Raw genomic sequence first — 72,089 nt, 5'->3', positions numbered from 1 at the left:
AAATTTGCGTGGTAAAGCCATGCGTTGTATTTGAAATCGTGGTAATATCATATATTCAAACGAGTCAAAGCCTTAACGTCGTGATCTCCACGTTCCTTGCAACTGCGTTGACTTCCAAACACAGCAACCTTGTTAGTTGCTGGCTGTGAAGGGTGGTTGGGTTACTGGCCAGTCAACAAACCACAAAGGGCTCCTTAAACTAATGTTCCTCACAGGTCTTGCCAAAGGCCCAACCCAACATCTCCTCAGTTCAACCCACAACGTCCTCTGTAGCAAAAAAGATGTAACAACCTGTAAACAAACAGGATACAACATGATGGGCACCAAAGAAACGGTGGGTGTTTCATATATTTAGAGAAAGTGTTCTGATGGGGTGATGGCACAGTGATGCGCTCTACTAGGATGGTGGACAGTGATCAGGGGCAGGGATGACCAGTAGTTACTGGGGAAGTCAGGGTGAGTTGAATCCATCATCGTACTTTTGCTCACCATGCCACCCCAGTTCAGACACAGCTATATGCAAATCAGTCTTGACCCTGTGCCTGGGAACAGTCCAGCCCGAACTGCCATGCCATGTCTTCCCTGGACCGGAAACAAGCATCCTGGAAACTGTTTCAGGGAAGTCCTCCTTAATTAACTTGTCTTATATTTGCTTTGACATGGTATACCATTTGAAAGGAGTATTCATTGACCTCTTAACCTTCCAGCTCCCCACCCTTGGAGACCCTCCCCAATTTAATACCTATGGTTGACATACAACTTCCGTTTGCATCTCTCATTCTTGGCCATTACAGACTACTTCCCGCCAACCGGGAGACCCAGATTCTCAGGTATTTCCTCATACCTCCACTTCCTTCATAAACAGTTTTCTCTGTTAATGTACAGTTTTCCCTACCCCTGCATCAGTAGACCTGTGCGGGGGGGGATCCCTGGCACTCCACTTCCCTGCTATGTCACACCTAGCCACTAGGAGTTCTCTGCCCCCTAGGCTCTTTGAGCTTGCTGCGTCCCCCACACTGTCCATAATGCACAAAATTGCTAATTTATGGTTCTGTGTCCCCGGGGGTCCCACCACTCTTTCAAGATGAATTTCCTGCCAGTAAAATGTGGGTAACTGGTCGGTCCAGGTATGTGCAACGAGGTGGCCCGTGAGCTCTTGCACCATGGGCAACTGAGGGTAGAGCATCACCCTCAGTGATGCGCAACCAACTTACCATAGAAAATAGACCATGTGAGGATATTAAATTTAATTCACCTAAGGCGAGAGGAGATGACCACAGTACGTTGGGACATCTTTGCCGCCACCGCCTCAGGTTTCCCAATGACATGACCCAATTTTTTCCCATTTGTGTTAAGGCTCAGGCATATAGCAGAGCCTTATAGACCCTGGATATGCCCTACTTATCCAGCAGTTCTATATTTATCATGTCTCCTAACGAACTGAGGGGCATAAATACAACCTCTCGTGCCACCAGAGAGTCACTTTTTTTGATGCACCAGTGGTGCTCTATGCAAGCCCATGTTACCAAGGCCGCTCTAAGCCACTTTGTGGCTTAACACAGCTGTCTAGTAAATGTGGTGGTCATGGATTCCAGTAATGATTAAATGAGGGTCCAAAGAATTCAAAGGGTTAAGAAGCCCTGCCATGTCAATATTGTGGCAAGCATTTTGGCCAGGAGCTTTGCTTCAATGTATTCCAAAATCTCCTCCCTACAACAAGGGCACCTGTTTGCCTTTTGATGTTCACCCATCTGCCTTCTCGCAGTAAACAAAACATCCTGGTCCTGGACTTACATTCGGGTATTAACTGTCGACGTGGAGTTTTCCCCAGTTACATGAAATGTCACCACATTCTCCTGCTAGTTGACTGCGGATGTCTGTTGGGACTCGGTGCCATGTTGGGGGTATATTTACAAGCCCCTTGCTTCACCGTTGCGTCACTTTTTTTGATGCTTCGGTGGCGCACAGTACAGGATCATATCTACTAGGCCACACAAAGCCACCCTCCGTTTTTTATGGCCTTGTAGATAAGGTGTAAGGCCACACTGTGCATGTCACTATGTTGCCTTACATTCTGGCAGGGAGGTGTGCCATGGGTGTTGCTTTAGGTGTTACCACACAACAATCAAAACTAGAAGAGAGAAAGAGGGTCTAAGGGAACATTTAAAGACCTGGCATGGATATATTCCCCAATCAAGTACTACATCCAAAACAAAATATCCACGGGTCTAATCATATGAAAAAGTTTTAAAAACTGTGCATTTGAACAACACTGGGCCTCTAGAAACTGCAACACTAAGCCTCTTTACAAACACAAAATATCTTTTAAACAGGACGGATTCCCTTCACTCAACAATGGTGACATCATCTGGGTCTCCTCCTAATGACACACTATTGTCACTAAGGGGTGCGACCCTTTCAGAAGGAAAGGAGAGCTCACGGATGTTTCTGCTATTGCTGGATATTTTGTTTTGGATGTTATGTTATGTTATGTTATGTTAAAATTTGGTAGAGCGCAAAACAGCCGCCCCAGCAAAGGGGCGTCCCGGCGCTAAAGAACCACAGAATCTTCACAAAAACAGAAAAACCAGGAGTCAGAAACCTAAAGGGGAGGAAATAGATGGGTTTTGACAGCTCTCCGGAAAGCAGACAGATTTTCCATTGAGCGGATGTTCACCGGCAGATTGTTCCAAAGTTTGGCCCCTAGTACTCTAAAGGAGCGCCATCCTGTGCGAGCTAACTTTGTGAGGGGAACTGTCAGTAAATGTTGGCCAAGAGAGCGCAGATTGCGCTGTGGCACATAAGGTATAAGGAGAGGGCGGAGAAGTTTTGGGCGTCCAGTTTTGAGAATTTTAAAGATCATAACGAGAGCTTTAAACTGGATACGGGACTCAATCGGCAGCCAATGCAGCTTTCGTGTAGTGGCTCTAGCCGAGCACATACGGGGAAGTCCGACCAAGGTTCTTGCCGCGGTGTTCTGTACGCGCTGCAGACGCGCAATCTCAACTTTGTTGGCGCCCAGGAGTAAGACGTTAGCGTAGTCTAGGCGGGACAGAATTGTGGCTTGTATAATCGTTTGACGAACCTTGGAATCAAAGAAGCCGAGTATGGGATTAAGGCTCCTCATCAGACCCACACAGGTGGCCGCTACTCTTTTTGTGTGGGTCTGGAAGTTGAGTGATGAGTCCATCCAAACGCCTAGGTTTTTGACCAGGGATTTGGGGGGAGGAATGGTGCCTAGAGACAGAGGCCACCAGTGTTGATTCCAGTAATTGGTATTCTTTCCAAGAAGCAGTACCTCCGTCTTGCCTGCGTTGAGCTGCAGGCAATTATCCGTCATCCATTGGGCTACGGCAGCCAGCTTTGACCTTCCTGCAAAGAACAGCTAGGTCTTCATGAGAGATTTCAGGTATAAGCTCCATCCTGGTGTATTTATTAATGGGAGAAGGGGAGCTGAGAGCTATAGCAGAGTGGCGTGCAAAGGATTTGTAGATGTTTTGTACTTTGTTCACAAAGAAAGAGGCAAGATCCTCACATTGCTGTGCTGACATAGCATTGGAGGAAGGAGATCTGTTTTTCTGCAGCTCATCTACTAGTTTAAACACAACTTTGGAGGGGTTGGTACTAGAATTAATTTCTTCCGCATAGAAAGTGGCCCTAGTGGAACAGATGGCTTTGTGATAAAGCTTTTGTTTGAGTCGATAGGCAGATTTGTCTTTGATACTGTATTCTCGTCTCCATGTTCTTTCGGCTGTCTTGCAGTCCTTACGCATGGCTTTCAAGGTGTTGTTATACCCTGAACCTTGCTGCAGAGATATAGGGACCCTCAGTAAGAGTGATTGCTAGCTGCGTGTCATCAGCGTATGACACCAGCGAGAGGTCCCATTCTCTAGCTACAGCCGCAAGCGGCTGTACGTATAGGTTAAAAAGGGATGGGCTGAGTGAGGTACTCCCTGTCCGATGGAGTGGGACTGGGAGAGGAATGGAGGGGCTGACACCCGAAAAGACCTGTCCTCCAAAAAGGAGCGGAACCAGTCCAATGCACGGTCCGAGATACCTGCCATGTTCAGACGATACAGTAGAATGTTATGTGATACCGTGTCAAAGGCCGCGCTGAGATCTAATAGGATCAGCGCAGCACTTTGGCCGGCATCAAGTTTCGTCCGAAGATGTTCTGACGTGGCTAGGAGGGCAGACTCAGTGCTATGGCCTGGCCTAAACCCGTTTTGGGATGGATCTAAGATGTTATTTAGATCCATGTGCTTGGACAGGATGATGTTAACGTGAGCCTCTGCGAGTTTGGAAATCCATGGAAGCAACGAAATGGGTCTATAGTTCTCCGGTTTTGAGGGATCGAGGGTCGGTTTTTTAATGATGGGAGAGACCTATGCTTGCTTCCAAACAGTCGGGACAGTGGCCGAGGAGAAGGACACATTTAATATGGATGCTTGAGAGGGTAAAAAGAAATCCAGGGATTCTAAGAAATGGGCCGGTCTCCTGGGGTCTGCTGGGGAACCAGATTTGACCTTCCTGCAAAGAACAGCTAGGTCTTCATGAGAGATTTCAGGTATAAGCTCCATCCTGGTGTATTTATTAATGGGAGAAGGGGAGCTGAGAGCTATAGCAGAGTGGCGTGCAAAGGATTTGTAGATGTTTTGTACTTTGTTCACAAAGAAAGAGGCAAGATCCTCACATTGCTGTGCTGACATAGCATTGGAGGAAGGAGATCTGTTTTTCTGCAGCTCATCTACTAGTTTAAACACAACTTTGGAGGGGTTGGTACTAGAATTAATTTCTTCCGCATAGAAAGTGGCCCTAGTGGAACAGATGGCTTTGTGATAAAGCTTTTGTTTGAGTCGATAGGCAGATTTGTCTTTGATACTGTATTCTCGTCTCCATGTTCTTTCGGCTGTCTTGCAGTCCTTACGCATGGCTTTCAAGGTGTTGTTATACCAAGGGTTAGAGGGAGAGCTGCGTGATGTTACCACGCAACATCCATGGATTTTGGTACTGCCCCAGATTTACAACATAGCGTGAAACTGCGGCAGCGCCAAAAACGTATGCTTCCAGAGAGCAGGCGTAATGAGGAGAAATGCATACATTTCTCCTAGTTTTTTCCTCTTGCCACGTGTGCAGCACACATAAAACAAGGAAAACGCCTCTTGTGATTGTTTTTATGCAGGAAGGTGAACATACCTGGACCGACCAGTTAACCACACTTTATTTTACAGGAAGGTGTGGCCTGCAGCATAAAAGCAATCATACCAACAACACAGACACCCTTGCACCATGGTGCAGAGGTGCCTGCGTGGGTGCATGGCTGCAATTTCTGTGCCGGCGCTAACTGAAAGGACAGTAATGCACCGTATCTTGTAAATACAGCACATTTCTGTCCTTTCGAATTTGCGTAGGAACAAGCTACCCTACTCCAATTCATTGTAAATATGCCCCAGGGTTTTTAAGAGTCATCTGAAAAATATCAAATGTTAATGAAATTATTACCACTTTCACAATGAAAAAAGTAAATAAGTCTAATTAGAACATTGGAATGTGGAGCACTCCATTGAATACAATGGAGTGCTCCGAGCTTCTACGGGCCGGTAAAGGCCCGCAAGGAAACATTCTAATGTTGTTTTCACAAAGGCCTCTGGGGCTTTGAGAAGCCTTTGTTTTATTTATTAGAACATTTTGCCCTCTAGTGGCAGAATGTTCTAATAGCCTTATAGCTCTTCATAGCTGGGCTATACCAGCTATACCGGCTATTAAAGTCCCGCTCCCTTGTTAAAGGCCCGAGCCGACGCTGGAGCGGGCTTTCCGGGCCTTTAATAGCCGGTATAGCCCGCTATGGCAGGCTATAAGGCTATACTATTGACTTCAAGCTTGTCATTGTTCAATGAATAGAGAGAGAGAGTGTGTGTGTGTGGGTGTGTGTGTGTGTGTGTGTGTGTAAGTAACCTATATACTGCTTCAACCTATTGTGTTTGTAAATTTAAGGTGTTGGGGCAGATTTACAAGCCCCTTGCGTCACTTTTCCCATGTTAAAAGTGACGCAAAAGTGGCGCAAGGGGCTTGTAAATCTGCCCCTTGGTTTTTTGGCTCTGGCTTGGAATGGATTCAGTATTTTTCTTGAACCACGCCGGCATGTCTGAATACAGAACATGTATATGATGAGACTTAAACCAACTTCGAGCAACATAAAGGGCCAGAGAATCAGCCCAATATCTCCGCCAATCTGCGCAGTATACTTCTGGATGAAGGAATGTCCCTGAATGGAGCTGAAGGAAAAGTCTTATAATGAGGGCTCATGAATCCACCTCACTGCCATGCCAGGGGCCCATCACTCTAGGAGCTGCACTGTTCACTGCATGAAAAAGTCAGAAATCTGGAGGCCATGTTTGACTCCCAGATCTCCCCATTCTTGCCATATGTCAACACAGTAGCCAAGGGCATCGGCCTGCAGCTCTCCCTCCTTCAGAGGATCATCCATCCCTGCAAACCGATCAGGACGTAGGGTTAATGAGAGCCCTTGCTAAAGGCCAATCAGAATAGTGTTCGATTATTTACACCAGGTACCCAGGTAAACGGATCAACAGCCTCCCAATATTGATATTATATTATATCAACATTTGAATGAGGAGCACTCCATTGAAGACAATGGAGTGCTCCGGGCTTCCACCAGCCGGTAAAGGCCCACAAAGCAACATTCCAATGTTTTCACAAAGGCCTCTCGAGCCCAAGGGGATTTAAACCCCCTCGGTCTCCGAGAGGCCTTTGTTTTATTTGTTAGAACATTCTGCCCTCTAGTGGCGAAATGTTCTAATAGCCTTTTAGCCCTTCATAGCTGGGCTATACAGGCTTTAAAGCTGGAGTGGGCCTTTAATAGCTGGAATAGCCCGCTACGGCAGGCTATAAGGCTATATTATATTATAATAATATTATGTTATGTTATGTTATATTATGTTATATTATGATATATTATATCATGTTATGTTGTGTTGTTATATTATATTATGATATATTATATCATATTATATTATTTTATGTTATGTTTTGTTACATTATATTATATATTTAGTGTGCCAGAACTGATGCAGCAGCAGTGGCTCGCTATAACGAGGGTTTGAACCCTACTTTAGCAGCCCCCATAAAAAAAGAAAATCAGCTGACTGTTTCAGCAAAGAGTGTAACATGAAGCATGGTCTGCATATTTGCACTATTTGCTTAGGCATACTGCAGCTAGCAACCAGCATGTGTCTGCTGTTGCTGGGCATTTCAGGACATAGTTTATATCAGCATAGTAAACAGCCAATACATTTGAAAGCTAAATGAGAGAAGGGGGAGGGGGAAATTCCCAACTTACAAAAACATCTCAATTAGTTTTTATTGAAACAGCCCAGCGCGACATCACCAGTTTGACTTGAGCCATGTCTTGTTGAGAAGCGAAAAGAAAGATGTTTTGAAAGCATATGAAGGTACTACTGGCTTTCAGTACCTAGTAGTAGGGGCATAAATACACGCGGGGTCTCAGTGTTGGCTTAGGGAGGTGCGACTGGCTCCGTCGCACTGGGCGCCAAAGTCAAGGGGCGCCCCCTGCATGACATGCTGAACCAAGAAAAGAGAATTCGACAGAGCTCGTTGAGTTTGTGCAGGGGATGATTACAACATGATAACTCTGCTGGTTAATGCACCTGAAGAGATCTGCCATGTATCTAGTCACTGTTATGAATCATGATGTAGTAGCATAGAGGGTTAATGTTCCTGCTGCAAATCACAACATGTGACATGCAGATTACAGATTAGTACTTTATGTAGATAGCTCAGTAAGTTATTACTTTTGCTACTTGTAGTTCATAAGTACGAATCCTTCTAACATAGCGCATTGACCCGTGAACTGACTTCAAAGTGCTGCATGTCAAATTGAAAGACAATAGTTGAAAACGTTATTGTTTTTCCCCCTATATCTTTCATTATTGTAAGGTAGCTAAAAAAAGGTACTTTTGGGTAGCAATACAATTTTATTAGTAAAACACGCCAATTATTGTCTTAGATTAGTTCTCCGCTATGTACTCTCTGCCAGGGGGGTAACCAGAATCTTGAGCATCTCTTATTTATATGCCCAAACGCCAAAGTTGTAAATGCACGGTTAACATGTCTCGATCCCATCTATCGGACATGTAGGATTGTCGATGCTAAAGATCTGCTATTTATATGCAAAAGGCCGCCAAATGAATTTGTTTGCTATAAAATTTATAAATTTTTAAAAGTTTCATTGAAAATGTATTGAATTGTATAACATATTGTGTGTAACTTTTAAACAAATTTGTGGTCCTCAATTGAGTACCAAAACAAATTAAAAAAAATTTGGCTTTGACTTTTTTGTCTTAGATTAAGGGGCACATTTACCAACAATTTGTGCCTGGTTTGCCTCACAAAAGTGATGCAAACCTGGTGTGAAGTGTTGTTTTGGTGCTTAATTTCCACAAATCCTTAATTTCGTTGCACAATAGCCCTTAAGTAACACAAAATAGCACTATGTGATACTTAACGTTAAGGAGGCATACCATGTTTGGTGCAGAAACTAATTGGCATAAAAAAATTGAACCTCCTCGGGGAAGGAGTAAAGTTGGAGAATTTTTTTTTCTTGAAACCCTTTCCAACTTTGCACCGTACAGCACACATACAAAGTGGTAAGGTGTCACATTTTGTCAAAGCTTAGAATGTTGTGATGGAAGATATAAAACCTAAGCTTGACATCACATAAACACCCTTGCGATATGGTGGGAGTGGGTGTGCACTGGCGCAAGGCAGCCTAAGGCAGGGCCGTCTTTACAGCAGGGTGACCGGTGCAGCCGCACCTGATGCTGACTTTGGGGGACGCTGTGTTTATAAATAACGTTGTTTTCAGAAACACCTGCTGCAGGGTTGCTGGTGCAACCAGAACTTTTCAGGCAGCAATAAAAATGTCAAGATAACTCTGTTGATTCATATTCCTGCTAAAGAGAGATCCCAGTATTGTAGAGCAGAGGATTAACATGCCCGCTGCAAAGAATGCTTACCATGCAGATAAGAGAATTGCATTTTATGTGGATAGCTCAGTGGATTCTTATTACTTAAGCCAACCCCAACCAGTGCCTTAAAACAACTGAAATGGATGTAAGAGAAAAGCTATGGAGAGATGAGGGGCACTGTTGGAGGGTGTTAGCGAGGGAATCCAGAGGAGATTATGGCGAGGGGGTGAAAAAGAAGATTGTCTCTCCCCACGTCACCCATGCTAAAGCCGGCCGCAGCCTAAGGTACGCCAGCACTAGAGGGGAGAGCAATGGCACCATGGGGCATATTATCAAGAACGGCGATAAAATTATCGCCGCTTTAGCGGCAGGAAACTGCCGCTAAAGCGGCGATAATGGGCTTGATAATATGCCCTGTGAATTCCCATAGCAGCCCAGGTTAACACCAGAACCTGGGCTGCTATGGGAATTCACAAGAGCATATTATCAAGCCCATTATCGCCGCTTTAGCAGCAGTTTCCTGCCGCTAAAGCGGCGATAATTTTATCGCCGTTCTTGATAATATGCCCCCATCTCTTTTAATATATGGCACTGTTGTGCTCTCTCCTTTTCATGCAAGGCAGCACACCAACGTGGTTACTGCTCATCGTAAAAACTTTTTTAATCTGCCCCTTTGTTTCTCCAAACAAAGCAATGTTAACATATACTGGACAACATGCGACTCCTACACCTTGTAGTCCTCATTATCTTAAGTCACATTTCTTATAAATTGATTTACATACTTTTTTGACTCATTGTCTCTGTATAATATGTTTGTCATGTAAAGCACTCTAAGGGTAAGATTTACGAACATTTTTGTACTGTGTTTGCGTCCCAAAAGTGATGCAAACCAGAGCAAAATGTTTTGTTTCTGTTATTTACTTTCCAGCACAAACCTTGTTCTGTACTGCAAAGATGCCTAAAAGTAACCCAAAGCAGAGTGAAGGGGGCATTCCATGGGTGGTACTTGGGCATTCCCATGCAACCACACATGGTTTTTGATGTAAAACCCTTTCTACCAGCAATAGTAGACAGAGTTTTGCATCAGAAATTAACACCACTTGAAAGCTGGCATTAAAAGGAGAAATGTGTCCTTTCTTTTCCAACTTTGCATGTATGCTGCACTGTGCAGCACACATACAAAGTAGAAAAAGTTTTAAAATGTGTCTAGACATAGGGCCCGATTCACAGAACTAACTTAAGACAAAATCCTAAACTTACTACTTTTGGTATTCACAGAAGGCATTTAGTAGTACTAAAGTTAGGATTTTGTCTTAAGACAAATTTAAGACAGACTTAAGGCAGACATGAGACAGACTTAAAAAAAAATTAAAAATAAGACAGACTTAAGACAGACTTAAGTTAGGATTTTGTCTTAAGTCTGTCTTAAGTTTGTCTTAAGTCAAACTTAAGACAATATCCTAACTTTACTACTACTAAATACTATGGGGCCGATTCACAGAACTAACTGAAGACAAAATCCTAAACTTACTACTTTTGGTATTCACAGAAGGCACTGAAATGGATGCATTTATGCCTTCTGTGAATACCAAAAGTAGTAAGTTTAGGATTTTGTCTTCAGTTAGTTCTGTGAATCGGCCCCATAGTATTTTGTCCTGAAAGGTGCCCTTGCAGGAGAGACCCAATACTAGACTTCCGCACACACCATTTCGCTAAGGCGCAAAGCTGTGTGCATGGCACTCAGCAGCAAAATTCTGCGCCGGAGCTGGGGAAAGCGAAGGAGAATGCCATATATCTGTAGGTATGGGGCTCTCCTGCTCTTTCCATGTCATGCAACACAGCCCCGCATTTTTGGCTACTGCGCTGCGTTGGGTGGCACTTTGGTAAATCTGGCCCTGACAGTCTACCTTAGGGTGAGTAGAGAAACTAAGGAGAGATGAGGGGGCACCACTGGAGACTAGTAGCGAGGGATTCCGCGAAGAAAGAAATCGTAGAGGGGGAGCCTGTTTGGTCAGGCGCCATCCACGCTAAAATCAGCCCTGTGAGGTTGTGGTATTACCCTTATTGTGATTCACGAAGCAGACACATGCAGCCTTTCATTGTGGGCGCATGCGACCTCCTTGTGTACAAACGTTTATGTTTGACTTTGTTCCACGCTCCATGACGGTTCACTATTTACGGATAACCAAGAAACGTTTCTTTCGTGCTAGGATCTGCCGCAGTTGGATGCCATGGTCGTGAGTGTGATTCTCTGTCTGAATAAAACACCATTTCGACCCATATCCGCCCACAGCTCATTATTTAATAGAGGTCTAATCACAGGGAGCAGGGCCAGAGAAGGCATGATGGAGAAAGCTCTTCAGACTTCATTCACAGGTCTGCAAAACCTCATTGTTTACTTTCTGCTCTGTCCTTTAAGTATTGTAACTGCCTTCAAGGACGGTTCCTCCATTAAGGCAGAAGAGCATCATCACAATAATTCTGCGGGCTACAGGTTAAGAATCATTGCTGAGGAATAGGCTTCTCCAAAGTCGGTCCCGGAGGGCCGGATCCATGCCAGATTTTTTTTTTAAAAAGGGAAATACTAAAAATCTGCAATGGATCTGGCACTCCAGGACCGACTTGGGGTACAGTGCTGTAGAACATACAGCTGACATGAGTTTCCAACTCCATGAGACATAAAATTCTATTTTCACTCCATTTTTGCTATTTCACTTTTATGGCATCTTTGTTCTTTAGCTGCACTATGGTAATTTAACTACTGACTGTATATATGTTTATATGCTATACTGAAGTGTAAAACAGTAATGACCGTTTTTTCCTTTAATGTTTCGTTTTGTTGAAACGCTTCTATAAAGCGCTCTGATACCCTACATTGGGTCATGTTCGCGCTATGGAAAACACGAAATAAATAAATAAATAATGAATGAATTAAAATGCCCCCAGATGAAAAATAAAATGGTAATCAACATTAGTACCACTTTATTTTCGTTGACTCTGCAATCCCTCATCTCGAGTTGAGTCTCGGGACGGTGTCAGATTATACAATGTGGTCTAGTGGTTGGGGTGGAGTTAAGAGGGAGGAACAGGAACGGGAGGAACAGGAACGGGAGGAGCCAGTGACAGGAACCAGGGCAGTTAGAGTAGGGACAGGGGACCGACAAGACATGCTAAATAAAGCTCTAATTAATGGTCATCCTAAGTGTCTGTATTCATTGTAGCAGGATGCTACAGCTGGCGACGAGGGTGGGATAGGCATGTCCTGTGCCCACAGAACCCTGTTGAAAACACCCTGTCCAGTGCAGTGTCCCAAGAAGCAAGACGCTGCTGTGTGGAGCCGTGCTGCCGCCTAAGGAAGAGAGGCCAGCAGCGAGCGACCCGCTCCCCAAAGCCAGGGGATTGCGGGGGCCCGAAAGAACCAAAGAAACGAGCGCCCGAGCGTCGGAAGAAAGGAAACGCTCAATCGCGCCAAAATGCGACTCACGCTCGATGCGTGTCAATAAGCGTGCCCTCAGCGGAACAGAAGTCGGGTGTCCACCCCGACTCTGCTCAACCCAGTGAAGAGTGCCCAGAGAGAAGGAAAGTGCCCCAGAGGACCTGCGGCCAAGCGCCAACAAGGGCGACGAAAGCGGAGCCTGGAACAGAGCTCGAACGGCTCTGACGCCGGAAACCTCACCCCTGATGCGTGAGTGTTAGCACGCAGACGCCGAGTGAAGAGCCTGGTGAGGCGCTGCGGGAGCCCACCCCGATCCTACCTGCTGGTCCGGCGTGCTGTTGACCTGGTGATCAGGGAAGGTGTCATCGCTGGAGAAACCGGCTGTCGGTAAGTGCCGGTTGTGGCAGAGAGAGCCGGATGAATGGAGAAACCGAAATCTCGTGGGAAACGGGATTCCCATGGCGGCGGCCATATTGGAGTCAGGCGACTCCTCCAATCCCCTGTCAGGGATCGGAGTCGGCCATATTGAAGTCAGGCAAACCGAGTTAGAGGAACAAGCCTGGATAAATGTCAGTCAGCAAAAGGAACAGAACAAACAGCAATCAATCTGAGGAAACAAGCATTGACAAATGTAAGAAAACAAACATTATTAAATAGGAAAGGAGCAAAGAAAACAAACACTGGTAAAGACAAGAAAAGAAATTATACAACAAGCACTGACAAACACCGGGGAACAACCAAAAGAACAAGCATTGGCAAATGGAATGACTACATTGAATGAACATTGGCAAGTGACGGACTATGTCGATGAACGCACATTGACAGATACAAGTAAGCAAGCATTGGCAAAAGCAATGACAAAGACAAACAAGCACAAGTAACTGCAAGAGCTGCATTAGGACACGCAAAGGTGAATGTGAGACCAATAACAGCGACAGACTATGTCAATGAACGCGCATTGACAGATACAAGTAAGCAAGCATTGGCAAAAGCAATAACAAAGACAAACAAGCACAAGTAAATGCAAGAGTTGCATTAGGACACGCAAAGGTGAATGCGAGACCAATAATAAAAATGAGCATCAATTAACGCAAGATACAAATAAAGACAACTGTAAACACAACAAGCACTGGCAAGTGCAAGAGACACCCTGAGAGCAAGCCCAAGCAAGTACATGCTTCAAGTATAAACAGACATGAGCAAAAGCAAGCCTTGCTGCAAACAAGCATAAGCTGGCACAAACATCGAATGGTACTAAAACAAGCAAATGCAAACCCAGAACGCCACGAGCACGAGCCAATACAGACCTGGACATACCAAGCACGGATAAATACAAGTCCCGAAGTCAGCGAGCACAGGCGAGTGCACATCCTAAATGCACCAAGCAACTACAGACCTGGAACGTAACGAACAAAAGCAAGCACCGAAGCAACCTTCCCGCGTCACGCAAAGACAAATAACCAACAGCAAAGGGAACCTCAAATCACCTGCAGGTAGCAGGCCACCCCAATAAGAGTGGGAAGGTGCTGAGCCAAGTGTCATGTGCGGACCAGCTGAGTGGTGGCCATTTCCGAAATCAGGAAATCCAAGCCTAACTCAGTGAAGCCTCCGGAAACAGTCGTGCTAAAGGCGGACAGAATACAGTAGTCACCCAGGAGTGGCGAACCTGCCCGAAATCAAAGGAGACGGCTAGACACGGGATCCTGGCCAAAGAAAGTCAGCAGACAAGACGGTAAACAAAGCGAACAATTCTACGACTATAGCAGACAAAACACACCTCCCTCATGGCGGCGGTAAAAGCAACCCACCGGCCCAGTCCTTGCATTGAAGTACCACCCCCAGTGTCACAGACTGACGGTCAGAACTTGGGTCCCGAATGGAACCGGTGGCTGGATTCCCTGGACGATTTTCTTCATGCAATCGATGAACAAAGGGATGGAAAATGTCTGACACTACACTCCTCCAGCTAGTCGGTCATGAGGGCCGTCGCCTAATCAGATCATTTCCCAAAAGGGACACAGAGAGCTGTGGAAGACTCCAAGTGAAGCTACGTGCCCATTTCCATGCACTGGTGGAAGTGGATCTTGCTCGCATCGCTTTCAATACAGCGCGGCAGGAACCAGGAGAACCACTGCCGAGATTCATTACCCGGTTACTAAGTCTGGTACCCTGCTGCCACTTCGACACATTTACTAATGAAGAAGCAGTTCGGCTCCGAATAATCGAAGGCTGTTCAAGCGCAGACACGAAGCGCAAGATTCTTCAGGAGCAATGGTCGCTAAAGAGAATCATCAGAGGGGCCGATGCTGGAGTGCGAATAAAAGCAAAAGACTTCTCGAAAGACGTGCACTCAAATGCAAGACACATGGATGTTTGGAAAGAGGCACCCCTCATGCCTAAGGGAGAGGCCCAGGAAACAAACAAAGCTGAAAAGAGGGAGGGTGAATCAGAGTCAAGAAACCAGAGACAGAGCGTCATGGAACACTCCAAGTCACCATCACAAAAGACCAGGATGAATCAGGATCGCGAAAGCGGTACGGATGCAACCTCAAGGAGTCAGTCAACAGATGATGACACTGATACAACCTCACCAAGTTATTCAACCTCAAGGAGTCAGTCAACCGATGATGAGAACGATTATGAAACAGATGAAGTGTCAAGCGGGACAAATCACACCCATGGACAAGATGGCAGATTGCTCAACAAGAAGGCAAGAAAGATGAACTACGGAAGAAGGGACCTATCCCGTCAATGCCGGAAACCAGCACGCGGACAACCCCGGCCATCCTCCCGCTATGCACCAAAGTCTACAGATGAGTCCGAGGAAGCATCAAGCAGTGAGACAAATCACCCCAATGGCACGGACGTTAACACAAACAACAAGCAAGAAGAAGAAACCAACCACATGAGGAGTGGCAAGCCACTCAGTCACCGGAAGGGGAGAGGCATATGCACTACAGACAGTTGTGTCAACGAGAAAGCGGAGAAGGGACAATTGATGTCCCGGGGAAAGGGTGAAGACCAAATGCTCCGAGACCAAACTAATGAAGTAAACGATCCCCCCACAGCAACAACACAGAAGACACAAAAAGAAACATACCCACGGAAATGCTCCGTAAACAGCTCCGACTCCAGGAGCATGTCATCCCAGAATACCAACTCGATAAACCTATCAGCCACGATGCCCTCAAAAGAACGTTCTCAGAGGAAATCGGCAACCGACTCCTCCGAGTCGGAAGACATGTCTGTCCGATCATGTGGGTCAACAAAATCATGGTCCCGACCACAGCCATGGCATCAATCACCCGGACGCACAACAGAACCAAAGGACAACACGTCACGTCAGTCATCGCCACATCAAGACATGAATAATATACCGTCACCCCTGATGGGGTCAGAGAGGTTGACTAAAAGAACTGATGGAAGGAGAACAGAGAGATGGGACAATATCTATTTAGTGGCAAAGGACTATCCCGTCACCCTGCGGGGAGGACCGAACGTGGTGACAGAAACGAACTGCCACCGAATGAGAGACAAACAGACACATGACCAGGTGGTCAAGGGTCTCGCCAGCCTCAACCACGAGCGGGAAGGGAAGAAACGAACAGTGGCAGCAAATGAGGCCAAGAATCAAGACAGGACGCCCACCTCAGATAGTACATTGACGTCTGGCGTGCCCGACGGTGCACAGATGAACAGTGTTGCTCCCAACCGGACGAGACAAAGAGAAATAACCTTACAGGAGGGAGTTTGGAAGAAGACCGGAACATTGTCCACTCCCAAAGAAGATCAACCGTCAACAGAACAAGAGTCACCAAGGCAAGCAGACTGCCACTGCCGAGTTGAGCCAGTAGCAGTCACACAACATGAAAGAACCATGACAACTGCGGAACTGGGTAATAAGCCGCCCATACATAATGGGTCACACTCTCAAAAGTGCAATCCCGTAGTCAAGGATGTTTTGGCTAAGACGCCGGAAAGATTGATCAACGTCAAGTCCACCACGGATTCGACGCTACTGATGCTTGAAGAACAAGCTGTCCGCCAACCCGTGTGGTGGATTGAAGAATTGCGAACACTGTGGAAATTAAGTTCATTTTATTAAGAAAGGGGGAGATGTCAGATTATACAATGTGGTCTAGTGGTTGGGGTGGGGTTAAGAGGGAGGAACAGGAACGGGAGGAACAGGAACGGGAGGAGCCAGTGACAGGAACCAGGGCAGTTAGAGTAGGGACAGGGGACCGACAAGACATGCTAAATAAAGCTCTAATTAATGGTCATCCTAAGTGTCTGTATTCATTGTAGCAGGATGCTACAGACGGGCACAGGGCTGCTGCTGACTGGCAGCAGCAGAGAGGAGAGAAGGCCTGGGCACTTTGAAGTGCACGTCTCTTTGGCAGCGGTCTTGTGACGGCCAGCCAGACATGCCCACCTCAAACCTTTCAACCCAGCTTGGTTGAGACCAAGCAAAGGCCTCCAGTGCCCTGAAAGAGCCTGCTCCATCCAATCCTGGTGCTGCTCTCATGCTTGCTAACAGCATGAGAGCAGCCATTGACCATTGCCTTGATAATATCCTGCTACATGCAGTTGTTGCACTTGGTCACTTCATCTACTATGTTACTCTGTAGTGGAGTCCCCCAGATATGTTATGAATGTAGTAGTTTGTCTGGGTTTGTGTGAGTATGGTTTGAATGGTGGTGTGCGAAGCTGGTTTGTATTTCTCTACCTGGGTTTATATTGTCTGTTATAATTATTGTCTTTATTCTATATGATTATTGATGAATTTATATAATTTATGTTGATGTAATAACAAAAAAAGCAAAAATGATTTGATGATGAAAACATTTTTGATAAAAGAAATGAAGTATTTGTTTATTCATGCACAAGTTATTTTGATTACCCACACTTTACATTTGGATTAACGTGTGTGTATAGTAATTTTAGGTCTGGAGGGAGATTATTTTTGGGTTCTGTTACTATTTCCCCTCTTCTCCCTGACCGTAATTGACTTTCAGAGGCGGTCCCCTATATATTGCACAGCATGAGAGCAGCGCCAGGATTGGTTAGGTAAGTTGGCTGGCCCCAAGGAGAGAAGAACACAGGGACAGAGCGAGGATATGTATTATGCCCCAAATCGGTGACATGCATTACATTACCGGTTCAAAGTTACCCTTTTTTAAATTTTAAAATGATAACGTAATGCATGTCGGACTGTATTTAGTTTATATATTTCCTCACCCTTTTGCCCATCACCAATCCCCCCCTCCATAGCTGGCAGCCACCACTGACTGACTCCCTAAAACATGAAGATCCAAATGATTCCTGTAAATGCAAACTTTGTAGTATATGCTAGGTATACTCAAACGTCGTTGCCTTTTGAATTCCAGCAAAATAATATAGGCCAAATCTTTGCTTTCTACAGAGAAAGTATTTGAATATTTCAATAAAGCCCTTTCCAGATCACGCTTTTTTTAAACGTGCATGTAACATGTGCTGTAAAATGTACCATTTGACCTCATTTGACTCAGGCCTTTCTCTGGGGAGCAACCTTGCAAATCCTTGGGGAAGTAGCCCCACCATTTTCTGAATTCAAGACACCATCCTTAAAGAGGTTATCCCAGCCAAGAGAAAAATAAACACTTTTATCCACACCTGCATCTCTTACAGTGAGTAGCAAGGGGCGTTCCAGAATATTACTCTAGTTGTAAGTCAGAATCTCCTAAAGAGAAGTATTATCCGACACAAATATTGGGGCATGTTTACAAGCTTTTTACTTCTTTTGACGATCCGGTGGCGCTGTGTTCTGGCCCATATTGACAAGGCCATGAAAAGCCACTTTGAGTGGCTTTACACGGCCTTGTAACTATATCCCTCTTCAAAACAGTACTCTGCCTCAAAGTGGCATGTCATGAGTGTTGCTGTAGATGTTCCTATGAAATACATATGGCTTTTTATCACTGCTCCATATTTACAAGGATTTGTAAATCTGAGGCTGCACCAAAATCTAATGCATTTCCAAAGAAGGCATTAAATTGGGGCAATGAGAAGAAATACTTTTATTTCTCTACTTTTTTTGCTCTTTCTTCGTGTGCTGCATTAGCAAAACACCATTAAAGATTGTTTTTGTGCAGCAAGGTGTCCGTTCCTGCACAACAACAATCATCCCATAGTGCAAGGGTGCCTGCGCTGGCACTCGGCTGCCGTTTTAGCGCCAGTGCTGGGGAGAGCACAGGAGTGCGCCGTATTCTTGTAAATGTGGCACATCCATACGTTTTTTAAATGACACAGCTCGGCACTGCAAAATAATTTGCAGCACTGCGCTGGGCCCTTTCTTCGTAAATATGCCCCATTGTGTGCCAAATATCAGTTACAAAAATATTGTACCATTGGGCGAAGGTTTTCTCTTATTAACTCCTGTGGGGCAATATTTTTGTAGATGATGCTCAGGAAATATTTTTTATGTTTCAGGCATTATTCTGACAATGGTATTTTGGTACCACACCTAGGTTTGATGATGCTTACTTTAGTTTTAAGGGCTATTGTGACTTCATTCATACAATGGCCCCTTTAATAGCTCTCCACTAGCTCTCCTGCATGGGAGCAGCTTCAATTGGTGCAGGTGGTGCAGTGGTACTGGGGCGCAGATGTCTGAGGGACCCATTGAACCCTGACTATTGCTGTAGTTCAAACAGTGATCCTTGCACTTGGGCTAATGACACACTGGCTATGCCACTGCTTACCAGAGAAACAAGAATTAAGTTCAAAATCCTTTAGACTATGCACCAGGCAAGTTGGGGCAAAGACCCATGATTCCTGCAGAAACTAGTGACCCACCATGGGCCAACAGAAACTTAAATTCTAAAGCAAAGCTTATCTCACAACAAGTAGAAGCAAAACCTGGAGGTAGACCTTAGGGAGTCGAAGGACCCAAGCTGAATTTCATGTAACACAAGCCACAGGGTGGAACCAATCTACCTCCATTCCAGGAAAAGCAAGAATACTGAGCTAAATCTCACATCACAAGGGGAGTGATTAAAGACGCTTTTTGGGAAGAGCTTGAAGACTTGGTATTATTGAAACAAGCCTATTGCTGTTGAGATACACTTGGTTAGTGATCGCTACTCCACTTCATACGCCAAGGACTCAACTCTCACCAATTGGACTTGTACTGTCTCTTTCCTGTATTTCATCCTGTATATTTCATATGGCGCTCTGAAATAATTGTAAGGTGTTGGAAATGGCTCTTTTTGCAGGATTATCGACAAACTTTTTGCTTGTTCCTCTTATTTTTTCCTGAACTGTTTGTGTTGGTTTTAGCACTCTGGGCACTTTACTACTACTGAACAGTGCTAAAGTGCATATGCTTTCCGTGTAAATTGTGTTATGGATTGGTGTTTCCATGATTGGCCTGTTTGGTTTATGTGTCAGTCCCTAGTAAAGTGCACTGCGTGTGCCAGGGCCCGTAAATTAAATGCTGTTGGTGTGCTGCAGCACTGGATTGTGCCACCCACACAAACAGCCTGTAAAAAGTAACTCCGGCCTGCCATAGCAGAGCCTGTGTGCAGTCTGGTACTGCCATTTTGACTTGGCAAGTGCACCCACTTGCCAGGCCCTAACCTTCCCTTTTCTTACATATCAGTCACCCCTCAGGTAGGCTCAAGGTACCCCTGTGGGCAGGGTGCAGTATATATGAAAGGTAGGACATGCCCTGGTGTGTGGCATGTCCTGATAGCTAATTACTGCCAATTTTTTTTCTCACTTTTGCAAGGCTACCTGTTCCCCATAGGACAGAATGGGGAGTTTGTTTATAACATCTAATAAATATAACCGACCCTGGTAACTAGGTAGGAAAATTAAGTTTAGTATGCCTGAACTTGCATCTTTTAGTGAAGGTGTTTTTAGCATTCTATGTTTGCAAATACCACTTTTACAAAGTAGGTATTTTCTTGCCTAACCATCTAGTGTGCCTCTGCTGGGTTTGTGGATTGACTGTCTGGGTTTTGGATGACAGAGGCTGGGGAGCAGGAGTGGCTCCAGATAGTCTAGGTGGGTCAGGAAAGGCTGAATAGACCCGGGCTGCATTTAGAGTAGGGGGAGGAGATTTCCTTGCACCTGAATGGACCTGTTCGGCCTCTAACAATGTCTCCACCTCCTGCCAGGAATCCAACCTAGAGAAGGAAGAACTGGTTCTGGCTGGGCATAGACACTCTCTGCCTAAGAGATCAAAGGATTTTGGGATATACATATTGGGGCCCAGATCCCTGAACTTTAGGACTATTTTGGATCAAGAAGACTGCCAAGAAAAAGAGCTGGAGAAGCTGTGAGGAAGAAATACCACTTTGCTGTGTTGGCCTGCAGTGGCTGCTTCTGTCTTGGGCAGTGAAATGACTGGACTGAACTTTCTGGGATCTACTTTTGTGAGTTTCTCCAAGGGCTTGAGGTAGAGCTTGCCCCCTGTTCAAGAAGTCTCAGGAACAACAAAGACTTCAAGCTCTTCTGCCCTCAGCACTGGGAACTGTGGGCATATCAGCAAGGCGGCGCTATGACATTATCGCCGCTTTTGCGTACATTTTCGGGCAAAAAGCAGCGATAATTTCTTCACCTTATCAGCAAAGACACGCTATTGCTTGTTTTGCTGATTTAGCGCCCCTCACAACAATGTCCAGCTTTGCATCTCTAATGAGATGCAAAGTGGGCATTCCGTGCCTAAATAACTGGAGAAATGTCGCTAACCAACATTTCTCCAATGATCAACCTGCACGCAAACAAGCAGAACGATAAGAAAAGTAGCGCTAACCACAGTTATCGCTACTTTCCTTACACCTGCTTGCAACCTGATGTAGCCTTGTAATCCAATGGGAGGTGGATTACATGGCTAAGACCATCCTGCCCTATCAGCAAGGTATCGCTGGTCGCAGTGTGTTTATCTCTGGATTTCCAGCCATAACCACACTGTTTTCCAGCTAACGCATGGATTCCTACCGCTTGGGAGATAAGCGTTGCTGATAGCACGCTATCACCGTGATAGAATCTAGCGTTAGCCTGCGATAATTATCCTTGCGCTAAAACAGCTAAGCGATAATTATCGCAGGCCCTTGCTGATATGCCCCTGTGTGTTTTGTGCTGCAACAGAAGAAAAAGCAACTCGACTCCGTGTCCTGAAGGCACCGCAGAGGGCACAGCCCCAATGCCACACCTCGACCCTGGTCTCACCGACAATGCCTGCTGATGCCACCACCGAGCCACTGCTTGCACTGCGACCGTGGGCACCACACTCTGTACAGCCTCGCTTCACAACGATGCCTTGGTATCCCCGACAACGACACTCCACGCCACTGCTTGCACCTTGGTTCGAGGGCACAGCTCGTTAAGTTACACGATGCACCATCCTCATTCCGCACTGCAGCCTTGGCCTACCGACACCAGCGCTATTTACTCCAGTTCGTCAGCCGACGACAGCACTTCAGCAACAACAACCCTGCTGCTTGCACCGCGACCTGCCAGCACTCCGACGAGCACCACATTCACTTTGCACTGCAACGCTGGTCTCACTGAAGCCGCCGTCTGATGCCGTCACTGAGTGGCTGCTCGCACCGTGACCTGAGGGCACTGCACGCCGCACTGCTGCACTTTGCACCACAGCCCACAATGCCTGCCGACGCCAGTGCTCCAGACTTCAACAGAGAGGAGTTCGATCTGCAAAGTGTGTGACTTCGAGTGCCCGATGATTACTGCACCGACCTCCGGGACCGGCGCCTGCGAACGGCGTGATTTCAGATGCTCAACGAGAGGTCCCAGGCGCCCTGCATTTTTAAAAGATACTGTTTGCGGGTCTTCCCAACACCGTAGCTGGCCCGCGACGTCCGGTCAGCCAGAACTGGTTGGATTTGTTTGCTCACAAGGCCGTGATAGCCCCGGACGGAGCTATCGACATCAAGGAATTGTTTTTCAAGCATATTTTGATAACTAAAGATTTTTTTGAGTACTATATTGTGGATTTTTATCATTTTTGGTCTTAAGCATCTAAAAATATTGGATATTTTTCTAAACTGGTGTGGTGTTCTTTTGTAGTGCTTACACTGTATTACTGTTGGTTATGTGCAAATGTTTTACACATTGCCTCTAAGATAAGCCGGACTGCTTGTGCCAAGCTACCAAGGTGGTGAGCAGGGGTTATTTTAGGAGTGTAACTATCTTATCCTGACTAGAGTGGTGGTTTCTACCTGGCTTTGGCACACTCCCTAGCCTACCAAAAATCCCATTTCTAACAGAAGGAGACACACAAATCTCTGTAAAACAAAAGTCTCTAAATAGATAAATACTCATAAAAAGTGCCAGGTAAGGATTGAGAAAGCTTTGCAACATCTACGTCCAGAACTTCGTCAGGATTTCTTTTTTTTTAATTGTACATTTCATGTTCTTCAGACTGCAAAATTTAGAAAGAAAGGAGTATTAAAGAAAGATTTGTGGCCTAACAGAACTGTTTTTGGCTTACAAATGTTCCACCCAAAACCATGTAAGGTAAATTTTGTTTAGCTGTGGGAGAGTCATTAAAGGTTCTAGCCATATGCCTGACTGACGCAACTCGATACGCTCTTGGTGCCTCAAGCCCAAAACGAGTAGAGCCTTTGTGTGACTGCTGCCTGTCTTCCATTCTATTACCTCATGCTTCGAGTCCCTTCATATGCCCATCTTGCGGCAGCCGAGCTGCTGCGCACTGGGGTAGGCAGACGGGGGAAAGGGGTTTGAGGTGTGGCACCCCTTCCCGCCAAAATAACTCTACGCTCGGCTTGGTAGTTGGGTCTGGGTCCCTTAGTGTCCGTCTGAGTGAAGTTTAACCTCATTAACATGCGTGGTACATTTAAATGAACTAATAATATATAATCATTACAATCACTAAGAGTTCGCATATAAGTGTATTAGGTTGATCAATAGACTGAGGTAACCATATTCATTACATATTCACATTTAATAATTATGTTTTGCTTTCCACTGGTTTATAGTTCTGTAATGTGCATCAATTTTGATTCCTGAATTAATGTTGCTTGATATTAAGCCTTAGCTGAAAATGTTGCTTTAACTCTGCCAGTATGATGTTTTCTCTCCTCTGCATGTGTGGTACTGTGCTTCTCATTAGCCAGAGAAAGGCTTAGTGTTATGGATTGGACTGCTGATAGTGATGTCTGGGAGAGAAAAGTTAGCATTGATTGTGGAGCAAGGATGGCGAAAGAAAACCTTCTATTCACGATGTATCAGGAGGATACAACACTCAAGGACAACAGATGCAGTTATGGGATTGGCTTCCAGTGGTGGGAACGAGATGTGGATACTCTGGAAACTGTTAGGTGTATTTTTAATTGGCATTTCATAATTAGTTAGACAGACTTCGTCCTGACTTTGAGAGGGAGCAGATCTCTCTCTCCTGGGTCTTTCCGAGTGTAAAGCTTCATGCTAAACAATTTCCTTTAAACTTCTACTGTAGATGGATCCCATGCTGACACCTTCTATGCTTCCCTTTCAGAAATCCCTTTTAGAGTTTCTTTATGGAACACTTGAATGGGCCAAACTGTTTCCTCTGTATAGTGACTGTTGCTATTTTGTTTCTCATTTTATTTCGACTTTACTGGAGAATTTCAGCCGTTCAACTGTATTGCTATATCTTTTAAATCTGTTCCTGCTTTGCATGTATACTGGTTGGATTGATGTTTTCAAATAAACCTTCATGGTTGAGATAACTGATTCTCAGTATTCATTGGGAAGCCTCATTGGTTTCACAGACATAGAAATGTATTTCTGATCACAGCTCCCTCACAACACTACAAGTCGACTACCAAAGGTCCACAGGACCATTGAGGGAATTTGTCTGATGATTTACTATTCGATACCATAAATTTGTAAAATGCATTGTGACCCGAATGCGTACCAGCTCTAGTCCAGAGAGGTTGCACCATATAGAACGGGGAAGACAACAAGGGGCAGTTGCTACTGAGGATGTGGGGGAGGCAAACTGATGTAAAATCGATGAGCCTTTGCCAAGTTGATCACTGTCGAAAATGCACAGTGACCTAAATTCAATTATGTGGTTGATGGGGAGCTAGTGCAGATCCCTCAAGCCATATCTAACTGACTGTAATCTAGAGATTCCAAGTACCGCACTCGTGTGACGGCATTTTGCACAACTTGATGTTCCGTATCACTCCTTTTGGAGACCCCAGGTACAGTGTGTTGCCATAGTCTAAATGGGAGCAAACAAGGCCCTGTATCACCACCTGTCTTTTCTTTTTTGAAAGCAAAGAGAGAATCTTACGCAGCATCCTAAACACTCCAAAGCAACTAGTAGCTAATTTGGTGGCCTGGGCTTCCATCGTCAAAGTATTTTCTAGTCACATCCCCTAGGTGTTTTAAGACTGAGGGTGGGGGGCCGAAGCTAGAAGGCCAGCCCAGGACTTGTTGGGTGGCGAGGTTGTTTTCAAGAATCATTAATTCTGTTTTAAGTTTAAGGCAAGACTTGTTCACCCATCTGGCCATCCGCTCCAGGCAATGTCTTTTACAGCAGACATTCTGAACTCACATTTTTGAAGGTGCTCTCGTATGTTATACCAAAGAAAAAGGTGACTGTAAAATAAATTTGCCTATTGATTGGATTCTACTGGCAGTAAGTGGTTAGGAGTTTAGTCTAAGTGTATTGGAATTAAGTGTGAAACTCAGAGTAAAAGGTTTAACTTTTGAGATGTGTCTCTGAAACTCCCGGATTATGATTCAAGACTGATGGGCCTATTTATGAGCCCCTGTGTCACTTTTGCACCGCTGTTGCGCCAGTTTTTGTGATGCTGAGGCTTCGCAAAAAATGCGCCATGTTGCGCCATATTTACAAAGTGATGCATCTAGGTAGATGCGTCACTTTGTAAACCCCTGCGCCACATTATACCTGTGCCAGGTATAATGTATGCAGGGGACGTTCCGACGCACGAAAGGGTCGTAATAGTGACGCAGTGAAATCTAAAAGATTTCACTGCGCCACTTCTAGGGCGCAGATTCGTCAATATCTTACGCCTGCCTCATGGCAGGTGTAAGACTGACGCAGGCACATTTAACATGGGACTTGCCCATGTGCAATGACCCATGGCTGGAGTTGTGTCACTTTTGTGACACACTCCAGCAATGCGTAATTTTTGCGCTTACAAATACATCAGAAATATTAACGTATCTGTAACTCCTTGCGACATGATGCATCATACTGTAAATATGACGCATTATTGGTGTCGCAAGGAGGGCGCAATGAAAAGTAAGGCATTTCTGTTTCCTCGCAGCGATGTGTCATGTTTCAGAAATGAGGCCCTGAATTTGCAATGACTTGCTTCATAGGGACGCAGAAGGAAATAACATAATGGGCAAACCAGTTGGTTGAATATAGCCTTAATATGGAAATCCCTTCAACAGCTAGTTACAGTCCTACAGTCCTGTGGAGGCAGTGCCCTCATAAAAAGCTTCATCCAAGTCCCGGCAACTTCAAAAGCGGTAGATACGTTGTATCCCAAAGACCTCAAGTATGGCATGTGGTCCCTCTGATAATCCACAACAAAGCCAACCATGTAGCCTTCAGACAAAGAAGGACCTCTAGCCTCATCTTTTCAGATCCATCATTCAGAATAACTACTGCTACTACCCAGAGATCTCAAAGGCCCTTGTTTATACAGAGGCATGATATAGTGTTTTTTTAAAAAAGTATCAAGATGCTCATAGCCGTTGCTAGGCACATCATAACCAGTCACACCATAGGCCATGCACTGTTTCCTGATTCGCGCGGACAAAGGGCATGATGGAAAGTAAATGAGAGTGATTAACTGTGTCCAGTCCAAACGAATGGCATCAGAGACTATTAAGGGTATTGCAGACCGATTACTGAAAAGTTGAAAGTAGGAATGCATTCTCCTCTAAAGCATCAAACAATGTACAACATATAGATTTATATTACAAATGATATTAAGTGTAGACAACAGAAGCCAGAAATAAATCTGATAAAAAATAACTTACTGGAGGGAACTTTATCAGGTCGTTTTGCGGTCTGTCTACATCCTGCTGATTATTTCAAGATCACTCCCTTTCTACACCGATGTAATTTTTCCAGCCTGCGGAGAAGAAAAGTTTCTCCCCAGTCAACTCTTCTTGTGGTACACTAGAAAATTGATGGTGCAGTTGGTCAATGTATGACGGTATTCCGCATGCGTTTATCAGGCATGACTTTGGGCATGTCGTCATTGGAACAAATGAGTCTATAGCACGCATTCGTTCTCCACGCAAGTCGTTATAGCAATTTGCCTTTCGGAGGTGCTGGATTTTTAAATAGTTTAATTTACTAATCCAACTCTAGTCTGCACAACAGCAGGAAAGATGTTGGACTTTAATTCCAACACCAGTCCACATATGCTCTCCCCTAAAGCATTTTATTTTAAAGACTACGTGCATAACGAATGCTTGCTACAGTGGAGTTCATTCTGTTGCAGGCGCTGTAAAGGCATAGTGTGATTGGGGCTTCGTCCTAGAGTACGTATCCCATATTTGATATGCGCATTCCTGACAATAATAAGGCACTACTATTACTGTGAGTAGGAGCAATAGTTTTGAGCAAAAGGGTACATTTTAGGTCAAATAAAGGGGGAGGTTAGTGGAAAAGTATTTTGAAACGTGATTATTGGCAGAGAGGTGGCACATAAGGAATTGCTTTTCATTTATTTTTCTTATTTAAGGGTTTTGTCAAATGCTGCATGGCTCATTAAAGCTGCTAATGAGTGCTTGTGGGATAACAGTACAAAGTAGGAGTCAGGGTGGATCCACAAGCCAGAGGCCACCGTGCCACAGTCAGAGCCTGCAATTGAGGTTGGAAATCCTTAACTGTCTCATTTGATTGAAAAAAGGCTTTACTTTTGAGTCGAAAGATGTGGGTGGATATGTTCAATCTAGATGCCAGGTTTAGGTCTTTTGTGTCCCAGCATGAGGAGTCCAGTCCCTATGCTGAGGAGAAAAGTTTAATTTTAGGCCCTATAGCACTGCAGGAAAACTCGTTCAAAAGATGGCCAAGAGGGTGGGTGGATACTTCTTGAGCAATCTGCCTCCACATCATTTGAACCCAGGTGGGTGGAGAGATGAGATGGATTCCAGATGCCATTTAGATGGTAGGGCTAGAATACTTCAATTAGACATCCTGGAGTGAGACCTACATACTATTGAAAGAGTCTAGAATTAAATAATCTCTTTTTTACCATAGCGAGCAGGCAAAGCACTCTGGCCCTCATTTACAAGAGGCTGCGCCTCCAGTGTGTCACTTTTTATGACGATCGGTGGCGCAGGCCTTTGAACCACATCTGTGAGGTGACATAAAGCCACTCTGCATGACTTTGCATGGCCTGATAGAAGTGGAGTGTTGGACTTGGCCCTTCTGCCAGATCCCCCTGTGATCATGTCAGCGCGAGTGCCACCACGCTATTTACTTGTCATTGCGAGGGAGCCTACCCCTCAAATTCTGCCCCCGATAATAGCTGTCGCTGCCCGCGGCCCGCCTGACTGTGGGCAGGGCCGCAGGACGGAAGTCCTGAGTGCGGGCGGATGTGGAAAAACCAGAGAGGAGGTTGGGAGCCTACCCCGCCTCCTCGTGCCAGAATGGGAGGAAGCAGTGTGGAGAGGAATGGTGCCTGCCTGTGCGGGGCTCCCATGCTGAGGTAGAGCCCCGCCAGCACCAGCAAGTGCGGCCGAGACCCGAGGAAACCCTGCGGTATACGGGGAGGAGAACGGGAGCCTACCCTGCCTCCCCGAGTGGCCACTGAAGGACTGGGCTATTCTAAGGCCCAGCGGTGCCAGGGGACAACACCTGAAACCTTCGTGGGTTACCTGTTCCGGCGTACAAATCAAAGAGACACGGGACACTTCCTTCGGCATCAAAGATCGAGATTTATTTACTGCAGGGAACACAGAAGTCACAAGAAGTACAGCATGTGTAGGTTCTAGGAGACTGCTTCAAATTGCAACAGTGGATCGCTCCTTTTATACATATTTCCGTCATAGCACAACATGGCGAACAAAAGGTTACAACTCAGTTCCCACAGTAAACTTCAAAAGGGTTGCTTTCATGTATTCAGGATCCCGGAACATAATTACAGTAGCATCGCCGGTTCCCAACTGTAAAAGTATATTATCCCACCATTAAGTACATTCCATTTCGGCTGTAAACGAGTTTAAGGGAGAGTCAGAAACAGGTGCAAGGGAAGACAAAGATAGGCAACAGATTGAAAAGAGCGTAGGGGGGCGATATCAGAAAACATGATTGCAGGATCAAAGGAGTCGTGCTTAATGAATGCACAGCTGAAACAATAGACCGACACGGCAAGATGAGCCTCGAGTGGGGCCATCTGCCTTTGCAGTATCATCCCCCTCGTCATAAAGACACCCTCAAAGGAACACGTGTCTTCCGCAAGAGTTTGGGAATCCCAGGGTCACGAAGCGGACAGTGTCCGTTCGCTGGCTACTTGAGGGCAAGAGACAAAATGGATGCCGTATCTAAAATGGAACCCGTGGGTTCAGATGAAGAAACCCACGAAAAAGACGAACGGTTGAGGCCAGTGTAGCGAAAACGCGTACACCCACTAAACTCGTCATTTGCGGTTCATAGATACCAGACTCGTCCATATTCGAACAAGTCGAAAACACCATTATAATTGTCACGGAACCTCACCATGAGGAGTCCCGGGAAAAGAGGAAGTGCGGTCGATCGGCGAGGCTCCCCTAGCGGAGGGAGAGCCCCGCAGCCGTAGGTGAATGGAAGCGGAGGGGATATGAGGCACATTGCAGGTGCCCCGGCTGCCGCAGATCGGAGCCCCGGGTCCCAGGAGGGGGCCCGGGTGAAGCGATGGCCGGAGTCTCGCCAGAGAGGGAGAGTCCCAGAGGAGCGGGGCTCCCCCATGCATAGAGCCAGGGACCGAAGAAAGGATCCTACAGACCTCCGGTGAGTGGACTGCACACCGGCACCTTGCGAGTGCCTATTCCGTGAGCGGCCCCCGCCTGATAGGGGGCCGCTTCTACATTGGTGATCCGTGCCCTGACGGGGCCAAGAGGGGCCCGTCTTGGTCCCCGTGTCCTTGCTGGGGGTCGCTCCAACATTGGGCAAAGGAGTTTAAAGGGCCAGAGGGGCCTAGGGGCATTCCACTAGTTCTTCCCAGAGTGAGGCTGATCTCTACAGTGGTGCCGCAGTTGCGGGCCGCTGCAACAGTGATGGCATGTTTATTTAAAGAGCCAGATGGCTCCCAACCTTTGGCGATCAGTCCATGCCCCGGCCCAGATGGGCCCATGCTTTATTAGGGGGGCACAGTTGTTTTCAGAGCCTAGATGGCTCTGGCGCCTAGCCTACTCTCTAAGTACAGCGCCAGCGCGCTCCACAGTGTACTGAGTGCCTCATTTACTTTTGGAGCCCCGTGTGGCTCAAGCATTTGGCGCTGTTTTGTTCCAGAGGGCAAGTGAGAGCCCATGTCGCTGTTTGGACTTCACAGCTGCCAAGCAAGTAGTGGGCCGCTGCACTGTTTAGGATCTTTCCTTTCTAGGGGCATGTACTTCGCATCTACGAGCGAGATGCACTCCTTCATCCCTACCTTGGCCTTCCACAGCTGCGCAGCACTTAGTGCCAGCTGCAGCGTTTAGGCCCTGCTCTCACCCTCAGCTACCCAACAAGTAGTGGGCAGCTGCTATGTTTAGGTTCTGGCGCAGTGGCACAACATGGACCCTAAGGTGATTTATGTGCCTAATGTGATTTATGGACCATAATGAGATTTATGTGCCTAATGTGATTTATGGACCCTAAGGTGATTTATGTGCCTAATGTGATTTATGGACCCTAATGTGATTTATGTGCCTAATGTGATTTATGGACCCTAAGGTGATTTATGTACCTGATGTGATTCATGTGCTAAATGTGATTTATGTGCTAATGCTTTGGGGGTGTTAGGAAATGTACTGTGTGTCGTATGTGTTGCGCACCCTGTTCTGATACCTCTAGATATGGTTTATGCATAGGAGGTTGTTTTACCTGTTTAGGTTGGGGTTAGGAATATTATACTTCCCTGTGTGAGGTACGCCCCTAGTGTAAGGTTATACTTAGGTAGTAAGTGTCTAATGTAGTTAGACTGATGTGATACAGAGTATGACGGATTTCATGGTACAGGCTATTGCAAGGTACCGTGATTTACTAGCGTTTACTGGTTGTGCGGTTTATGGCCTATCTTACTTTTACAAATGTATCTAATGTACTATTTCTTTACCAAGTGCTTATTCCTGACAGTGGTCCATGTGGCCCTGTCCTGTGTACATGTCCCTTGTAAATATTGCCCCGTGCCCGTTGGCACAGTGTACATAATGTGCTTACTATTATAAGGTGGTTTGAGAATATAAAGGCTAGTTTAGATATAACCTTGTGTGGAGTTCCATTTGTGAGGGGCCCGGGACGATGTTGCTGGGGGGTGCGGGCGCAAATGCTTAACTTACAACGCCTCCGGGATCAGCCTTACTGCTCGTGTCACATTGCCAAGGGGGTGAGCAGGGGTTATCTTTGGAGTGTAACTCCCTTGCCCTAACTAGAGTAGTGGTCTCTGCCTGGCTTTGGCGCAAGCCTTAGCCAACCAGAGATCCCATTTCTAAAACTGGAAGCAAGCGGAAGGTTGAGCGATAACTGGCTCCACTACAAAACTCAGCGTTTTAGATAGTCACATGAAAAGGGATTATTTTTCTAAGTTTGTTCCAAATGTCATTTCTTTGGAAATGTGTTTCTGGTGCACTGTGAGTTAGGTGTCCGTAGCTCGGGAGGGTAGATCATCCACTAAGTGCAGTATGAGTTTTCTGGATTTCCCAGTAGGGGTGGTCCAGTGGAAGCAACAAAAGTGTGTGTCTGGCTTCACCAGTAGGGGTGGGATCCAGTGGTAGCAGCGATAAGTGTGTCCAGTGCATGTGTTCCCCGTCCCGTTCCCGGAGTAATGGTACCTGTGTCACATGGTGGTCAGGTTGAGAAATCAAGGGCGGTAGAAACTGTCTTACCAGTCTTGAGAGGGACTTGGGGAGGAATGTGTGATGTGCTGGATGAATGTGAACGTCCCATTCCCCATTCCCGGAGTAATGGTACCTGTGTCACGTGTGGTCAGGTTGAGAAATCAAGGGCGGTAGAAACTGCCTTACCAGTCCGAGGGGGGGGGGGGGGGTGGATGAATGGTGTGTTGTGCTGAATACCTGAGTGTGAGTTCTCTGAGATGGGGAGCTTGCTGAATACTTAGGTGTAAGTTCTCTGAGATGGGGAGCTTGCTGAATAATTGGGTGTAAGTTCTCTGAGATGGGGAGCTTGCTGAATCAGTGATACGTATGTCCATTGCATGTGTTCCCCGTCCCGTTTTCGGAGTAATGGTACCTGTGTCACGTGGTGGTCAGGTTGAGAAATCAGGGGCGGTAGAAACTGTCTTACCAGTCTTGAGAGGGGTTTGGGGATGAATGTGTGATGCGCGGGATAAATGTGAACGTCCCATTCCCCGATCCCGGCGTAATGGTACCTGTGTCACGTGTGGTCAGGTTGAGAAATCAGGGGCGGTAGAAACTGCCTTGCCAGTATGAGGGGGTGTGTGTGGATGAATGGTGTGTTGTGCTAAATACCTGAGTGGGAGTTTTCTGCGATGGGGAGCTTGCTGAATAATTGGGTGTAAGTTCTCTGAGATGGGGAGTGTTAGAAAAGGGATGCCTGGCTGGCCAGGGCTTGCGCCAAAGTCAGTCAGAGACCACCACTCCGAAGTCAGGGCAAGGGAGTTACACGCCAAGATAACCCCTGCTCACCCTCTAGGTAACGTGGCGCGAGCAGCAAGGCTAAACTTGGAGGCGATGTGAGTTAAGTATTTGCGCACGCACGCCAGCAACAACACCCAAGGCCCACCTCAAAGGAAACTCCACACAAGGTTATATATAAAAATAGCCTTTGTATTACACCAAAACACATTAGATAAAAACACACACTTTACAATGTGCCAACAGGCACGGGCAGAATTTACAGGGGATATATACAAGACAGGGCCACCTGGACCACTGTCAGGAATCAGCACTTTTAGAACTTAGAATACAATACTTGTAGGCCTAGAACTTAGAACATAACAGAAAATCACTGTAGCACAAAATATCACACAACCAGTAACTACTGGTAATCAGGTAAGTACCACCTACGCAATCCTAACCACCTTAGGAACAGGTCACGCAGGGAACCAGGACCTCACTAGCACCACCTGTACTAGCAAGAACAACCAACTAAATATCACCATACATTAAGGGGTATAGACCTGGGGACAAAACACAATATGCATAAACATACATTCAGAGGTGCAGGGAAGGAAAACACATGATGTATCAACAACACATTCAGCGGTGTAAGGAACACATGACGCATCAACAGATGTTCAGCGGTGTAAGGAACAAGGCACATGATGCATCTACAACACATTCAGAGGTGCAGCAAAGAACACTTCGCATAAATCACCTTAACACAGAACTTCCATCAAACGTTCAGGGTCCAGGTAGCGCCACTGCGCCAAAACCTAAACGTAGCAGCTGCCCACTACTTGCTGGGCAGCTGAGGGACAGAACAGGGGGCCTAAACGCTGCAGCTGGCACTAAGTGCTGCGCAGCTGGGGAAAGGCCAGGGATGAAGGAGTGCGTCTCACTCCTAAGTCCATAGAACAAGTTCCTAGTAAAGAAAGACCTAAACGGTGCAGCTTATGGGGCCAACGTGGGAGTCCCCCCTCTGGGGACTCGAAATCAATGAGTGCCCCTTGAGCCTCTCCTAGGCTCTTACTTCAACGAAATGGCGCCACGAGCCTCTCGGGCTCTTCAAACAACTGGGGCGCTGCTGAGCCTCTCTCAGGGCTCAAGAACAATATGGGCTGGGGCTGGGAGCCTTCTCTCAGGCTCTAAGAAGGAATGCCCCTGCACGTTGGAGTCCCTCATGGACTTGAAAGTAATCAGCTGCGAGCCTCTCGGGGCTCGGAATCAACAAGGGACCTTGAGCCTCTTGTGCCCTTGCAGCAAAATGCCTCCTGGTGTCGGAGTCCCACTCAGGGGACTCAGGATCGGAAACTTGCCCCCAGGGTGCTGCCACTGGACGATGGAGCAGCCCTCTGCCATCCGGGGCCGCTCTTGCACGATGGGCTGCTGTGGCGGGGACTCCTCTCACTGGCTGCGGCTGTTCTAGCGCTGCTCCGGTCTGCAGGCTCTCTTGCTGGGCAGCGGACGGGGCTCCTGGTCCTGCCCGCGCCGCTATTGGCCGGCCGAAAATCACTTCCGGGTCGTCGCGGGCAGCGCGGCGGCCCTTCTCAGACACCGCAGGCGGGGGATGAATTAACCGAGGGGTGGGCTTCCTCGAGTTAAAGGATAACGGGGATGAGCTCCCAATCTCTAGGCAATGCCGGGTGGGCACCGGCTGTAGATTGCGAAAGTCGGCAAAATAGCGGAGTGGGCTCCCGCGCCGATCCTCACGCAAAATGCATGCAAAGAAATGCCGGGTGGGCACCGGCTTCACAAATGAAGCGCTCTCAGCGCGCTGTAGCAGAAGGGAAGCGCTCCCAGGCGCTTAGTAGGCAATCCAGCGCTCTCAGGCGCTAGAAGGACAAAACTCAGCGCTCCACAGCGCTAGAGCAAAGAAATAGCGCTCCCAGGCGCTTTAGGGAATTCCACAGTCCGGCAAAGTCCTTTAGGAGTCCAGGGGCTGGGCAGGGCCCAGGGAGGCAAGCCTTCCCCCGGGCCCCAGCAGCAGCATGCCCCTGGTCAGATTCAAGTTGGGAACAAGAACATTTTCATGGGGTCACAGCCCCTCTTTTATACACCTTTTCCTTTGTCTTCAGGTGCAGGGTGGGGGGAGAACCAGTCGCAGCTGGTTTGTGAGTACTGTTGATGGGCTCAACCATCCTCTCTATTCACTGGCAGGGCTTGTGTCATTAGACGCACCACAGGGGGCGGAGCCAGCATAATGGGGGGAAAACCCAGCCTCATTCAGGACACAGGTGCAGCCCCTCCCTCACATCAGCATGCTAATCTCTCCATTCACCACCAGGGCAGACCCACACAGACTCCTGGAGCCTGGCATCCCAGCCAGCTCCAGCCAATCACACGCCAGGCATATTTTACACTAATCTGCCAACTCCTAGAAGTGGCATTTCCCCACTAGATAAGAGACTGTGTGTTAGGCGTGACCATGGGTGTAGATATGACACCCTTGAGCATCCATTTTGTAGGAAATATTTGCCTCACACACCCGAATGGGTGTCATGCTTCATCATCGGCGTTGCTCCTCGTCGGAGAGGCGGTGCAATCCCCGACGGGCTCACCTCAAAGAGGGGCTCTTTGACCGAGATCTTTTCTTCCAACAGCCTAATGGTGAAGTGTGGGTGTGTGGGCAATGGAGTAAGGGAAAGGTGATTTAAAATGTAGTAGGGGGTACCACAAAGTACTACTTTATTCTGGGGTTCTCCCTCTACGGTTAAAAACGTGAAACCAACTACCTAAGTACCACTGAGTTAAGTGTGGTGGGACTCGGTGAAATTGGATATAAACATGGTCAACATGTTTCTCGCACAAGGAATTTTCTGCGATTCTTCAGGACCTAGAGTGTGTACTATGCAGTCATACAACAGCATGCAGGTGTCATGTGTGTAAATGCAAGCACTATCGGATTATTTTACCTCTGTCAGCATATCCTCTGCCTGGATTGGAGAATAAAATCATGTAAACAAGGTTAATTTACATTGGGACAAAGTAAAGAACTCAGGTGTGATCACGCCAAAGTCACACACAGGGTGTCATGCCAGTGTTGGACAATTCCATGTCTATGTCTACTAACTATAGTGAACTAAAGCTGCCAAAAGGCAGCGTGCAGTGAGCACTACTAGGAACCTACTAGACAGAGGCTACCCCAGGAGAGAAGTGACCATGGCCCAGAAAAGAGCTAGAAATAACAACCGTGAAGCCTTACTTGAACAACGGGAAGTGGCACCGATTGAGAACCAACCAATGACTTGTGTCACGACCTACAATCCAGGGTCCAATAAGATCAAAAGTGTTATCAAGCGGCACTGGGGCATTCTCAACACTGGCAGTCTTAGCTTCGAGATACCCAGATTTGCTTTCAAAAGATCTCAAAATGTAAAAGACATTCTGATCAGCACAAGACCGAAAGCACAAAAGAAGGTAACCCTACAGACCCTGTGGAATTTACCTCCAGTCAGAGGCCATTACCCCTGTGGATCCTGTGGAGTATGTACCTTTACAGACATACATAAAACCATCCAATTAAGTGACACCTTCAGCTGGGAAATAAGGGGCCATACTAACTGTAATACCTCCCACTGTATTTACATGATCACTTGTACATGCGGATTGCAATATATTGGGATGACAACGCGCCCTATTAAAACCCTCATTATAGAACACTGCAGTAATTTTCGCTGCAAGAAGACTAACACCAAAATGTGCAAACACTTTCTTGACCTGAATCATACTCCAGACTCACTGAAATGGCTTGTGTTGGAATCCAGCCCTAATTGCCAGAAATCCCACAAATGATGTTAGTACTAGCCGATAAGAGAGCACCAACTCTATATCAGGCCCTCTGTTTAAACATTTGTTAATGTTCCTTACCGCCAGGTAAAAACCTTGGGTAAAGAACTGTAAAACCATTCTAATGCTCCCCTCGTCATGGGAGACGCCTCCCATGGAGAGGAGAGCATTACTTTTTTTCTTTTCAAAAAGAAAATCCCCTTTTGGGATTTTTTTTTCAAAAAGGAAAATTGAATACTGTTTAGTTCAGGGATGCATCAGTCCGACACAGCCCTGCAGAAAACAGTAAAATGCATTGACAGGAACTGCTGTGACAGTGATTTCTGCCAATGCCTTTATAAATGACCGCCTTCTAGGTGGTTGTTTATGAATCTGGAGGGCGGAGTATTCTTGGCCTAGCAGACGTACAATGCTGCGCCAGACCAATGGAGAATACCATGTCGGTCAGAATGTAAATCAGTCCCTAAGTGCATTTCATTCCCTGGTGATGGAGCAAGTGGGTTGAGCATGGTCTTAGGAAGGCTAGAGGCCAGCTCATGGCATCTGTCAATGAGGTGGACTGGGGTTTGCATTGAAGTGTGGAATGTGGTGGATGAGAGGATTGGTTTTCACCTGTCCAGGAAGCTGATTTGATAAATGGCAGTATCTTCTTTTTTGTTGACATGGTAATTGAAGGGGACGCCCAGGAAATTTGCCAACTGGACAGTAGAAGATTGCAAACTGTCATCATTGATGAAAACAAATTCTATTTTAGTTGGGCTGAGCTGTAGGCAAAAATTATATATATATATATATATATATATATATATATATATATATATATATATATATATATATATATATATATATATATATATATATATATATATATATATATATAGGAGAAGTGTATACACGTAGAATTTCAGATGCTAATTGTTAGTCACTGAGAATATTTTAAGATAAAGTAGGCTAAAGGCTGCAAGTAGATGTGAAATATCTTAGAAGTGAGGATGGATTCAAGGGCCCAATGTTGGAGCAAGAGGTTTGCATTATCCATAAGAGTTCTTATTTTATGCTTTATTAAGAAATTTTTAAGAAATATATATATGTTTTTAGTTTATTTTGTTTGTGCGTCATTTTCTTTGAGTATGACTCCATTTCAACATAATGTGAACAGTGCTCCATGGAAATGTGGTATTTGATTGTACCTGGGAGGTAGAGAGATTAAGAAGGATTCATGCTGTGAAAACCTGCTAACAACTACATTGATCTACCTGTTCACCAATACAGGAAAGAGGGAACATTGTTTTAGATTTTGCGCTCTCAAGCCGGGAGGTCTTGCTATCCCTTCGCTCTTGCCGAACCTTTTTAAAAACATTTGCGTTATTTAGACTTTATGTTATTTGACTCTGCTTGATTAATAAGCTTTTAACTTTGGACACATGGCTTAGACCTTGTAGAGATCTCTCCCCCCCCCCCTCGCTGCCTGGCCACTCTCAGCCGAGCATCGACACTGAGAGCCGGTCTCGGGTAAGCGATCTGAAAACAGCGGGCATATTGGGTGTGGGTTAGCGCTGTAACGCGCTCTAGCTGCACATTTAAGGGGACGGTCATGCCTCCGTGCAGCAGACGCGATCAGCGGACGCGCCTGACCTGCGCCGGAGTCCGCGATCGGACGGGGCGAGGAGCCACAATCCCTGGTTCTCTGAATAATACCTCAGTGACATATAGCAATACTACCTTACATATGCTACGACCAACTGAGAAGACGACTTGTCAGCATACATTGGATCCTGCAAAGCCCCCTTTACTATGCCGTCATTGCCATCGGCATTTCAAAACAATGGACCACCTGGACAGGGATCACACCTCCACTACACAATATAATATGGCCCTCTTAAATTGTAGATCCCTACCCAAACACTGCACGGAGATAGTTGAGGAACATAAGTTGGATGTCTTATTTTTAACTGAAACGTGGCTACAAGCACGGAACGATCCAGATATTGTTCACGCTCTTCCAACAGGGTTTAATATCTGCAGAATGGATCGCTGTATAGGACGAGGTGGAGGCTTATCCATTATTTATAAGGACACCTACCGATGTCGTCTTCTCCCATCGGTATTTAAAGAAGGGGAAAATCTCACCTTCTCTCTAGAACTGTCCTCTACTGATTGTCTATCAGTCATATTAATCTATCGCCCCCCCTCAGATGCTAAATGAGTTTATCCCAAAATTGATAGATTTGGCCTCAGAACAAGTGGTAACTATGGCCAATTTTACTATTCTTGGAGACCTAAATATACATTTAGAGGATTCCTCTCTTTCCACTACTAATAATCTTTCATCCGGCCTCCAAGCCTTAGGTCTGGACTTAAATGCATCCTCCCAACACACGAAAAAGGTCACCTTCTTGACCCCATATTTAGTAACTTACATAATCTTGCCTCAGGAGACCCAATCTCCATACCGTGGTCTGACCACTTTTTAATCCCCTTATTCTGGGTTACTAAAAACACTCGAGGGGCACAACCCCCTAAAATAATGTGGGATCGGAAATAGGATAGGTTACCCCTGGATAAATGGCAAGCATCTCTAATAGCCACGAAGCCCATAGTAGGAACAAACATTGAAGAAGCAAACACTAATTTTAATACCTGGATCCAAGAAACATTAGATATGACCCTCCCTAAAGTCATTACACAGAATTGCATTAGGAAAAATCCGGCTCCCTGGTTTAGTCCTGAATTGGGAACATTAAAGCAATCCTGTCGTAAGTTGGAAAGACGTTGGAGACGAGTCCCCTCATTAGAAACAAAACAAACATACAGAATAGCTATCAGGAGCTACAAAAATGAAATCAAGAAAACTCAGGCAGGGGGGGAGGAGCCAAGATGGCGACCGGAGCGGACGTGTAAGCTCCCGGCTCCGCCAGCCCTTGAGCCCCGCATCACTATCCTGCCTGCCATCCTGCCCAACTCACCGGCTGTTCAAGCGAGGACGACGCGCTGATATCGCCCATGTCTTTCCGGACTCTCAGCTCGTCCGGAATGTTGAGATAGCCTGGTGCCCGTCCCGACGCCATTGCCCCGAAGTAAATCGCCGCTGGATGCCGGACCTCGGCGGAGCGGAGACGGACAACCTGCCTGCAGGGCGCTCACAACCTGAGAGAGGCTGCTTTCCCTGGATCGCGGATCACGGCGCTTCGGATGCCGTGGAGTGCTGAATATCGCGACTGTCACGCAATTGAAGGGAAGATCGCACTGCACTCCGGCTCCTTTGTTCCGTGCTGGGAGAGGGCGGCTCGACTCCATTACGGGTTTTGCCGGACTTGGCTGACCGCCCGTTCGCCCTGACTGCCTGTTCTTGCCGGCGGGGGCTCCTCACCGGCGACGCTGAACTGCAACTCATGGCGGTGGGAGACGGGGCAACTGCTGATCCATGTCGCACCCCCCCATGTTCCTGTGCCTGGCTTGTGGGCGCTATGAATGTTCCCGCTGTCCCGCGGGATGGAGATGGACGTCCGCCCCTGCCCTGTGCCTGTGCCGCCGTGGCCGTGCCGGGGATTAACGTGCCTACATCTACCTGTGTCGCAGGCATGGGGGGCACACAGCCTACCCTGTCCTATGGCGATGTCCTGTTTGCCCTATGTGAACTGCGGGCGACGCTGCTACAAAACTCCCAGGGGCTAAGCGAGAGACTCGACGAAATTGCCCTCGACCTGGCGCAGATTCGGAAGGACTGCTCTCAGCAACAATTGTTCACTCCCGTGATGGTTCCTGCGACTGCTACTGTGTTGCCAAGTGTTTCCAGCGGTGCTGAGTTTCGTGATGCCTGGACTGGCGCTTGCAGACGATCGTACACCGACTCTGCCTGTGATACATTGTTCCCACATTCGGTGACTGCTCCATTGTATTCGTTGCCACTACCGGCGGTGGGACTGCCGGCTAGGCGACTTCTGGCCCCCTTGAAAACTTTCTCATCAGAGCCTCCGTTTTTTCCCCTGTTGTATTGGTTTTCTCAGGACAATTTTGTGACTCTTTTGACTGTGACCAATGCATTATCGGGTATGTGGCGCCGTCCATCTTATACTTGTGAGTCTCCCCCTTCTTCTTTGCTTCCATCTTGTTTCTTTGTTGTAGAGGGGGTCGACACTCGTCGAGGGATGTGTACTGAAAGGCGTCCGAGATCGGGCCAGGGTTAGGCAGTTTCTCTGCTGTATTGCTCTCTTACCTGACGGGGGTTGGGTTCAGAATGCTATGTGGAGGGACTGTATGGATCACACGCAGAATGCAGCTTGATTTTTTCCACCTGGTTTGGTGTTATTAGATATTGCTTAGCTCTCGCTCTCAAAGCATCCTTTGTGACATTGCAATCTTGTTTATGGCATAGTCGGCGCTACAACTGGCTATCCTGGTAACTAGTGAGCCGTCGGCTCTGTTGCATTCTCTTGGGTGCCTGACTTGCCAACAATGTTCATTGGGACAGGGGGGTTGCTTGTGAAGGGTGGCGTCCATTTCGCTTTTCTTTGTCTTTGCGCTGCCTGGGGCGGCCATCTTAGTCTTTGTTCCAGCTAGGGCGGGCTCCGGGCGGGTACCACGGTGTAGTGGTCGCTTGCGACTTACATGGAGCTAGGGGTTTCCGGGTGCTAACTTTTGCTGGCCTATTTGATGCGGTCTATAATTGCGGCGCCTTTTTGGCACGTATCTACGCTACAGCTCCTCACATTTATTTTGCTCTTCTTGTCTATCCTGGCACCTTCGATTGTGAGATGGAGCTGCTCATATCCTGTTGTCTATTTTACAGATGGGGTGGTGACTCATGGGCTCATTCCGCGTCCTGGGTGTACCTGATTTTGTTCCCCCTTTGATTTTATGGCCTTTGACTTTCTCGATTCCAATGGCGTAGGAACTGCAAATGGCTGGGTGTCCGGGAGATCTGTTATTGTACTGGCTCCTCCCCTCCTTCTCTAGTGGGAGTTCTGGGACAGATTTCTTTCCTTGCTCCCTATATCACTGGTGAATATTTTTCTTTGCCTCTTCTTTCCTTTCTCTCTCTCTACTTCTCTTTTCTTTCTAAATTTCGGGTTTTTGGGGCGACAGACACTCTGCTGGGGGGGGGGGCAGGCCGTAGCCTCTGCATGTGTGTAGGGTGGGGGATTACATTTAATTTTTGTTAGTTTCTATGGTGCCTATGTATGATCTTCTTTTATGATTTTCTCTTTTTCTGTTCTGGGTCTGTGACAGGGGTTTAGTAGGGAGTGGGTAGCGCTGTGGGTGGTACGTAAATGCGAACTGTTTCCCCTGTTGATTTGTACAATACTACCAAGTTAACGGGGTGTTCTTCACTACTGTTGTTTCTTCTTGATGCTGCCTGCCCATGTTGTGAAGTTAATGTATGGACTCAGTTCTCCTTGACTCTATTCTTCACCGATTTATCTTTAGATTTAAAAATTTAAAAATTTTAACCTTCAATGCTCCTTCTCCCTAGCGGCATGATTCCGTTCATTGTAACTGTTGTTAATTGTAGCTGTATTGCCTGATGGCGCTGGGGAACCGTATTGCTTGCTCCTGTGCTTAAAAGTATCGTGGCCGGCCTGACGGTTGTAGGCCCGTATTTGTTTCATTTTTCATGCACAATAGAGGTTTTCAAAAATTAAAAAAGAAAAAAAAAAAAAGAAAACTCAGGCAAAATTTCATGAGGATAAAATAGGTACTGCAGCGAATTCCCCTAAAGAGATATTTCGAATAGCTAAATCATTGATTACCCCGCCACAACCCCTTCCTTCCAGTGAAGGAGCACTTGAATGCTGCAATCAACTAGCAATATTCTTTAAAGAGAAAATAGAGATGATATATAATGCCTTTTCCTCTAATCAAGTTGACCCAGAACATAATAACACCGCCGATCTAACTCATGGTCCTGCCTTGGACCATTTAAATCTCTTAAACTTAGAGGCACTTGATGCAATTATCAGTAAAGTTGTCTCAGGCTCTCCACTGGACGTAGCTCCACCTAAACAGATAAAGACAGCTATCAAAGCTGTCCAAACCACCATAATGAAGGTTTTAAATCTCTCTATATCAACATGCACAGTTCCTTACATGTGGAAATGCGCCATGGTGAAAGCATTAATAAAAAAAAACAGCTTGGACCAGTCCACACTATCGAACTATCGTCCAATTTCTCTCTTGCCATGGCTCAGTAAATTGTTAGAAAAACATGTTAATAATATCCTCACAGCCCATCTTGAATTTAATAATTTGCTGGACGATACTCAAACTGGCTTTCGTCCCAACCATGGAACAGAAACAGCCTTATTGCTAGTGACTGAGGAGGCTAGGAGACTGGTGGATGAAGGAGGAGGAGCTGCGATCATTTTGTTGGACCTCAGTGCAGCGTTCGACACGGTCAACCATTCCATCTTGATCAACCGACTCAGAATGAGCGGGGTGTCGGGCGCTGCTCTGAAATGGTTCACCTCCTTCCTCAGCAATCGCCACTTCCAAGTCTTTGAAGGAGGCGTAGTCTCATCAAGTCAATCTCTGGAATGTGGGGTCCCACAGGGATCGGCCCTAAGCCCAATGCTTTTTAACGTGTATATGAAGCCGTTGGCAGCTGTTATCCACCCATTCGGCATTAAGATCGTCAGCTATGCAGACGATACCCAATTAGTGGTATCCTTTGGCCACGATGGAAGATCGTCGGATAGGCTGGCACCCTGCCTTGAAGCAGTGGCCGGATGGATGAAGAACTCCTACCTCCGTCTCAATGGAGATAAGACGGAGATTATGTTATTAGGTAACCCCTCCCCCGCACCACCGATTTCCATCTGGCCCGCATGCCTAGGACCAGCCCCACCACCTAAGCCGTATATAAAGAGCTTGGGTGTGTGGCTTAATGACAAACTTAATCTCAGTCATCAAGCCACTGTTTTATCATCAGCATGTTATGGATTGTTAAGGATGTTACGTAAGGTTCTTCCTCTTCTCCCATTTGAAGCATGCAGGATCATGATCTAGGCGTTGATCTTATCTCAGCTGGATTATGGGAATTCCCTGTACCTAGGAACCCCACTGTCTACAATAAATAAACTTCAAGTGGTACAGAACAGCGCTGCAAGATTACTCCTGCAAATCCCGAGGAGACAATCTGCCAAGCCTGCCCTTCGTCAGCTACACTGGCTTTCTATGGGTGCCAGAGTTCAGTTTAAAGCATTATGTATAGCCCACAAAGCTATCTGGAAAACAGGTCCCACCATTCTCCACCCAATGCTATCACTTTACCAACCATCTAGATTTCTCTGTTCCAGCAACCAATTTTAGCAACTACCAGGAAGGTAAAAAAAAGCTAGGTGGGGAGGTCGCTCCTTTTCATACCCAGCGGCCAAGTTATGGAACGCTCTCCCTCAGCTAATAAGAGAGACCCGCAGTCTAACTGCCTTTCGTAAACTCTTGAAAACGCATTTATTCGACCGATAATCTTGCCATAACTCCGTGATTGCTACTTCTTGGTTCTGAAGCGCTACGAGGCCTCCGGATAGTATAGGCGCTACATAAATGTTTTTTCATTTCATTAAATTTTTTCTTTTCTTTTCTTTTATGATGTATTCTCTTATTGTAAACGATCCTCCCAAACTTGAGATGCAGTAACCCATCTGAAATGTTTCAAAAAGTCCATCTACAGTCTTTCCACACCCCTTCGGAAGAAATAACACAAATTTGTTCCATGGGTTCTGAAGATAGCTTCAAAAGAGGCCTTCTAATTTCCTAAAGTTCTCATGTGACTTCAACGTGACTGATTTAGGTAGCTCTTGCCATTGGTTTAAGAGTGCTGGACAGTGATTTCACATCAGCCTGTTTGATGCATTTTATTCACATGGTCCATACACATGTTCTTCAGTAACCGTAACCACAGATGTTATCTGGGAAAGCAAGAGTGGTCGTATTGTTTAGTGCAATATTTGCCGTCACAACTCTGTAGACAGTACAGGCATGCTTATAAAGCTATAGCCCACCAAATTAATGACAATGACTTTCTAAATCATTTATGCACCGGTGTTTCTTCTTCCATGGAGGGGACAAAATCACCATTGGGGATAGGATATGCTTTTCTCATGGAATTAAATGAGGATGGGATGTACCCCCTTCAGGATCAAGAAGGCAGCCTCAATGTAAAATATCAACAAGCTTATGAGATTATCTTGAAACAGTAAATTTTGTGAGGCTGCCTCTCATCAGGCAGTTAAGGTAGCTGGCATCATTTTCCTGTTCTACTAGTTCTGACCAATCAACCTTTGGCTTTTCTGGCGCCAAACAACCCTCCTGTTGACTGATTGGTGTAGGTTACAATTCGGCTTAGATCATATCTTCAGCATTAGCTGGGAAGCCAACAGGGTTGACTATGCCCAAAAGAACAGTCATATTTCTGTGGATTCCTTATCCACACCATATAACTTCTTCAGTGTTATGTAGCAGATCACATTTACATCATATAATAAATCTAGGTAGATATCAGTATACTAAGAAATGATCACCAAGAAATGTTTCTTTATTCAACGATTGTGGTCCATGCCAACATGAATGTAACATGACTGTGGTGAAATCAAGCAAACCAATGATTAAAGACAGAGGTATATGGTGATGAAACAGGCAGTTCCCAAATCTAGTCGACCATCTCGATAATAAGATCACAATAGCAAATCGAAGAATCAATAAGTATTGCAGAAACACAATTCTTCATATACGCAGACACACAGTTCTTATCTCTGTTCTATGACGTGTAATACATCAAACAGGACTGTATTTAATTTGGAAGAAAGAAAAGCCTTGATATGTCAACATAAGACTACATTCTGTATACTGCATATTTTAGCCCATAAACAAGCACTTGCGAGCTTCTTTGTTGTGGCGAAAAGAGGATCAATGAGAAGCACTGCAAGACATTCACCTTATTATCCACCCAAGTTTTTGCATCGTTATCACTCTAGTCACAGACCTGCATAACCCTCCTTTAAATGATGGGCTTCACTGACGTCTATGGGATCACCCTGAAAACACTGTGGGGCATATTATCAAGGACCGGTGTTAAAATTATCGCCGTTTTATCGGCAGGAAACTGCAGATAAAACGTCGATAATGGGCTTGATAATACGCCCTTGTTAATTCCCATAGAAGCCCATGTTCTGACGTTAACATGGGCTTCTATGAGAATTAACAAGGGCGTATTATCAAGCCCATTATCGCTGTTTTATCGGCAGTTTCCTGCCGATAAAACGGCGATAATTTTAACACCGGCCCTTGATAATATGCCTATGAAAATTCATGCTCTTCGGAGAGTCAATGTTTGAGAGTCAAGCTGTTTGCAGCCTTTGCTCTAACGTTAGATGCTTGCACCATCCCGCAAATTGTGTAATTATGATCTCTGAACAGAACAACTTCAATGCTCCAAAGTGCAGGCGGTACCAGGATAAAACTTTAAAAGAGCAGAAAGTGTGCACCATCTCTGGGTCTATCCTGTTGTTGAGGCATTTATTTTTAAAAAACGTAAAATGTAAATGGTTTCGTTAGGTTTACTGACATGAATGCATTTATAGGCTCAGTTCTCAGCGGGAGAGATCTGAAGAGCATAAGGCCGGCCTTCAAGCCCTAAGTATGGCCTGCTGAGAAACTAGAAGAACACAAGTATTTAGGATTTGGAATTTGTAAGTTGTGAAACCAAGGCTGAAGTAATTCAGTCAGAGACATTTAACAGGGTCATATGAATGACTGGGAAAAAGTACAGCGTGATCAATGTACAACATATTTCGTTTTGGGTTCATGTCAGCAGTAATCGCTTCATTGCCTGAGCGTCTTCCTGCCTGCTAGGTCCCTATCTTTAGATGGAGCTTTGCTCTCTAGCTTCATTTGGTTTTCAGGATACCTTTTCTTAGACTTTGTTCTTTTTTTATGCTTTGTCTTGTGTTGTCTTGGAACTCATCTGCTGTAAGGTGTTATCCATTTTGTATGTATTTCAGGACAAGTATAGCAGTCTCCGTCACCTTTAAAGAATACCCTTAGTGCTTTTCTCTTATTTAAGAAGTACACTGTTTCCAAAGTAAAGGTGAAAGACCGAACGTACAGATATTAATAGTTAATTACTGTAGATATAATCTTACAGACATGTCCAAGAACGACAATCTATTGAAACAGGTTGGAGTCGGTACAAAAGAGGCCAATTACTAAGTGGATACAAGTCACTGAAGGAGGCTTGGCCTGGTTCACACTTGAAACTTGGATGTCTTCGATTGAAGATCGTTCCGCAACCTTCTGGCAATATTACCTCCTGCGAAGTCCCAAGATGTGTCTGGAAGAGTCTTTTTCCCATGATTATCTTGATTGGATTAAATGGTAGAATCCCAGACACCGCTCACCAAACAATTTGACAGTAGAGAAGGAGCACTTCTGATGCATTTTATCTGCATCTGCGGTAATAACCACAGAAACGGAAAGACCCACGGTTGTAGCAGACGTACACAAGAGCGCAAAATAATCGCGACTGAGAACCTGCAAAGAAATTAAATACTCTTAAACCAATAAGCAATGGCTTCCATCTTGAATCATATATACGTCTTGAAGAAGTTGGCACAAATAAATGTACAGTGATTTATTAAACATTTAAGACACTTGTATGTTGTGTTATACCATTGACCATGACTAAGTGTTGCTGTGAAGTGGTCGTCGCATATGTCCCTCGTGCATACTCAACTTTTTATGTAAGATATTTTCTGCTTTTGCCTCGTATTTTGCTCCTTCCTCTCTCCCTTTCTCCGACTGCTTTTGCCTCATTTTCACTGCTTTCTCCTTCCTCTCCCCCTCTGTTCTGAGTGCTTTCTCCTGCTTATGCCTCGTTTTTCACTGTTTTTTCGGCGAAGCAGCTTGCAACTTCAGCACCTCACAGATGATTTGCAGCTCTTTATAAATCCTGATTGATTGATTAATTGATCACCACTATTCACCGCCACTCGCACCACTCTCATTCTGTCCTCCATGCTCTCCCTCTGACCTCCCTTGCCCACCTCTTCGCACCCACTCTCAATATCACCTTTGATCTCCTGGCTCACTTATCTTTCTCACAACATCCTCACATTCCTCCTCTCACCCATATATCCCATTGTTCTACCTCTCTCTCGGCTTCATCTACAGGGCCCTCCGTCCATGTGAAAAGGCACACTTCAGGCTGCCTACAGGGCTACAAGGCCATGACCAGGACAGAGATGTGGTCATCAGTGCTCGGACTCACAACCATACCAACCAACCACGCAAGAAACCTGGGAATCTTTCTTGATGACGAGCTCAGCATGATAACACAGATCAACGCGTACAGCTCCTCTGCTTCCAAATATTCCACATGCTCCTCAAAATCTTCAAGTAGCTACCCCGCAGCACCAAACGCACCATCACGCAAACCCTCATCCCAAGCTGATTAGACTAGAGCAATTCACTGTACATCGGAATTCTCAACCATCTCCTTCACCAACTACACACCATCCAGACCACTGCAGAAAGACTCATCCTCGACCACCCACGACACACCGACATTACACCACATCTCAAAAGGCTCTCGCTCCGTTGTAGGTTGAAGCCACAAATTCCCTAACAACGCATGCCTTGACAATGCGGTCTTAATAACGACCGTGTCTCAACCACGCATGCTTTTCCCAGGCATGCCTTTACAACAAATTTAGTTGTAATGGCATAATTGGTAAAATCATATGTGTCATTAAGATTATGCCCTAGCACCTGCCCTGAGTCCTAAAACCCAGCTACCTGCCCGGAGTTCTACCCCGAAACCAGCCCTAAAAATAGCCCAACCTCTTGCCCTAACTCCTAAAAGCGGACCCCAGCCCTAAAAGCAAATCCCACCCCACGCCTAAAAACCACCTTAGCCCCCTGTGCCCTGAGCCCTAAAACCCACACTGAGTCCTAAACCCCCCGCCCTAAACCCTAAATTCTTGACCCCAGATCTAAAAAACACCTTCCCCCCTAAACCCTAAAACCTTGACCCCCCATATTTAAAAAAATATCCCAGCCCCACGCCCTGGCCCTAGGCTATCCCGACCCACCCCAGCCTGCCAAACTACCCCGACTCACCACCAAGCCCACAAAACTACCCTTGACCCTCCCAGGCCCCACCCTATAATCAAACACACAAAACTACCCCAAACCTACCCCAAGCCCACAAAACTGCCCCCGGCCGACCCCAGCCCACAAAACTACCCCAACCCACAAAACTACACACAATTCACCCCCAGCCCACAAAACTACCCCGACCCTCTAACCTCCCACCCTAAAAACAAAGCATACTCACCAGCTCATTTCCGACCTGCAGACTAGAGCGCTAACTACCACGGTCGTCTAAACCATGCATATGCGTGGTAAAGGCACATGCATGCTTTAGGGGTTCATTGCTACGCCTGTGTTGTTCAGCCATGCGTTGTACTGATTACGTGGTTTAGGCTGTTTCCCCTCTGGCTCCCATATATAAATGCAGCCAATTCAAACTCCTCACACACGCATACAAGGCACTGCACAACATTGGACCTACATACCTTAACAACCACCTTTTTCTTTCACCAACACACTAGACACCGGGCTCAGCCTCAATTTCCCTCATGCCCACCTTCCACGTCCACAAAAACAGAACAGGAGGTCTAGCATTTTCCTAAATCACACCCAAGACCTGGAATAAACTCCCTCTACACATCAGGGCAGGGCCGGACTGGCCGTAGCGGGCACCGGGCAATCGCCCGGTGCGCCGCACGGGTGGGGACGGTTTTGGGCCCCTGGGGGCCGATTTTGTTACAGGGCCGTTTTTGCAGCAAAGCTGCAAAATCGGCCCTGTAACAAAATCGGCTGGAACCCCGCCCTAGCAAAGAGCTCGGCGGCACCCCCAACCCCCGAGGGGGGGAGGATGGGCCTTCTCCTCGCGGTTTGAAATCCGCAAGAAGCTGAAGACCTGGTTCTTTGACTAATGATCCTGGGCTGACTCCCAACACCCGAAGTCCAATGCTTATACACCTGCTCCAGCGCCTGGGCACACACATGGGTGAAAAGCAGTACTAACCAGATCATCATAACATAGCTACGAACACTGAGTAACACAACAGATAACAAGCTGCAATTAATCAAATGATCATCGTCAGATCACCCTTACCTGTGCTTTCCGGTGCCCACTGGATGGGCACGTTGCTGCAGAGCACATTGATGCTGTGCCCCAAAACTGAGCGGTCTGCCACCGGCTCTTTTTGCACGGTGTAGGAGAGGGTGGCTCCATCCGAGCCTGCGCTGCCACCAGAAGTGGACTGTTTCTACAGATTGGTGGAAGGAAGATGGGAAGTAGGAAAAGGGCAGTTTGGACATTATATTAGATTTAAAATAACACACATTGTCATCATTCCAACAAGCTTTATCATTTCCTAGCAATTACGTCTCATTTCCTCCTTTTTGTGGATGTGGAATTCGAGGTAGGCAACAACAATAAAACGAAACCATCAAATCACTCACTGCACAAAACAAAGCATAACCTATTACAGAGGGAGAGCACCATAGCATGCTCTCCAGGGCTACTTTCAATGCATCTCAATGGGTGAAGTTGGCCATGGGTAATCTTTGGTAAAGTGCTGGAGAATCTTTCAATGTGCGTCCAGTTCGAAGATCTTCGGCTAATTGTATGCTCATGAAATTACGTTTCATGCTCACCTCGTGCGCAAGTAGTTGATTGGTCAGAGAAACACCCACAATTTCTTCTCCAGCTCATGTTAGTCACTGTAATGCTGGTCTAAAAGACTGCAGCTCTAAAGTCAACAATTATTATTTTCATCAGATGTGATTTATGCTTAAGACTCAATCTTTGATCTTTGATGTTTAGTAGCCAGTTTTTAGTACAATAGGGCTAACATGTCTGGCTACCTGCAAAGCACAAATATGAAATTCACTTGTCATCGTGATCTGGTAACTTCAAGCCTACTCCTGAGATTTTCCAAGGCACTCTAGAATAAATCGATGTTCTTATTCTTCTCTGTAGTAGTAATAGCAGGGATGTCAAAGATTCCATGACAATCTTTTCTTTGGGAAGTCACAGTCATGCCACTCTCAGTCAATCCCTTGCCTAATCCCCAATGTAAGCTCAAAAATCTCAGCATGGCACTCTCCTGGCTTGGTCCCAGCTGCCGTTTTATGTCACAATATCATCCCTTGAAACATCTGCAATACAAATATTAAACAAAGTGTAGATTTTCTATTGTTAACTCCGCCAAAATGATATTTCAGCAGTTGAAACACAATGAAGAACGCCGGTTGCTGAGCCACCTATATTGTATTCCTTCCATCTTGTGTAACTTTCATTCTTCCAACCATTCTTCAATTCTCTGATATTTTCCTGAATTTACCTAATCTATGGGTGTAAACATTCCCCTCTCAATTATTTACGTATAACAGTTGAAGTATTTTTATAGACTCAGATTGTTAGGGACTTGTGTGACTTCACTATAACTTTATAAGTAAGTAAGTAAATAATGGACTTATACAGCGCAAACTAAGCCTAAGGACGTCAAGGCGCTAATGCAACTAAAAGGAAGCAGCGAACTAGACAACACGCTCATACTGAGTATGTGAGAAAAGCCAGGTTTTTAAGCTCCTGCGGAAGATGGAGTGGGAAGGTTGACCAGAGAGCTATTCCGGGAGAGAGTTCCACAGCCTTGCCGCAGTCAGCGTGAAGGCTCTATCTCCCCACCTGGATTTTCTAAACTTGGGGAGTGCTAACAGGTTTTTATTGGAGGAGCGGAGAGGTCTACTAGGGACATATGGCTGAAACATCGACTTGATGCCCTCAGGACCTAAGCCATAGTAGGCCTTATGAGTCAAGCAGAGGGACTTGAAAAGGATCCTTTGATCAAGAGGCAACCAGTGCAGGGACCTGATTGCGGCTGTGACTGGATGAAATTTTTGAAGATTCATCACCAGTCTAGCCGCAACCCTCTGCACCAAATGCAGACGTTGCACAGGACCCTTGTTAATGCCCAAATATAGGGCATTACAATAGTCCAATCTGGATGTTACCAGTGCTACCACAGCCTGCTTGCGTGCTTCAAAGGCGAGAAAGTGAACAATTTTTCGAATGACCCTAATAATGCCAAACAGGTGGAGATGGTCTTACTAACCTTGCACTCCATAGAAAGAGAATTGTCAACAATGACACTTAGATTGTTTCCATGAGAAACCGGACAGGGCCAGGCACCTAGGCTAGCAGGCCACCAGTCCGTAGACCAGATGTCCTGATTACTACCGAAGACAAGTACCTCTGTCTTGTCTCCGTTTAGTTTCATGTAATTTTCCACCATCCAGGAGGAAATGGCCTGAATGCAGAATTTAAAGTTAAGAGCAGAGTCCCTGATGTTATGGGATATGGAGACCATAATTTGGGTGTCGACCTACATTAAGCTCTCTTTCAGGGCATGCTTGTCATCAGGACTACATGAGTAAGGCTTGCCCCCTTTTTTAAACAATAGTCATCTTGTTACTACTGTTGTTCGGTTTGTCCATGACTCTTATACCAATTTGGAAGAAAATATGATTTCACTAGTACATAAGGAACCATCAAGGAATGGGCTACTCTGCCACCCTAACTTTTAAAGCGGTACAAAAGGGGGTGGTGATGGACGGAGCATCTGAACCAATCACACACTCACACCCAGTCAACAGATCTGGGTTTAATCCATCACCGTTCTTTAGCCCACTCTGCCACCCCAGTTCAGACATGGTCATATGCAAATCAGTCTGACCCTGTGTCGCCTGGGAACAGTCCAGCCCGAACTGCCAAGCCATGCCTTCCCTGGACCGGATTCAAACTTCCTAGGACCGGTTTCTGGCATTACTGCCGTCTTCAGTCAGGCTTGCTTGAATCCAGTGGCAAAGTGAGCAAGGGACTCACGTCTGAGCATACCCTGCCAACCTATGGCGAACAAAGAGGTACAAAAGGGGGTGGTGATGGATGGAGCATCTGAACCAATCAAACACTCACACCTGTCAACAGATCTGGGTTTAATCCATCACCGTTCTTTAGCCCACTCTGCCACCCCAGTTCAGACATGGCCATATGCAAATCAGTCTGACCCTGTGCCTCATGGGAACAGTCCAGCCCAAACTGCCAAGCCATGCCTTCCCTGGACCGGATGCCAACTTATGGCGAAGAAAGCGTTACAAAAGGGGGTAGTGATGGACGGAGCATCGAAACCAATCAAACACTCACACCCAGTCAACAGATCTGGGTTTAATCCATCACCTTTCTTTAGCCCACTCTGCTAACTTTTAAAGCATTTTACTTCAGTCTTCCTGTTGCTCCTTTAGTGTTTTGCTCATTCAGATCTTCTGGGTGTGTCACTGATGTTATTCAAGTACATGTCTAGCCTTGGAATTTAGTGATTCAGCCAACAAGACATTCTTTTAAATAATAGGCCATCTTCAAGATTGGTTGGGACAAATATTAACAACTGTAGGTGGGATTCTTGCCTGAAGCTGTTTGACCATAGTTAATCTCATCTCTGGGTGTAGGGTCTATTGTTGTCCAGCACCTGCCTATTTCTTCATAACTAGTTTTAAGTCTGGCCAACAGTAGTTTGCCTGTATCTACACTAAGAGTAATCTCCCTTTCAGATCACCCTCGCTCTGGTAGGTCACAGAAATCATCTCTATCATCATCCAGCATCCTATCAGTTTAGACATGTAAAACAGACTCTCAGCAGCAGCTTTTGTTTTCATACACCAATTGTTTACTCCGCATGAATATCTTCCTGTGAGGAGCAGAAGAACCCATCCCTGCTTTCGCATTCAATGAACGCCTTCAATAAAAAGAAACAGCGCATATCCTTCGACGGGACAGGCGCAGTTTTCAAAACAAATCATGCCCATTTATGAATTACCTGCAAAGATCCCTTGTGTCACTGCCTGCTTCAAAGACGCCAAATGCACATATTGAGAAGGTGGAGGCTGTAACACTGGTTCAGCTTCGACTTTGATAATTAGATGACATCTCCTTCAGAGACGGCATCAGATCAATGATTGCCAATGCAGGTGCGGGTGATCTCACTTAGATATGGTAGGATGAGGGAATGTCCCTTTAATGTACTACCACCTTATAACAAATTGTAAGATGCAAGCGCATATTGTGACTTGGAAAGCCATCCTGATTACGGGTTTCTTTTACTGCCCAACCATGCAAAGATTGCCTGCTTAACTTACTTGCATTAGGTCTAATGGCGTCTTTGCTGTGCCGCTGATTCCGATCTGGTGCTTTTAGTGAGATGTACAATGGTATCATACAATCCCTTTTCTTTCTTAATACAGGGTCTCTCATTTTGCTCTCTACCATTGCCCTTGATCTTCCCATGGCCTTCTTAGACTGTTTCGTCATTCTATGATCATTTAATTTGATTGATAACTACTACCCCGTTACCCAACTCTCCTGTATGGCATGGGCATAAATTCATCAATATATTCGGGATAGTGGAAGTGACCTCTCATCCTTTGATCACCCAACTTCAAATACAGGCCAAACGCCGTGTCCTGCCCTTAGACCCTGAACAGCCTCCTATTTGCACAATGTGCACAAAGCCTGTTTACTTTCTGATCCTGCTGCAGTCTTTCTGAAACCTTAGGTAGCAAGGGGTTTGGCACAGGTAGCAGAGGACCAGCCAGGGGTGCTACAACTTGATATCCATGCTATCTGTTGACCTCTACAGCACATCTTCCATCTGGCATTTTCCACAAGGTACTTGAGTCTAGTCCATACTCTTTGATGTGGCTGTACTGAGTTACTCCTCATTTCTTTGACTTACTAGAGATATTAGCCATAGGACAGATGTTCTGCATGCTCAGATATCATAACATTAAAAGGTTAAGAACAAAAAAGAGGGTGGTCATGTTAACCTTTTTTCCCTCATATTGGGGGTTTCTACCATTAACTGGAGATGCATTAATATGCCATCCATTTGGAATGAAGCACACATCTCACCTTCAGGTATTACACTTTTTCCCCTGGCATCAGCTACTTGCATACAAATTGAAACATTGTCAATATACACACCTGGTAGATGATTGTATTCTTGATGTTTCATGACTATACAGGGTGATAAGACACTGTGTAGTCTCTGGGCATAAGGTCCCCTCTCCCAGGCCATTATTTGGAGTTTGGGAGAGGGGATACTCCGTGACAAACGTAGCGGATTTCCCATCCACTGTGTTACAAGTGCGCGGCACTTGCAATATGGTGCACTGGATATCCCCCATGTTCTGATAGAAGGTTTCTTCCACCAAAATCTAAATATGCCCCTAGTTGTATTAATTTACAATAGGTAGATCATTCACAGTGTCAGCTGAAAGATAGGCTCAGACTCCACCGCCCTAAAGGTACAACACTAGCTCCTCGAGGAACCCATCATCATCCATGTGTAGGTATTTAAGCTACAGTACTCACATGCAGGTCTTGAAAGCTCTTGCTGATAGCATCTAGGCTGGGGATGTTGCTCTTGATCATTTTGGTGAGGTAGCAGACCTCAGAGTTCATGCGGACGCAGATCAGGCTCTGTAAAAAGTGAAGGGAACATTGTGGTAAAAGACATGATGATCTCCAGGGGTAGTTTTTATATTTCTGCTACCTCTCCTGTGCATAAATTACAAGTGGGGATAGTTCACACAGGTAGAAGGTATTCGACTGAAGAAGAGTTGGTATATCTATTGTTCCATGACAGCAATTAAGCGTGGGACTTTCTAATTTCTGGGTGCAGATAATTCGGCTGTATGTGATTTCTTAGGGAACATTTTTATAGAATATGTTTATTGAGAAACCATTTCGCCAACATTGTTAAAAAGTCATTTTAAAGATTAACCGAATTTGCTATATCATACAAACCAATTTATGGAATGCCTTTTGTTTCTAAAGAGCCATGTGCTTGTGTTCCCTATTGTTTAATCTGTAAAAGCTGTAACATTCACTGCTGGTTGACCTGCAAAATATACAAAGGTCTTTCATCCTTACATCACCTGTGGGTATGTGTGTGTATATCTTATGTATCCTGTAAACCTGCCGACCCTTTATAAATACATATATAAATATATGTATGTGTCTATATATACATACTGTCAATATGAGGTTATGGTTACAAAGCAAAACCTAAAAAACACTCAGATTTCCCAGTTATTGTTCAGTACATTAACCACAACTGACACCGGCTTCATGCACTGCTTACGGCCGCACATTTTACATCATTCTGCATGTTAAGTGACATGATTTATGACGTCAGTGATGACATTTCAAATGAAATCATTGATGATATCACGGATGAAATCACACGATACTTGTGTTCACATTACTCTACGAACCTCAGCAAAGATTTTTTCTTTAAATGGTGTTTGCCAACCCCTTCAAGCATTCCCAGCTTGGGTTGACTGCAAAGCCCAGCCGTCTTTTTTTTTATTCGTGGACCTTGTAATAACGAGTTCCCAGATCAAAATGTGGCACTGTGGACTCGAAATGGACAACAGGAGCTAAAGCTTTCCTTGTCCAATGAGGAGCTTTTATTGTTTTAATACTTACACGAAACCAATAAAAGCACACTCCTTGAGTAAATGTGTAACTTTGTTTCAAGTTCCATGTAGTCCTGTTCAGCTGATTTTTCTGTTCCAAAGACCAAAATGGATGAACTTTTTTGGGGCGGAAAGTTTTGAGCAGGTTCATCAAATGGCACAAAGTTATAAAGTTGTTAAGAAAATAAGAAATGCCTTTCCTATGGAACCATGGAAACTAAGACAAGCCAGGCCAAACTATAACTTCATAATTTCATGGCGCCAATGTAAGTAATATACGAGTGTGAGAGGTACAGAGGCCCCAACCTAGACCTTGGAGAGTGAGTCGGAGAGCAGGTCACCCTCTGACATGGGTTGTATGTCAGTACAACGCATGCTTTGAGCCCGCATGCCATTACAACGCGGGGATTACAACGCAAGTCATTACAACGACTTGCGTTGGGGGGCGCTGGAAAGTGGAATAGTTTAATTTTCTATTCCAACTCCAGTCCCTGTGGATAGTAGGGAAGGTGTTGGATACAAAATTAAACTATTCACTATCCAACAGCGCCCTTCAGCGAAAGTCGTTGTAATCCCCGCGTTGTAAGGGTAGTGCGGGGTAATAGTTGCGTCGTAAAGGATGTTCCCCTCTGACATGGGGACTGAAAAAAGGTCAGTGACGGTGACGCCCCCTGGGGCTTAGGAAGTTAAGGGCAAACATTTTCGATTGTGTACATTGTCCAATGTTTTATTTTGTTTTTGAAATTGGGGGAACACTGCCTCAATCCTCCCACCTGGCATTTTTTGGGCAATTTAGAGCTGGGAGCCGAAAATTCATCATTACTCATTCCAACTTATGTCTTAGTGCACACCCACTGAACCCGAATACCAGAGTGCATGGTAAACCAGCAAACAGCCAGGGTACCACGGTTTAGGCACCAGAAGTGATTCTGTATACGAAGCAGCTGTAATCCTTCCAGGCCTGAATTAAAGCAACAATCTACCTGTTATAAGGTAGCAGGATGGGTTTTTAGACCCTCATCGCCATAAGATCCTTCAGGTAAGAGGGAAAGCTATCTGGACTTACGTTGGCATAGTCATAAAGAACGGTGGATGAGGAGTTTTGTCCAGATACGTAAAATGTCACCACATTTTCCTGCTTGTTGACTGTGGTCATCTGTTGGGATTCGCTGCCATCTGGGTTTTTAACAGTCATCTGAAAAATCTGAAATTATAAAGAACCTAATTAAGTAAATGTTTAAGTTATGCAAATATTTCTCTTTGAAAAATGACTATGATAATTATGAGTAAAGTTGTAAAGCCAGCACTGCAAGCCGCACCGTGAAATATTTTATAAAAAGACACATATTTGTTTTAAAATCAGTTATGACGCTTGAAAACGTAGAAACTTTGAAAATTAGTTTAGAACTCTTCCACAAGCAATTACAACTTTTTAATATCATAAATCACATGGTATTGAAGTTGAGCTTTTGCATAGAAACTGGAAGTTCATCCACTTGGGCAGACTATTTCTTGCTGCGGTTTCTTCTTTGCTGGAACTCGACTGAACGAATTGTGAGTTTTTTTTCTAGACAATTTAGTGGCCTCTGGTCATTCAATTTAGGTCTATAATAACTACAACAGCAACTCCACACACCCAGTACTTGCATTTTAATCATTACATCTTGATTGATAATACTAATATTACAATCCTCTTACTCAACATTCCCACACTGCTACGTTTTCCCAGGTTTCTTGATTAGAGCCACTTTGCCGCAAAGCTGATTGGAAGTGGACGAGGGTACGGAATGCAGCCTCAGGCACATTGAAACTGTCAGAGGAGGTAAACCCTGGTCTTAAAGGGACCTGTTTGTATCAGCTGATACTGTCAACATTTGGTGTTGATTGACCAAACCAAAAGTAGTGCAACATGTCCATGTGCAATGTAGCAGCACTTTGAGGGCCTACTACAATCTTAAATACAAAGCAACAGTAGGGTAGTTCAATACATCACCATTTTCCCATCCTTGGTCACCATTACTGTTCACAAAATACATGGACAAGGTATACACGCCGGCAACAGAGCATGTGGTGCTGCCACAATTGTCTCTGGTTGTTGAGAATTTCAGAGTACCTCTTGCTGGAATCAATGATTCTTACAACAAATAGCTCATTTTTATCCCGACAAATGTCAAGCGATTGGATGGGATGGGATAAAGATTTGAGAATTTCAAGTTAAAGGACAACATATTCATAATGCATTTTTACTGCTCAAAAGATATACAGTTCGCCAGAAAGCGTTTTATGAATTGGAGTAATCTCTGACTTCACGATGATTTATGGTGAAACTGGCCAGCTGATTTTGCTTCAAGTAATAATTAAAATCTGAAATTCTATTTTTCTTTGGGTGCTCCCCAACCTAATCACCACCACAAATAACCTGTGATCATACGAGACCAAACCAACCTTCCCCCAAAATCAGTGCAAATATTCTTAGGGCCTGATTAAGATCTTGGCGGATAGGATCATCTGTGAAAAACGTGAGGGATATCCTGTTTGTCGTATTACAATTCCTTTATATCCTATAGAACTTGTAATACAGCGGACAGGAACTCCATCAGGTTTGTGATGGAGTATCCCATCCGCCAAGATTGTAATGAGGCCCTTAGTTTCTTAAATTGGTCAGCTGTCTTCTTTAGAAAGATGGGTGTAGATTGATCAACCAAACTAAAGTTGTAGGCCAATAAAAAAAAAGTGCATTTACAGTAGCACTAAACAATGTTAAAGTCAGGTGATTAAACTATAAAATACTCAAACCGAGATTTTAAGAGGTGAAACACCAAAATTGGTAAAAATTGGATTCAGTTAGGTGCAATTAATTTTTGAAGTAAATTGCAAAAAGTTGCCAAGGAACAACAAAGTATCAATATTAATTGGATACATGGAAGTCAAATTCTTCCATGAGGCCTCTTCAAGTACTGTCCTTGGTAAATAACAATTTTATTCTCCTTCAGAGTCATATATGCCAATTGCAGTTTCAGCTTTCCCTCTCTGCTTTCCTGTCCTTACAACCCATGCCGCGACTTCCAACCCAGAGAATAACAAGGTGTGAGCTGGCACAGTGAGTCCACCTGGAGATGGTGCAGGCGATGAAGGGACTCCTTCCTTTGACCTCTCTTGTTCTTGGTCCTCCTCCGTGTGTATTTTATTTATGGACCGTGCTGACTTTTTCCAAGGCTCTGAGAGCCTTCTTGAGTATGTCTGGCTCCCTTGGTCTTATGCGCAAGGAGGTCCTCTTTTTCATATCTTGTCTTAAGGACTATGCCAACCCTTTCGGCCGGGGTAACAAGATTTAGTGCCATATTCGAAAATGTACTTGAATCAAAACTCATAGAGGAGCCAAAAATAAAAAAATATTATTTAAACGTAAGAAAACAATTTGTATATCGAAGATGATAAAGGAACTGCTTACTTAAAACTGAAAGGTAACTGCTGCACATACAAGTGCGTGTGCCCAATCTTTGAACAACAATGTGAGATCTTAGATTATTATAAGAGAGAAAGAAGGGTATTCATTTGCACCTAGAAGTAACCCTTTTTCAGGGTAAAGTGTACGTTAATTTCACTGCAGGGGCTCTCCCTATGTTGCCCCCCCTCCACTCAATATAACAAATTTTAAAAACTTGCTTTCGTGTTTTTTTGTTTTCTTTTTAGTTACTAAGCTAAGATGGATTAGTAACTAAAAAAAAAAGCTGCTGTGGCATTTTGTAGACGTGTGTCTACAAAATGACATGGTTCACTGCGTCATAAGCTTTTTTTCTTTAAACTTTGAGTCATGGCTAAAACCATTGGCTAAGTCAATAGGTCCCAAAGGTGAGACCTATTGCTTTGGTGATGCTTGTTTAGGGAGAAGAATATGTATCTTTCATTTGTGAGGAACTAGCTGTGTTCTGAAACTGTTGAGATATGTATTGTCAAATCATTTTGGCGGAGAGACTAAGCATGGGGTGGAATAGGAAAACAACCCCCTACATGAAATTTCCTGGATACAGAGTTTGTTACTTAAACATTGTGTGTTGTTGTTAGTAGGGAGCGACAACATAGGAGGTGTTCTTGCCTGATCACTGTGCAGACAGGCTAGCTCCAGGAATTTAGAGGCCATGGAGAGCCAGTAGACTGTGGAGGGCTGGCGTGCCTGAAGGGATCATAAGGACCTAGAGACAATAGGGCCAGGATCAAACAGGAGATACATGGATAAGCAGAGCTTTAAGGTACGAAATGTAAGTTCCTTTACATCTTGGAGGTGGAGGGGGACTGGTAGGCCAAAGGGTGTGTGTCTTTTTTATATGCTCACCTTATTTCTCTGGTATATAGTTCTTAAATACGTTACGTAAAAAAGCTTAGCCGTGGTCCAGTAAACATACAGTTTTTGCTGCTGTTTTTACAATTTCCAAATGCCTGGCCTATGTTTTTAATATATATCCCCACACGTGGGACCTCCAGGACTTCCTGTATGTCTGGGAACACCCTTTTCTTGGGTCTTATATTCCACTGGGCTTTTGGTATGGAAAGTTTTTCTGGAATGTTCTACCACTGTATTTAGCACTAGTTGGACTAAAACTTTGCTCAGAGGCATGCTTTTGTGTTTGTCGTTGGAGAAACAATACCTTAAGTTATGAATAGGGAATTGGCATATATTTGCGTACACAGAAAACTGTTATTTGCAAATGCATTTTTTTATAGTTGGGATTACTTCCAAAGGGCATTGCTGGGACTGAAATTATTATGAAAGACTAGGGAGTCATGAGGCACCAAGCCACTGCGGTATCCAAGCATCATCCCACTCAGTCATTGGCTATAAAATCTAGAGGCTGTCACTGGTGCAGCTGGCTGTTTCACTGCATCACATGCCATTTTCTGTGATAATGGGGAGCTGTGTATCATGTTAGCCGAGTCAGTATCTTTATGTGTTACAGAAAGGAAAAGCTCCAGGAGCTGTTTGTTTCTGCAGGATGAAAGAGCAGTGTCTCTGATGTGCCGTGGCTTCTCTCCCAGCGTGGGATTCTTTGTTGTTTTTCATGGTATGGCTTGTCATTGCAGCTGTCGCCAGACAATTATGTGAGGATCACTAGAGAGGGGCTTTCGCTCCGCACACGAGTTGGGAGCCAAGAATACATGTTTTGATTGGGCAGAATTTGTGTGCTTCCACCAAAAAAGTGCTTCCCTCTCACACAGCTGTGATCATTTGTTTATTTATTCACCTGCTTAAGCTTGAGCTCTCAAGGGCACACACAAATGACATTGGCATGCTATTAAACTGCCTTAGATAACTGGATAATTTATGGTTTCTTTGTCCAGCACCAGCACAGATGGGAGGAGGGCAGTCATTAACCTATGTCATGTTTAGGTCTGGCTTGACAGTGCAACTATCACCTGACCTTTTAACTCACATCAATATTCTTTTAGCTATGCTTCCACGCAAAAACATATGTATGCTCATGATATTCACTTGTAATGCTTCACATTAACAAACATTCCTTTAAAGCCAGACCTATTGACATTGCCAGTGCTTGTTCTTGGTGACATGGCTGCAGGGAACAGAGCACAGCATTGTAATGTAATGCTTTTGTGCCAGCAGACATATGGTGGATGAACCACCAGAGAAGGGTTTCTTATGGCAGATAAAGCAAAACTCACAATGTTGGAAATGAAGTGGCTTCTCGATGTACACAGGGCGCCAACTGATCATAGTATGGAGGAAGTCCCCTTCAGCACACCTCTAAATGAGTCCCATATTCTTTCAACATTTGATAATACTCACACTAAAAATCTGGAAAGAGAAACACCATCTCTGCAGGGTCAACCACGGTCACCATGACAAGTCTAGAGGTTTACGCATGATCAACAAGTTATGTTATCCGGCTGGAGAATTATCTGCAGATATTTAAGCGCCGAGACGCCCAAGGGCATTTGTTCGCGCTCTAGAAATGTTATTAATAAATAAATAAATAAATAAATGTTTATGTGGTCAAAGCAGCTCCATGGTGGAGGCTGTTTCAATGAAAAACACAGTCACAACATGTGTGCAATAACAGGTGGCATGTGGGACCTATCAGCCATTTATTTTTATTTTTTGAAGATAGACCCTGATGGTTACGTTTTGTCTTTGGAAAATAACAACTAATATCCTAAGAGTGCTGAGTGTTTCATCCCATCGCATGCGGTGGGGTGGGACATGTTTGCATTGTTTTCTGCCTTAGACAGCTATGATGTACATAGTGGAGCCAGAAAAAACTAAGGGGCATATTATCAAGAACCTCGTTAAAATTATCGCCATTTTAGCAGCAGGAAACTGCCGCTAAAACGGCGATAATGGGCTTGCTAATATGCGTTATAGAATTCCAATAGAAGCCCAGGTTAGATGTCCTGCACATCTAACCTGGACTTCTATTGGAATTCAATAACGCATATTAGCAAGCCCATTATCGCCGTTTTAGCGGCAGTTTCCTGCTGCTAAAACGGCGATAATTTTAACGAGGTTCTTGATAATATGCCCCCAGATCCTGATGCACTGGAAAGCCCACTCCTAAGCCTTATCCCTGGCAGCTAAACTATCAATGAAGCTTTCAGTGGCATTTGACATTTGTGTCTGAGAAGCAAGGCTAAACTGGCATCAAAAATCATTACTGAGTGTCTTATATTCTAACTAGAAATTATCAGGGGTACTCACCTTCTCAGTGTGGTCCTGAGTCAATTTGACTCCAATGAGGATTGCCGCCACCAGAATCAGAGAGAGGACGACAACCACCACAGAGATAATCACAAACTTCTTCTTCTTCTCAGGAGTCCAACCTCTTGGAGAGATGGAATAGACCTATGGAGAGACAAGTGGAGAGTTTTAGAAACAACCAGACCCTTCAGCGAAGAGCAAATTTTAGGGCCTAAAGGAGTCCTGAAGTCGGATCCACGGTGTGGGTACGCCCTGCTCACATAGCGCAACGTGAAGTATATGGTTGCTAATTCTTGAAAGACATAATTTCTGCTCAGAGACCTGATGGGCTAGAACACAGCTCTTGCTATTGAATCCCCTAAAATGCTCATACACAGTAAATGTGCTCAAATTGTTTTACAGCAGCGTTATATTAGTTCAGGTACTTATTTTTCTGCATTGTACTTCATGTATGCAAAGCAGCAATATGTTTTCTCCATTCAACCTAAGTTACTCGAATGCTAGAGGCATTGTAATTTGATGACTATTAACGACTGTGAAGCGGCAGAGCTATTTTAAGTGCAGTTCATAGACCACCTCACTCATCCATGCATAGCACTTTAAAGAGTGCCCAAATGTTAAGTTATCAGTGGTAGAATTTTTCAGTGTGTTCAAAAAGTTTTCGAAAACGAGTGTGTGCAAGCCTTTTGGGCTATAGGATTTTTGTAAAGGGTGAAAGGATGGGTCCTTGTCTGGGAATGATGCAAGGATTTTCAACGTTTATTGCCTTAACTGAAATAGACAGATTTCTGGCCTTTTGCAGTAATGTATTGAAACCATTAGGTGGTGCCCTAAGCTTGCCTTCCTTCCCCTTATGGAAACACCAACTTAGAACATCCTTTTCTAGCTCTTTTTCCCATTAGAGGTAAGGAGCATGTGGTCGAGAATATTGGCATCAAACAAAGCACCCTCACCATGACTTGGATTAGAGAGAAGAGTCTGTAATGAGACATAGAAATAAGGGAACACAGCACAAAATAACTAAAGGCTTTCTTTTGATGGCCTTTTGCCCGTTTAGTTCCAGAGGAGTTAGGCCCTTTCCCTGAATATAACAAAAAGACAAGCTCTTTGCATTAGTAGAGTTTACGTAAAATAGGTGATGAAATACTATCATTTGCGATTGTGAGTGATGTCACTGGGTCACTAAACAAGGATCTCCCCCATAAATGGTTTTACCCATACTTAAAATTCCACCAATCGAGGTGATTTCTCCATCTGAGTGAGTCTGCTTACCTGTGGGTTTTGAGGGCGGTGTTACCTGCCAAAGTAGGTGAGCACCTTCAAACTTGCAAGTTTGTGTGTATTCACAAACTCTTGCGAACTTGGATCTGGTCGGAGAAATAATTCTATTAAAAGCAAAAGCAAGGCCACATCTAGAGTGCGAATGAGAAGGGAAAACCGCTAAGAATGGTTTAGAGGAAAAGCTTTTCCTGAAGAGAAAATATTTTCTACATACAGATAAAAAAAATACAAGTTCAAAAGAGAAAATGTAGGTTTGTGTTTCATTTCTAGAAGCAGACATAGAGACTTGCGACATTTCTGCTTGCGTAAACATTTACGCTTGCGAGTACTCCTGTAAATCTGCGCCAATCATCGCTTCCCATGAGCTCTAGAAGTCCTTATGAATCCCTAGAAAATCAGTAATTTGCTCAGTTCGTAAGCTCGCAAGATTAAATTGACAAGCTTCCAACCGGGGCAACGCTAGTGTTTCCATCCCCTGTGACCATAGGCTATAGATGTGGCCCGACGAAGAGTATTCACATTCAGAACGCAAAAACATATAGGAAATCTGTATATAGGTCCACAGTAAAAAAAAGTATTTTAAACTATGAAATAAACTTCCCAAATAAAAAAGAAGAAAACAACTTACTGGAGGGGACTCCACCAGGTCAATCTTGCTGCCTGTCTCCATCCTCTGGCCTCTGTCCTTCTCTGCTGGCCTCAGTCCTCGTCAGCTTTCAGAGAGGGGTGCTGCCTTCCACCTGGGCGACCCCATTTTATAGCAGGTGCACCAGGAACCACTCAAAGGTTTGGCAAGAGGCTTGGCATCTGTTTGAGGAGGTGTGACTGACGAGGGGTTTTTTAATAGCCGTTTCTTGACAGAAACAAGGAACTAAAAGGAATGTGTTGCATTAAAAGGTTTTTTCCCGGCAGTAAAAAGAAATTGTTTTTGATGGTCAAGTAAAGGGCGAGACTAGAAACAATGAGACTAGAAAGAAAGACCTGACAATAGGGAGAACGAGCGAACAGGAGAGCGCCACCCTGAGAGCTTGAGAAGAGGAATGAGGGTGCGGCTGTGGGCTCAGATCTCCAAACATGCATACTGCAAAACATATAGGCAGAGACAAGTCCGTTAAAACTACGGGGCATTTTTACAAGAAAGTGGCGGAGTACAGGTTAGCTGCAAAATTGCTAACGCCGTGCTCAGTAAGTTTAGAAACACAGGCATGCGCTGTATTTACAATAATACAGCACTTCCCTGTCTCACAAGAATGAACTTCTTTCTCAGATATGTACGTCAAATTATCAAATATTAATGAGTTCTGCATCACTGGGTAAGCTGACATCTGAATTCCTCCTAGTCAAACCAGAACCTAAACTTGAGGAATTTATGGACTTAATCGAACCCCCAGCTGCCCGAAAGCTCTACCTACAGTTAAGGCATGGCACCCTTCCAGTTAGGTTCTTTACATCTAAATGGTCAAATCCCAATAGTGAAACTTGCCCAGCTTGTAGCTACAAAACTGAGAACGTAACCTACGTACTGTTTTTCTGCCCTGCCTACTCTGCAATTAGAAAACGTTGGCTAATACCCATTTGCAAGAACTTGGGACTTTTGCACTTTACACAGGCATGTAGGATAATGGCATATGATACACATCCACCCATCGTGTTCGCAGTCTCCCGTTATTTATTTAATATGTGACGCAGGAGATTTACCTTTTTAACTTGATTGTTGTATATACAATTTTGCTCAAATGTCTTGTATCATGATAACTCCTAGTTTAATTCTCTTTTTAAGATTGTATGATTATTTATTGTTTTATTGTCTGTGCTGATGTATTTTTATATGCACTTTTTATGGTCTTTTGATCGAAATAAAAGTTATCAAGCAAGCATACTGCAAAACATATAGGCAGAGACAAGTCCGTTAAAACTACGGGGCATTTTTACAAGAACGTGGCGGAGTACAGGTTAGCTGCAAAATTGCTAACGCCGTGCTCAGTAAGTTTAGAAACACAGGCATGCGCTGTATTTACAATAATACAGCACTTCCCTGTGTTTCTCCCTGCACTGGCGCTAAATTCAGCTGCCCAAGCACGTTGAGGGAATGATTGTTTATGTGCAGGAAGGTGTCCCTTCCTGCACATAAACAATCCACAATAGCGATTTGCAACTCCTATGTGTGCTGCATTGTGCAGCAAACATAGATGTTGCAAAAGGTCATTTTTTTAATGATTGTTTATGTGCAGGAAAGAACACCTTCCTGCACATAAGCAATCATTAATTGCAATGTATTGTATTGTATTGTAATTGCATTTATATAGCGCTTACCCTGACGATGCATCAAAGCGCTTTTTCGACGAGTAGCACGCTACTCTGGGACCAATAGAGGATTAGTGTTGAATTAGTATAGTGAAACATGCAAGTACATTTTGAGTGGTGGATAGGTTAGTCAGTTATTTAGATTTGGAATGATAGCAGAAGGATAGAGGAGGAAAAGGGTTTGTATTTATATAGAGTTTGTTACCCCTGATGGAGTGTTGACGCATGCTAGTCACAAAGCCAATAAAGGATTAGTGGTGAATTAACATGGTGAAATATGAAGTAATTTCAGTGGTGAATATTAATCAGTTATTTGGAGTGAGAAGGATAGCGGAGGGATAAAAGGGGAAGAAAGGTTTGCATTCATATAGCACTTGTTACTGCTGATGGGTGTTGAAGCACTTTTCTGGCGAGTAGCACGCACCTCCGCAACCCATAAAGGATTAGTGGTGAATTAGTATAGTTATATATGGAATTTGAGAAGTTAACAATGTTACTCTGTTAATTTTGATTGAAAGGGATAGTGGAGGGATAAAAAAAGTGAATTTTTTTTTTTTGTTTTTTTTGTTCTTAGCAGTAGGAGGAGTCTTTTGGATGAATAAAAATGAGTTTTGGGGGGGGGGGAGCTAAGACACCAACCAAGATGGCCGCATAGTCTCCCAGCTCCGCTGACCTCCGTCCTACGCTCGCTTATCCTGTCGAATATCCTGATCTCCTGCCCCGGATTCGTGTGGGTGAACTAGTCGGCACCCCGATGGTGCGACCACGGAATTTTTCTGATGTTCTGGGGTGAAGTAACATCGAAAATGTTTTGAGGCCTAACCCAGACTGGAAGCCGGGGTCTCGATTGCTGGTCTACCCGGGTCCAAAGTGAACAACAACGGACTGAGGAGAGTGGTTGGGTCCGGTCCTTGGAACTTTTGAAAATTTCTCTGGACTACTTTGCAACCATCTGCTGCCTGGTGCTGTACCTGAGGTGAGGTGACGGGGGGCGCGCAGTGCTGCGTCGCGGGGGGCCCCGGCCCGGAGGCCCTGCACTAGCACCGCTGGTGCCCCGGGGCGGAGGTCCCGCCGCGCGTTGCTGCGTGCTGCTGGCCCGTCCCTCACGGCTTGATTCTGCTCCGGCGTATCCTGCCCCGGAGAGGGCGCCTCTCCATGAGGATCGTTATGCCTGCGGACGTATGGAACTTGGCGGAACAGACTCAATGTGGCCGTTCCTTGCGGATGGTAATGGTGGAACTTGCGGCACTTTGCGCGACGATGAGGGCACAGGTCAATCGTTTGCTGTCGGCAGCAGATGGGATCATAGGACCGGGAGCAAGCCCTGACTTGATTTTTGAGACCAGGCAGCCGAGTTGCCTCCTGTTGGGCGCCCTAGTGGCGCGTTTGGACCCGGTGCTGGAAGCTGTGCCTGCCCCCGAAGAAATGGAACTCATCGTGTGTGCTGAGATTGGTGACTCTCTTACGTTCTCGGAAACATCAGTCCTACAGTTATCGGAACATTTCACTGCTTCCCCCATCCTGGACACAGTTGGCCCACACTATAATCTGTATCGGAACGAGTCGCACCCCCTCCCCAATCGGTCTCCCAACATGGCGGATGTAACGATGCTTGGCTTCGGAGACGGGGAGGGACATCGTTTGTGCAAGCCGTGTGCGTTAGGATCTGCTATTCCTCTCCCATTTGCTGGCCCAAGTTTCGGCTGCTACTGTGTGACTTTTGACTTTCCGGGGATGGGGCTTTACTTATCCGAGGCACTCGGCAACTTTGATAGATGGGGCCAAGGCTGAGATTGTGGGTTGAATTGTTTACAATGGATCTATTGGTAACGGGACTGCTTTATTAACAGACGGATTCCGGGGCGGGGGGTTTATGGTTCCCCCCGGGGTATTTTTGTTTGGTGGATAACTTTATTCGTGCTGGCTTAGGAGGGCACCCTTTGTTAGGGCGGGGGGGAGAGACAGGGAGCGCAGAGACTATCGCCCTCCTCCACTTCCCTGCTGGGTGGGGTTTCCTTTCTTTCTCCTTTTTCTCTGTTTCTTCTATATTTCGGGTTTGGTTCTCGGGCGACAGGCACACTGCTGGGGGGGGGGGCCATAGTCATCTGCAGGGGTGCAGGGTGGGGGGTTAAGGGAGGGGATTTTTCGTTTTTATTTTGTTTCTATGGTCTTTGTTCTCTTCTCTTATCTTTCTTTGTCTTTCTTTTTCTGGGTCAGTGCAGTGGGTTTCCTTTGGTATCAATCACTGCTTTTTCATCTGTGCCTCAATTTTCGTGGTGTTCTCTGGGTCTTAGGGCAAGTGACTAGCAGGCGCGAATTGACCGTAATATTCCTTCATATCCTGAACCACCTGTTTCAGCGCCATTGATTTGACCGATTGCTGTTTACTGTTGACACGTTTCCTATTCTGCCTGCCATTTTTCGCTGCTGGGAAATTGTTCGGCACCTGATCCTTCCATCCTATACTATAAAATAAAAACCTTTTATATCCTGTTTTTCTAATTGTGCTATTCAGTGACCAAGAGTATGCTAGCATGGTGATTCTGCTCCCCGAGGTGCTACATGTGATTTAAAATTTGCTCTCTGCTAATCTAACTGCTTAGCGGCCAGCCCCGGGGGTTGTAGGCCCATACTTGTATTTGGTTGACATGTCAATAAAGGTTTTAAAAAAAACAACAAAAAAATAATGAGTTTTGGAGGGGAGGAGTCAGAGGAAAGAGTTTAGAAAGGTTTGTTTTAGAGGATCAATATAGAAAAAAGAGGTGTCAGATAATGTAAAAAGGGGTAGAGTAGGAGAGATTCTAGAAACGGTTATTTTGGGGCTCATAGTAATGGTATGGAGTTTGGGATAAATGAGAGTGGATGTAGAGGATATATTGCTAGATGTATAGGAGGAGAGATAGGGTAGTGCATTGGAAAGGGTAGTAGAAAGCTGTTTGAGATGAGCCAGAAGGTTGGGCTAGAAGATATATTGAGCAAAGTATAGGCTGAGGAATAGGGTAGTGCATTGGAAATGCTAAATTAGAAGAAAGTGATAAATATATAGATCCATAGGTACTATACATTTGTGGATGTGGATGGTGTGGGCTGGGTTTTGCTCAATGGGTTAAAAGGCAGCATTTCTGGCCCTGGCCCTGGTTCGTCTCGAACAGGCTCAAACAGGCAACTGCCCTGGTCTTCTCTGCCCTTACAGGCTCAAACAGGCAACTGCCCTTGTCCTCTCCGCCCTTAACAGGCTCAAACAGGCAACTGCCCTTATCCTCTCTGCCCTTAACCTCAACGCCTGGGCTGAGACGCCCTAACCCTGGCCTTTTATAGCCCTAGTAATCAGGTGAACCCTTCAGCCAATGGGAACCCTAGCCCTAACACTATGCAATCACAACACTGCCCCTAAAATCTAGAACCAATAGGACGCCAGGACATTACAGGCAATCTTAGTCCTAGTCTAAACACCCAATCAGTTCAAAAACCCTAATCTCTAGGTCCAATAGAGGCCCCAGCCCTACCAGTAGTCCCAACCCAAGTCCAAGCAACCAATGGCACAGGAAGCCCTAGTCCTTACTTCCAATAGAAAGCCTAACCCTACTCTTAGTCACACAACTAGTCCAGCAACCAATCACACCAGAAGCCCTAATTACTACTTCCAATTAAAGGTCTAACCCTAGCCCTAATCCCACCCTATTCCCATCAACCAATAACATAGGAAGCCCTGGTCCCTACTTCCAATAAAAATCCTAACCCTAGCCCTAGTCCCAACCCTACATTGATTGAATCACAGACCCAGAAACCAATCAGAACCCTCTAATACCCAATCAATCAATGAGGACACTAACCCTAATCCAAAAGAAACACCAGATATAACCACCAATCAGTGTACACATGCACCAACAACTAGCAGACCATATAAGGTCATAGCGACCTCAGACAAGGTTTGCTGGCCAGGGAGTTGGAAGCTGCTTCTCCTGTTCAGAATGGATGTATGATGATACAACGCATGCTTTACAACGCATGCCTTTACAATGCATTTTTTACAACGCAAAATCAATTACAACGAATGTTTAAACAACGCATACCATTACAACGCAAGATATATAGAATGTATTAAAAGTGCCATTACAACGAAAAACAATACTACGCATACCATCACAACGCAAAAAAATATATTTTTAATTAAATTTGTAAAATAACTCATGGCACGGGTTGCAGAGAAAATAGAGGTTTTGGGTGGGTAAGTCTATTAAAATTTGGTTCACAACTGAGCACATAATTTTTAAAAAAACTGACTAATTTTTAAAAATTAATACTCAGGTATTCATTTTAATGCTCGAGTATTAATCGAGTAACATACAATATGATAAAATTACAAAATTTGTAAATCATAAAAGAGAAACTAATTTATAAATATAATAAATACATTTACAAATCATACAAAAACATACTCAACGAACAAAAGTAACGAAATATCTAAAAGCGGACCACCATTTTATGAGCTTGGCTCAAAAACAAGTCCTACAACAGTTTCCATGACAAGAAATAGAGCCTCCAGCAAAAAAAATGGAGGAGATAACACTGACGAACCCAATAAACAGGCACATTTTTAAACATAAATTAAAATGTAAGTTCTCACATGAAATGAACCCTAAAAAAATAAGAATTAAAATGAATATTTTTACGAAAATAACAGTGAGACACAAAAAAAGGTATGAATAAGGGTTGTCCACCATTTTGAAATCAGTGGTCATCTGACTACCGGCGAGAGCACACTCTTATAACACTGCCTCTAGCGCTCTAACAGATACTAACACAGTGGGATAGGATATCAAACATTCACCACAAGCAATTAAGTATAATACATTCCTACTTAAAAAAATAACTTTAATTATTAAACTAATAAAAAATAATTTTAATGAAAATATATTATTTTACAGTTTTTGGAAAAATTGACAGATTTTAATCAAAGGAGAAGAATATTTGAAAACAATTACTAAACTTGAAAGTAAGGGAAATAATTAAATACAATTCTTAATGGTTTTACCAATAGAGTTACTTTTCGATCCCAAAAGGAAAATATGTTGAAATGAAGCAGTCATATGATAAAAAAAGGTGCTTGGTATTAATTTTACGAAAAAAAATAATCAAAAAAACTTCTTGAAAATAAAGCAAATGCATTAAATGTGCTGTACTTATTTTTAATGAAATTAATATATGGGCTACCAAAGTGTGTGAATAAAATGGTAAAAATGCTACAAAAATAAATAATGATTGCAAAAAAAAAACTATGAATGTTTTTGTAATATTCACAATTAAAAGATAATAGAAGTTTTAATGACTAAACGTGTAAATTTGCAAAACATGTGTATGTTACAAAAATACCTAAGACTGTTGAATAATGCTGCACTATTATTTCTTAATTAAAATGTAAAGTGTTATGTACGAATACATTAAATATTAGAAAAGGATTGATTAATTTATTTTTTTACGCCTGATAATTTGTTTATAAAATGCTAATTTTTATCATTTTTACAAAATTCCAGCATACAGAAAATATTTCTGACCAAATCAATATTAAATTGAAAGAACAAAGTAAACCAATATCAAAGAACGACATCTCTGTTCAAGGTAAATAAATTATTTTAAAAACTCAATAAAAATGTGCAATAATGAAGCAATGTGAAAAAATGGATAAATTAAATCGTGTACATTTCTGCAACTGTTTCTTAACTGATATCTCTATGTTTTTATAAAAGATCTTTTCAAATATTTGCTGTAAAAAATGCATTATATATAATGAAATGACTTGTTTCCTTGAAATAATGCAATGTTTTTGATCCTATAAATAGAGATTTAATAAGTCAAAATTAAATTTCTATATATATTATATCCTACAACATTTAACCACATTTACAACAGAGCAGTACCAACCTTTGGAACACCTTCAAAATAAAATCACCAGCATCTTCACTACATCCTATTAAAATACTAAAGGTAATTATTTCTCCTAAATGAAACGAAAATTAAATTAACCCTTTTTTCCCCATATAGACCAACATAGCAAAACGACAATATAAATGCAACAAAAAAAATATCCTATTATCTTTCAGCAGAAAATTGTTAAAATTCAATGAACCAACAACCA

The 72,089-nt window shown here is 44.7% G+C and overlaps 1 protein-coding gene across 1 annotated transcript; it reads right to left on the bottom strand.

The window, feature by feature from the left end:
* Window positions 1-44,572: 44,572 nt before the first annotated feature.
* SFTPC (surfactant protein C) lies at window positions 44,573-64,432 on the bottom strand. Its single transcript, XM_086959227.1, has 6 exons — window positions 64,278-64,432; window positions 62,369-62,512; window positions 56,726-56,863; window positions 54,551-54,658; window positions 49,235-49,388; window positions 44,573-46,584 (listed from the first exon to the last, which is right to left on the bottom strand). The coding sequence occupies exons 1-6, from the start codon at window positions 64,317-64,319 to the stop codon at window positions 46,493-46,495; spliced, it is 678 nt and encodes a 225-aa protein (XP_086815353.1). The 5' UTR covers window positions 64,320-64,432; the 3' UTR covers window positions 44,573-46,492.
* Window positions 64,433-72,089: the final 7,657 nt, after the last annotated feature.

Source organism: Lissotriton vulgaris, chromosome 2_2 (genome assembly GCF_964263255.1).
Source record: "Lissotriton vulgaris chromosome 2_2, aLisVul1.2, whole genome shotgun sequence".
In the NCBI taxonomy this organism is placed as follows: Eukaryota; Metazoa; Chordata; class Amphibia; order Caudata; family Salamandridae; genus Lissotriton; species Lissotriton vulgaris.
Note: the sequence above shows the minus strand (reverse complement) of the source record. Positions and strands in the feature narration are given on the sequence as shown.

Excerpts from the sequence above, each read along its gene's own strand:
- SFTPC (XM_086959227.1), bottom strand. The coding sequence starts at position 64,319 with ATGGAGACAGGCAGCAAGATTGACCTGGTGGAGTCCCCTCCA. Across the intron at positions 56,864-62,368 it reads CTCAGGACCACACTGAGAAG|ATTTTTCAGATGACTGTTAA; the intron begins GTGAGTACCCCT and ends TTATAATTTCAG. Across the intron at positions 49,389-54,550 it reads AGAGCTTTCAAGACCTGCAT|AAACAGTCCACTTCTGGTGG; the intron begins GTGAGTACTGTA and ends ACCAATCTGTAG.